Raw genomic sequence first — 71,217 nt, forward strand, 5'->3', positions numbered from 1 at the left:
CAGAGACAGGGAGGGAGACACAGAATCCGAAGCAGGCTCCAGGCTCCGAGCGGGCAGCACAGAGCCCGACACTGGGCTCGAACTCACGGACCACAAGATCGTGACCTGAGCCGAAGTCGGACGCTTAACCGACTGAACCACTCAGGCGCCCCCAGAAATATCATTTTAAAATAGCTTCATTAGGGGCGCCTGGGTGGCTCAGTCGGTTAAGCGTCCGACTTCGGCTCGGGTCATGATCTCACAGTTTGTGAGTTCGAGCCCCGCGTCGGACTCTGTGCTGACGGCTCGGAGCCTGGAGCCTGCTTCTGACTCTGTGTCCCCTCTCTCTTTCTGCCCCTTCCCCACTCACACTGTCTCTCTCTCTCTCTCTCTCTCTCTCAAAAATAAACATTAAAAAATAAAATAAAATAAAATAAAATAAAATAAAATAAAATAGCTTCATTAATCCTTCCTTCAACTAACTGAAGTAATGACTTGAAAAATACATCCAAGTCCATCAAGCAAAGTGCAAATCAATAGTTTGTTTATACAGATATTACTGAGGAAGGAATTCTTTGTCTTGATTTCTCTTCACTGTTTGACCATTCTTATCATGGGATAAATTATTTTAAGTAGTGGCAGCAGAGACCTGTCAGGAAAACCCCTCCTACATGGTGGTTGATGCTGTTTTCCACGTAATGACGAAGTTTTCGTATTTTGTATACTTTGTTAAGGTATCTTGCCAAGCAAGATCGTGATCGTGAGCGCCACCCTGGCTGTTCGGACAACCTCCAAAGCATTGACCTTACCTACAAATCCTCACAAACGTTACAAATTCCTGCCTGGGCACAGCACAGCGTGCTTTGAGAGTTTCAGTGTGGTTACAAAGCGTGTGCATGGTCGCTGCGAAAGGGCGTGTCGGGAGAGGTGGGAAATCGGCCTCGGGGAATAAAAGACAACACCGTGTTAGGTAACACACACACACACTTGGACAATTATCATCTCCATCTGGAAAGCCCACCATGTAGTAATACATTCGCGACAAAATTGCCCGATACAAGGGAAAAGGGGAGGGAACTACTGAGTAATGACTGGGGTGAGTATCTGTTCACTGAGTATCTGTTTGGTGCCAGTTACTGTAGGACTCATCTGAATACAGTCTCTCCTCTGAACGTTTGGATGAAATGGATACTGACCGTAAACGATACACTATTCGCGGTATATACTCAACCCGGGAGGCGGGCTCCTAATGCGACAGGACTGGTGTCCTTATGAGAAGAGGGGAAGAGACACGGGGGGAGGAGGCCACGTGAGGACGGAGGCAGAGATCGGAGGGGTGCAGCCAGAGGCCGGGGGCCACCTGGGGCCACCGGCGGCTGGAAGAGGCAAGAAAGGAGCCGCCCCTGATGGCCTCAGAGGGAGTGAGGCCCTGCCGACACCTTCATTGTAGGCTTCCGGTCTTCAGAACCATGAGGGAAGACATTTCTGCTGTTTCACAACGGTTTGTGGCAATTTGTTACAGAAGCCCTGGGAAACAAAAGCCACATGTGAAGAAGGGGAAGCTTGGAGACGCAGAGAGGCGGTGAAGCTGAAGGGAGTGTTAAATATTCATTACATTCTCTCTCTCTCTCTCTCTCTCTCACACACACACACACACACACACACACACGCGCGCGCACACACACAGAGGTACATCCCTATGGGATGGCTTTGGAAATGGCAGAAATGTTCTCCCTGCTCTGGTTAACGGGCATTGCACGCACACCCGAGTCAGAGTCGGGAAGAGCCCGCGGACCCCCTGTTCCTGACACAGAGAGAAGCCCTCCCCAGGGCAACAGGCAGGCCCACAGACGTCACGTAGGAAGGCCCACTGACAGAGGAACCTACCGCGATGACACACGGTCACCATTAAGCGCGGCCGGAACGTCAGTGTGGCTGGTGAACTCTCTGAAGGTGACCTTCGAGTCACTGCTAACCAGGATGTGGAAAATCCTCGGGGCGGCGGCCGGGTGGCTCCATCAGTCAGGGGTCCGACTCTTGGTTTCGGCTCAGGTCACGATCTCATGGTTCGTGGGTTCGAGCCCCGCATCAGGCTCGGTGCCGCTGGTGGGGAGCCTGCCTGGGATTCTCTCTCTCCCTCCCTCTCGGCCCCTCTCTCACTCACGCTGTGTCTCTCTCAAAATAAGTGAATAAACTTGCAAATATAAATTAATTTATTAAATGTTTAAAAAATCGTGGAAAATCCTCTCACAGAAGCAAAGGGGAAGGCCCGTTCTAACCCAGGCTGGTAGAGGGTGTGGAAAAGCACACAGGCAAGGCATGTCAGCACAACAGAGAGCCCAGAGAATGAACAGAGAAAAGGGACTGAACAGGACCAGAGGGAAAAATGCCTCCTTATCAAAATGGATCAATTTCCCCGATGCTTTAATGCGGCCGAACAACAGGTAAGGCCATAAGTGTGTCACATACAATAATGTATTTTTTGTAAAATCTTTCATAAATCCATGCCTTAATGTTATACATGATCCTCATTCCAAAGTAGGGGTTCACGTCCCAGAGTCTGTGATAATGGCAGCCTATGGCCGCCTGTGAGAGCCACAGTAGGCCTGGCCGGGTGTGGCCTCATTACCGGCGGTACAGGAGAGCCACTCATCTGAGAAAGCCAGACAGCTCTAACAAGAGTCGCAACCAACCTTTCTTTGAATGTTTAGAATCAAAATTATTCAAGAAAACAGAACTTTTAAAATTAGAAGGAATACACCGAACTGTGTTCCACAGAAGAGTACAGCTCCACCTGCTTAATATATGTGGGTTAAACCGAATTGAATCAGGGTAATACTACTACTTTAGGTCATTAAGTGCCAGTGCATTCCAGTGTTTCCATTGCGAGGAATAGAAAACCCAATTTGAACTGGCTTAAACATGCAAGGGGATTTATTGCTATAAAACAGGAAAGACCAGAGCTCGGTCAGGCCTCAGGCCTTCTTTCTCCATGTCTCCGTGGGCCCCAGGCTGGCTTTTCAAGAGTGCTTGACCACAACCGAGATCAGTGCCTCCTCATTCACGTGGAGGGGGAGGAGAAAGGCATCCTCTGGACAAAGTCTTTTTTTTTTTTTTAAGTTTATTTATTTACTTTGAGAGAGAAAGAGTGTGAGCTGGTGAGAGGCAGAGAGAAAGAGAGAATCTCAGGCAGGCTGTGCAGAGTCAGCTCGGAGCCCGACGTGGGGCTCGAACCCACGAAACCACGAGATCGTGACCTAGGCCGAAATCAAGAGTCGGACACTTCGCCAACTGAGCCTCCCAGGTGCCCCTGGACAGTCAAAGTCTTAAATGTTGCTCAGAGTGACATCTCTGAGCCAATCACAGTAGCGGGGGGGGGGGGGGACGTCACGTGCCAGCTGTCTGGAACCTGCTCACTAGTAGACTAATTCCCAAGGCAAGGATACCTCACCAGAGGCACCCAAATCAAGATCCATACCTGGAACTGAGTTAATTCTACCCCCAAATTAATGTCTGTAACATGCAGGGAGGATAGGCAACCAATATTTTCACAGCACGAAGTCACTGTCCAGTTTGAACCAGAGAAGCTCTGGAACTTTTATTTTCTTGCAAGAAGTCTTAACATGTTTATAAAACCGCAAGGATCATGCTCTATTTTTGTCAACATGGTAACGACTAATTTTAACAGTTAAATAAGAAATTAAGCTGTTAGTAAGTTGACAGCCTTATACATGTGATGTTTAGTGACTTTCGTATCAAGAAAATTGCAAAAATAAAACTACAATGAGACACCTTTTTCCACCTGTTGGGCTCCCAAGTTTGAGCATCCAACTTTGAGTCAGGTAATGGCCTCACAGTTCGTGAGTTGGAGCCCCACGTTGGGTGAGCTCAAGCCCCACTCGGGATTTTCTCTGTCTCCCTCTTTCTCTGCTCCTTGTGGAATTCTCTCTCTCTCTCTCTCTCTCTCTCTCTCAAGAATAACAAAATCAAAAAATTAAAAAGCAAATTCCCAAGTGTAATGTCATAACGTTAGCCAACGCGTGACCCTCTCCTACATTGCTAATGGCAGAGACAATTGCCGCAAGTTTTTGGAGAAAAGTTGGATAATACGTATCAAATTACAAATGCAGTCGTGCTTTTGGTTTTGTTTTCAGAAATTCTACTTCTGGAATACATGCTGTAAATTTACCTGCATGCATGTGGATGAGTGAAAAAAACTGGAAAGCACCCAAGCGTCCATCTGGAGGGGCCGGTGTGTGGAATCCCGCCCTGGGATACCATATTCTTGTAAAATCACAGGCTGAGGAAGCCCTGTCCATCCCGATCAGAACTATTTCCAAGGCAAAACACCACATGGAAAAGAGATCAGTGCTGAACAGTATACAGAGAGTGTCATCTTTTGGTGCGGACCAGGGAACCTTCTCCCTGTATTTTTTATACCTTCTTTCCATGATTTCATTTGTGAACCGTGGGCATATGTATACTCACTGTTCAAAAACTGAGGTCTTTTGCAACGTTAAGTCTGACAAAACTAACGTGTGTGCTTTTCTCAAACACTTTTCAGGAAAGACTTTGCAGAAAGCTCTTTCCTCTCTGTCTCTCTTTTAAAGAACACCAAACGTTTATTCAGAAATGGATCAGTGACACGTGTTCCCCTCCAACTTGAAGGCTTCTTCCTCTCCTTTGGAACAGCAAAAAGACACAAATGGGGAATGTAAAGGAAAGATGTCTTCTTCCGAGGAATTATATCCTAACGTTTTTTTTTTTTTTTCTTTACTGTGAAGTGTTACATCAAGACTACTAAGGTAAATAAACAGATAATGAGACGATTATTAGTGCTGTTTGGTAATCTCAATGGCATTCAAGTTTCCGTTCCAGTCCTGTTTGAATCTGCAAGTGTTTCAGATCTGACCCCCTTATAGCACCCCAGCCTTTTTGATGTGGGGTTTTGTTTGTCCTTGGTTGTGTTTTGTCTTCCTCAGCACAAACTCCTTCTTGCCCCAATCTTTGAACCCGCCCCCAAATGCTCTTTCTCTCTCGTCATAGAGCCCTGTGCATCCCTCTCGTTCAAGTGTAAAATCATTTTATACTTGTGTAATTGGCTTATTTTCATTGTTCATGCTAACTAGACTGGGGCTCCGTGAAAGGAGGGACATAGTTACATATGCTAACCACGGTGTCCTCATCGTTCAGTGTGCTCAATAGATATTTTTCATCTTGGACGAGACGTATAGTTGTTGACACAGGGTGAAAATTGCAGTGGAGACAGTGCAGATTCTAGTCATTGCACCTCATCAGAAACCATCACCGGGCAAATACTCACACTAAACGGAAAACCCCAGTACTTAGTATACGGGAGCTGTTTTGAAGGTAATGAGGGCTCTGTGATAACCATCCACTTGTTCCCAAAGTGGTTTTTCCCTGTAGTATGGATGTATTTTGTACTGAATTCTGTCCAATCCCTTTGTTATCTGTAAAGGTCAATTTGTAAACTTACACCCACAGTGCCAGCTTCTCTTAGGAAGGTTCTAGCTTACTCCTTTCATCTCTATCAGCCTCCCTGACCCAGAATCACACCGACTAAGTATACAATCTACACACCTATAATTTTCTAGGCAAGTACAACTTTTAAGATCCGTCCCCTAAGACGGGGTGGCTGGGTCACTCGGTTGAATGACCAACTTCGGCTCAGGTCATGACCTCACGGTTCGTGAGTTCGAGCCCCGCGTCGGGCTCTGTGCTGACAGCTCAGACCCTGGAGCCTGCTTCGGATTCTGTGTCTCCCTCTCTCTCTGCCCCTCCCCCACTCATGCTCTGTCTCTCGAAAATGAATAAATGTTTAAAAAAATTAAAAAAAAAAGATCCTTCCCCTAAGCTACCACTTCCAGGTAAACTAATACCTTTAATCCTTTCCCATATAGAAATTCTGGAGTCCACATTCATGCTCGCTGATGGCTTATGTCTACCCAAACTAATTCAGAAACATATTAAAAGTTGAAATGACAAAGATTCCTGATCATTCTGAAAACATGCCATTGAATCTCATCAAGCTCCTCCTTTACAGAAGGAGGATACTCACGTAGGCAGAGTACGGATTCTTGCAAGTTGACGGTGACGGTCCTTGTCCCCATTTTCTCCAGCCCCCATTTCTCACCTAACAAGTCTCTTTATGGTGGTTGCTTTGGCCGTTCTACCCGAGCCTCCGGTGACAAAACTCGCTTCTTTCCTGGTATATCTGGCAATCCTTTAACCTTAAAAAATACCACCGTCTCGGATTGCTTTGGCTCAGTGAGGTGTGATCAAAAGGCAAGAGACTGGATGCTGAAAACAAACTATGATTATCATACAACGGGAATTGCGGAAATGACAGCTTGTGTCTTTTGACGTGTGGCTCACAAATACCAAGGCCCCTCAACGCCTTACTGTCTTGACCCTAGATCCCACGGAAGAACATGGCGGCTCGGTGTCTGTCTTCTTCAGTCAAATCAAAACCCTCCTCCCGGGAAGCCTCTGGTTTGCCTTTCAGGGGTCACGTGACATCTGGGGACTCTTTCACACCGCTTGAGTTTTCTCCAAAATCCAGTCCACGTACTCAACCACATTGGTGTAAACCCCGGGCCGTTCCCTCTGACCGCAGCCTTCTCCCCAGCTGGTGATGCCCGCCAAGTGCCAGACGTCGTTGTGTTTACAGGACAGGGGGCCCCCCGAGTCTCCCTGTGATGGGGGGGGGGGGGGCAGAAAAAAAAAGGTGCACGGATCGGTTCAGATGCTTCTCGTCTTAAATGCATGGGTCTCAGAGTGATTTCATTTCAAATTCTGTTCTTGGCTCTTTGATACACTTCACTGTAAGCAAAACAACTTGACCGTGGTTCCCTGCTCCGGGGCAGAAGACTCCTTCTTAAATGCATTAGACATTCTTGTGTGAATACATTCAATGGCCGAAAACACTCTTACCTTACAAGCATCCTTCCCTCCTTGTCGGTAGCCTGCACAGAGCATCTTATTGGTTATTTTGTGCCCCCTGTATCTTGTCTGGCACTCTTCGGTTGTCACCAAGGGCACGTTAGCCTGCTGGAGCGTATTTTGTATTTTGTCTGAAAAAAATTTTCGGTTTGTGACTGGAATGATCATATATGTGATACAAACACGTATGTTTAAACTCAAAAGCGTACCGATACAAAACTCTAGAAAGAAAAAAAAAAATACTAGGTTTACCTCCTAGACCTTTTACAACTACAGAGTTATAGAGAATATATTGTTTATTGACATTCCGTTTAAAACTAAGCCTGGCTCTGACTGGAATTACCTCCCAGAGAAAATAATTGGATAACAGGCTATGACACTGAATAAAAAGTCCTAGGTTTCACACTAAACTTCATTACAAAAAATGAGTCATTAAAGAGATTGTCATATTTAAAATTTCCAATCAAACAGACATGGGATCCTCCTCGCTTGGGTAATTTTGTTCCTTCATTCTTCATCAGCATGCTTTCTGTAGCTGAAGAATGTGATTATTTTACTCACATTTTAGCTGTGGGACTTGATAGAGCGGAAAAGGTTAAGACGAAACCATGTTCTTTATCTTTAGGGTGGAGTACACACAGAAACATGGTTTCTTACCTCCTAATTTTCTGTACCCCCATCCAGTCACCCAGCACTCAGCGTATATTATGCTTCGATCTCCTTTGGAAGGTAGACATATGGGTCTCTGAGCATCTAAATTTTAAAAGTCATAGTTTAGTCATCAGAAACAAAATACATCTTCTCTCCCAGGAGAGACTCTCTTCTTTCACTTTCTATTATGCAGTGTGTTCTCTATTATATTCGGGCCGTGCCTCACCGTCATTCACTTTCACTCCTTGTGTTCCGCATTCCACATCACGTATCCTGGGAGGAGGGAACAAGGGAGAGAAAAGGCACAGCCCTCCCTCCTAACTTCATCTCTTTAACCAGGTCTGTTGACCCTGTAGAAATTGCCTACTCATTCTGACCCTTGCCCCTAAAAGGGAGATATAGGTCATCTTTAATATTCCAATATATTATAGAGTTAGGTCATTCTGCGAACCTGAAGAAACCTGGAGAAAACTTAGCGCTTCACCCACACCCCATAGTAAGATTTAACGATCAGGGAACAGCGCCGGTCTTAGCAGACTAAAAGAGTAGCTTAGTAGCCCCTCTCTCATGATCATACCACCTGGAGATTGTGGAGCTCAGGCCATGAACCTGGCAGTGTTAAACAATACATCTAGGCCATCATTGTAGAGAACTTTCCATTTAAAATTCGACACACCTGTGTAATTCATTGCCGTTTCCAGTTTCAACAAGGCAATATCATACCCACTTTCTGCCATTTCATATTGATCATGAATTATTATTTCTTGAACCCCAAAGAAAGCTGTGTCCTTTTTAACTTCTGATTGATTTAAAATGCCACTATAGACACGCAAGACTTTAGGTGACTCTAACCTAAGGAATAAACAATAGAGGAAAAGAAATTTTCATTACCAAATGATTCCCAAACATTTGAGCTATACTGTTATTTACCTAGCTATTACTAATATTTTCTGCCGGCGGCAGGCTTTTTGTCGGAAAGAAGGGATTTCATGCTAAAATTTTTCACTCACATATTCCTCCTGTAGAAGGTCCTGGGTGAGCATTTACTATATTAAACACATAAAAATGAATGAATGCTCTTTTCACCCTCCAACACACACACACACACACACACACACACAAACACACTCGCGCTCTCTTTCTCTCTCCTCCTCCCTTCCGCCCCCTGACTTCCCCCGCCCCCCACCGTAAAGAGTTCCGGGTGTTAGTTTCAACCCTACCATTGATTACCTATCAACCTGAGAAATTCACTTGGATTTTCTTGTACTGCATTTTCCCATATGGAAAAGGTAAAAGGTAAAGGAGGCTATTGACTTCAAACATATCTTTGAGTTATAACGTAAGTATAAACAAAAACAAACACACAAAACCATGTCTGGAAACTCAGAGAATACCAAAGTGCAAAGAGGAAGTTTGGCCAACTAAAATTCCCTGGAATACATATACTCTCCTGATGGAGCTTTTAGGTTTGGCCAATATTAAAGCTGACCTAAGTAGGGAATCCAATCTGAGGATACGTAATGAACTCTTCCTTCTGTATTTGGAAACATGTCAGTGGGGTTGGGGGGTGGAGAGAGAGAGAGGAGAGAGGAGAGAGGTGAGAGGAGAGAGGAGGAGGAGGAGGGCAAGAAGGAGAAGGAGGGGAGGGGAAGGGAGCAGAGGGAGAGGGGAAAGGAGAGGAGAGAGTGGAAAGATGAAGGAGAGAGAGAACGGCGAATTTAGAGAAGGGGAAATTTTCCTTGTGTTTGGCTCTGGACCTGATGCCAAGACAAGCACAGATGATACGTTCTGATGGGAAACAACAAGAACACCCCTGGGCATGTGGATGCATTTAAATGGGAAAGCAGAATAATATGCCGTCATATTCCTACACCTAATCTGATGCTGGTAGACCGTAACTGTTCTTTCTTTTTGCCTTTTTTTTTTTTAACTACAGAGATTTAATGTAGCAAACGGGGTAATTTACATTTTTAAAATATTTACTAAAATGCTAATGACAGATTCAGTATACGGGCGACCCCCGGGGAACTAATAAAATCGGTAATGGTACTGACCCAATCAAACAGTGAGCAGCTGTTAGTATCCACTGGTTTCCAATGATGGAGCCTCCACACAGGTGTCTCTGGGCAGGTGATGTGATGTGCAGAGTTATCTGCCATGGCCACTCACCATGAACAGATGCCTCTCCTCCAACAATTCTGGGCTTGATTTTGGTCGTACACACTACAACAGAAGGGTTGCAATGAGTGGCTTCCTAAGTCTTCCTTTTCCATCAGCAGTTACGTCCCTTCAGGCAGAAAGAGAAGAAAACCTGCCCTCGATTCAGTATCTTATCACGACCTTGACTTGAAGAAATTTTATAATCAACTCAGCAAGCAGAGCTTGCACAGGAAAATTGCATGACTAAGTCACCTTCTAATGACATGCTCCCAAAGAATGTCTCACCCGGTCCTGCGTGGCAGTCTTCTCCTCCCTCGTCTGCTAACCCTGATGGTTCTCTTAAAGCAGTTGTCAAGTGTGGCCCTTGGACCCATCGCGTCAGTCGGGAATTTCTTAGAAATGCAACTTCTTGAGCTCCCCTCAGACCCAGGAGATCAGAAACTTGGACAATGGAACCTAGTAATCTGAATGTCACCCCGCCCTGCTGAAGTTGGAGAAATACTGTCATAAAGAAAAGTGAGCACCCTCCTCTCAGTTTACAGCTTTTGTCCAATTCCTAGCTTCTTCCGCTCAGGCTGACCTTTGGTCCTAGAGTCTCCTGCTCCAACTGGGCACCATCCAAGCATGGGCTGCTCTTCTGTCTGTGAACTGCTTCTCCTTTTGGCTTTGTTGACAGTTTGGGGTTCTCCCGGTTCAACCCTTGATACTTTCCAAGCACTTTGATTCACACTTACCCCCTCTGTTTCCTCCTGTCTTAGCTGCCCTGGGCGGGATGGTCGTTTTTGCTCCTACTTCCTGGCACGCCAAATGAGAACCCACCCTCCCAACGGGAGCCCTGGCCAGATCTGCCCTAGTAACCTACATGGAATTGGAATGAGGTGTTCCGGGACAACGGTATTCGAGAGCAATGCTTCTCATACTTTAATGTGCATATGGATCACCTGGTTATCTTTTAAAATGCTGATTCTGATCCAGTTTGGGGGCAGGAGGCTGCTGAAATTCTTTCCGGCAGGCTCACTGCTGACGTCAACATGCTACACCCAGACCACACTTAGGCTAGCATGGCTCAGAGGACCAGGGAGGCTTCATGTCCTTAGCTAGAGGAGGAGGAGTGTGAAGTTAGCAAAAGGGTCAGCAGTCAAAAGCCAAGTCCTTGGGGCGCCTGGGTGGCTCAGTCGGTTAAGCGTCCGACTTCGGCTCAGGTCATGACCTCACAGTTCGTGAGTTCGAGCCCCACGTCGGGCTCTGTGCTGACAGCTCAGGGCCTGGAGCCTGCTTCCGCTTCTGTGTCTCCCTCTCTCTCTGCCCCTCCCCTGCCCATGCTCTGTCTCTCTCTGTCTCAAAAATAAACATTAAAAAATTTTTTTTTTAAAAAGCCAAGCCTTTGATGGTTTGTTCCCTGGTTTTGTGCGGGTGTAGAACAATCTCTCTAGGACTTTCTTTTCTGAACAGGAAAATAGACGTACAATCCTGGGGCAAACGTCAAATAGGAAGAGAGGAGTCTTGAAGAAAACTCTAGTTGGTAGCAAGCAGAGGCAGGAACAAGCTGGGTGTGTTTGTGAAAGCTTAAACAGGCTGGCACACTGAGAAAAGTGTTCTCACCTGAGGGTGGATGGGGTGAGATTCGTTTCAGAGCAACGTTTTGAAGATTTTGACTAGATTCTGGAATTACAGGGAAGCCCTTGTGATTTACGAGGAAAGGCAAAGTTTAGGAAAATGAATGGGTATACAGTAACTAAAATATGTTATAAACAATTCAATAGTGCCTTTCTTAGGGACAAATGATAGGTCTTGATGTTCATTCTGTCTCTCGGTTCAAACCAAATGCTGCAAATATCTGTGTTTAATATTAGATTTTGTGTTAGGAAACATTTCTTTTGATAGCGATTCCTCTGCATCTTCAGAAAGTTATGTTGAAGACCAATGATGGTGTAAGATATGAGAGTCACCTCAGTTATATATCCCCTCCCATTAGGGTATTATTTTATCGGACGTAGTGCAGGAAAACCTAATTATCTAGTCTCAGAAGGTGCACTAAAAAGTCTTAAGATTTTATTTTCCTTTATCTTGTATTCTCTGCCTCAGCTATCAATCTCCACCTGATATATTCTGTAGCCTTCATACACCAGAATCCATACATTCATCAGAGAAGAACGTAATGAAAGGAAAGTGGGGAATGGGTTCAAGCATTGAGTGCTGGTTCCCAGTTTAGAAACTACGTCAACATCACTGACAACAACATCTGCCAAGCGTCCCTTCTCGTGCTTCGCAGAACGAAGACAACAGAATTATCATAAATGCTCCTTCTTAGATAAATATATTGTAAGGAAAACAGAATATAGGAGATACAACTTAATTGGCTGGCTTTTTAAAGGAGTTTGGGCCACCAGATCCCTCTGTACTCCAGGAAGGCATGGTTTCCTCGTTAGGATGTTAGATTGGACACAATATTGTACATGTTACAAAACAAGTTCTCAGAAGTTAAGGATTTACTCTCCTCTCAGTAGAGAAATAATTCTGACACAGAAGATTTTTATACTCTGAAAACTTACAAATTATAATCATCACTTCTATTTTACTCATTAAATCTCAGTTGAATCTTAAATTCATAGTACATTGTAATATCGGACATTAAGCAAGAAAAAAGTCTAAAACATGTAGTTTTATGTGAATTAGTAAGCACTAAAGTCATCATAGGTTATTATGGTAATTTAGAGAAAAGTGCGATAATGTTCTCTCCTGTTGGAGATTCTGTCTGGAGATCGTTCTGTTTGCCTACAAACCATCCCTCAGTACTATGCTCAGAAATTAGCCCCTAGAATTGGCCACTGCTGATCTTATTTTCAGGGTAATTTGTATCACATTTTACACATATTGTAGGTCTTGTTTAATCTAGAGAATCTTTTTATTTTCTTTCCACCCTGTGACACTCATTGTTCTAAATAAATAGAGTTTTACTGTAAATTTTTGCCAATATGCATAAGTACGCAGAATACTTGCAGGGGATCTGAAAGAATGAAGACCCCTGAAGGGGAGCTACTTTGTTTCTTGAATACATACACATTTTTTCAAATATATGGTAGTTATTTATATTTCAACTAAATACCAAGTAATGGCCAATGGACAGAAAACAAATAATCTGATTAACCAAATTCCTGACCGATATTCAATCTTCAAGGATAATAAGAAAGATAGCCTTCATAGTAGGAATTAAACATAAAAGTGTTGACTGAGCCTGAGTCTCATCATAAACTGTATACATGTGTCCAATTAAAACCCATACTCACTTAATATTAGGTAATGCAGAGTTTAGTTGAGGCCCAATATTTACCACTAAAACATGGTCAGCCTGGATGACAGGAGTAAAACTAACAGAAAATTGTATCTAAGTTGGTTATTGTACTAATTTTCTCCCCTTTGCGGTTACTATTGACGCTGACAGTCATGATATATTTGGTATAAAAATAACTTCTTCAGATGTATTTTCTCGCGAGCCGTTAAACTCACCATTATCCATTTTACATAACCTTAATGTATATCCAGAGATGCCTCCTCTCCCATGAAGTATTTTCGTTGGAGATCCATTTGAAGAGAGTTTTAAGTAACATTTACCCCTGCAGGTGGGAAACAGAAGAGTATAAACATAACACCCCCCTCGAGGAGATGGGACGGGAGTATCTGTGTAACTCTTTGTACGTCTTACTTCCCTCCGTTGCAAGATTCTGGAGATGGCGAATAGGTAAAAAACTGGCAGCGGATGGAGTCGGTACACATTTTCTGGCAGGCTTCGTGCCCTTTCACGTCAACAATGTCCAGTTCTTCTCCCAAGAAATCAGTGTCGTGGTAAAATGAGGAATGACAGAACACTAGGCAGGAAATCGCACATCAGGTACGAGACACCAAACTTACCACTAGTCGACCTAGGTTTGTTGATCTTGATCAGGAGAGAGTGGCTCCATTGTTTACCTGGGACACTGTGCCTGCAGGTTTGCAGACTGAAACCAGAAAGAGCTTTGTCCTTCTTAATGCGTGTACTTGGTAATCCACTTTCAGATGTTTTCAGGAGACAAAGATTTCTAACAGAAAAAAGAAGGGGGGGGGAGGAGGGAATACAAATGGATCACGTAACACATATCAAAGAAAAGAACCATTTTTATAACACGTACAAAAGTCAATTCGTGTTGGTGTGTTTAAGAGTGAACAATTTCTGGGGCGCCTGGGTGGCGCAGTCGGTTAAGCGTCCGACTTCAGCCAGGTCACGATCTCGCGGTCCGGGAGTTCGAGCCCCGCGTCGGGCTCTGGGCTGATGGCTCGGAGCCTGGAGCCTGTTTCCGATTCTGTGTCTCCCTCTCTCTCTGCCCCTCCCCCGTTCATGCTCTGTCTCTCTCTGTCCCAAAAATAAATAAACGTTGAAAAAAAAAATTAAAAAAAAAAAAAAAAGAGTGAACAATTTCTCCTTTTGTAAGTACTCTTCATACATCACTGAGTCAGACCCCATGATCCATAGGTTGTAGACAGGTCTTCAACAGGATACCACTTGCCTCCATAAGAGTTTTCTGAGCTGTTTCTATCGCCAGTGGTCCTACCATCTTCCTTCTTTCTCTCCTTTCTTTCAACACTCCTCGCCCATTTCAAAGATTCCGTAACTTTCATGCTCTGGAGAAATCTGCTATCCAGAGTCGCTTCAGGCTCAGACACGGATAAATGGCATTCATCACAGGCTCCATACAAGCAGCCTCTTCTTGGCACAAAACAACTTTTCCTGATTAGCCCCAAATCACAGTCTAGAGCAGTGCTGTCCAATAGAGTTTTCTGCAATGATGGACACGGTCCATGCCCGTGCCACCCAATTCAATAGCCCCTAATCACATGTGGCTACTGAGCACTTGAAATGTGGCTGATACAGCTGAAGAGATGACTGTTTAGTTCTATTTAATTTTAATTAATTTCAATTTAAAAAGCCAAGTCTTGGGGCGCCTGGGTGGCGCAGTCGGTTAAGCGTCCGACTTCAGCCAGGTCACGATCTCGCGGTCCGTGAGTTCGAGCCCCGCGTCGGGCTCTGGGCTGATGGCTCGGAGCCTGGAGCCTGTTTCCGATTCTGTGTCTCCCTCTCTCTCTGCCCCTCCCCCGTTCGTGCTCTGTCTCTCTCTGTCCCAAAAATAAATAAACGTTGAAAAAAAAAATTAAAAAAAAAAAAAAGCCAAGTCTTGGCTTCTAGCACTCATGTTCCTCTCTCACCCTGTATTGAGGATCCAGTGTTTTACCCCTCTTACAGGTATTGACCGGGAATGTTATAAAAGGAGTAAAAAAAGAAAATGAGCAGTGATTAGGCATCTTTCTAATTTGTGCCATTTATAATGCAGCCTTTGAACCCCCGTTCTTCTCTGACTGCATTCAGTCCCTTCTGTTACCAGCGGTATGCTAGTGATACCCAGACACAGATCCAGAACACAAACCTCTCCTCTTAGTTCAAGATCTCCCTTTCCAACTTCCAGATCAACATTTCTCTCTGGATGTCCACTGGGCATCTCTTCCCTCTTGAAATCTGTGCCTCATGAAATCTGCATCCCAGTCATGGGTATTTTTATCCTTTCGATTCCTTGGGCCAGAAGCCTTAGAGCTCTCACTGACTCTTTCCTTCAGAGCAGACAACCAGTCAACAGATTTTATTGCCTCCCCATTGGACAATATATCCCAACCTGATGACTTCTCTATCGCTTCCACTCTTGTCCAGGTAGGGCAGGGTTTTCGTCTCTTTCGTTCACTAGTGGTATCGCTGGTGTTTAGAACAGTGCCTCGTATGCAGTAGGCACCAAATAAATTATATCGTTGAGTAAATGAAAGTAACAGATATATTTTCATGGGACCAAACTAGTACTTCCAAAAGTCACTCAATGGAAAACCAGGCTTGCTTGACGGACAAGGACCTCAAGCTGGATTCTGGGGGACCCATTCTTCACGCAAACAGCCAAGTCAGGCAAATACCGGGGGCTCTGAGAATTCCCATTCAGATAATATAGAGTATCGAGATTCTGAAGCACTCTTAAGTGGGGTTTTTGGTTTCTTGTTTTTGTTTGTTTGTTTGTTTTAGTGAATCTTATTAATGAGGAACGACAACCCCAGCAGATATCCCTTTAATGATCAAAGACCTTTCCCATGTTTCAGCATGGTTTCCTGGACTGATACCCATCGGTAGGAAAACAGCATCTCAATTCTCAAACACCCCTCCACAATTATCCCCAATTCCATTAATATAGGCCTTCCTTTCCACCTCTCTTCACTTCGGATTTGACATTACCCTGATACTCCCAGCCCTTTCTACTCTAGGTTCACTGATCTCCAACTGGGCCCTGGACTAAGTTGCCCCTTGAGGGTCATCCTTATGTTCTTTACTCCGTTCAGAACGAGGCAACCCTCCCTTTGCTGCAGGCAGAGACCTCCCTCAGCTCAAGAAAACAAGAGTCCTCGGTAACCTCAGGTTTGCGGTCATCAGGTGGCGAATGCAAAGAGAGAGGGGCTAGGCATTCTTCCCGGCAACTTTGGCCTGTCCTCTGCAGACATTTAGATTAAACGTGTAGCTGCTCAGAATTTTTTAAAGGATGGACCTTGATCGGCCGTCTTAAGGCATGAATCTTCATCTTAATTCCTTACCTTTCAGATTCTTTTGGCCATTCTTGAGAAAGGAAGGTAAAAAACAAACAACTGGGGTGGTGAGTACAAATGCGGCGACAGACAAAGACATCTGGAGCCATGACACTGTCGATGTTACTGTCTGCAAATGCCGTACTAGGGAAAATGTCCCTGATACAAGCTGTACGACAGAAGAAACCATGTTTAAGAAATCAACTCCCCAATATAATCAGCAAAATCCCAGCTAGAGTATTTGTAAATTCCATGTAAACAGTTTGTTGCGGGGTGAAGAGGGATGAGTAGGCCCAGCACGGAGGAGGTTTTTAGGGCAGTAGAAATTCTCTGCACGATACCGTGAAGATAGATAGATATCATTATACATTTATCCAAACCCATGGAATATACAACACCATGAGTGAACTGGAATGTAAGCTGCAGGCTTTGGGGCGATTATGACGTGTCAATGTATGTCAATCGATTGTAACAAATGTACCACTCTGGTGGGGGCGGGGGGTGTTGATAATAAGGGAACCTGTGCATGTGCCCCGGGGCAGGGGTCTATGGGACACCCATACTTTCCCCTCCATTTTGCAGTGAACCTAAAATCTTAACAATTCTTTTTACAGTTTGTTCATCCCAAGCTCTTTAAATTTTTTTCATTCGGAAAACTGGAGTGATTATTTTAAACTTTAAATTCAAATAGAGCTCTAATTACATGGGACATAACGACATTTTTTCACACGAAGAAGGTAAAAGATCATTTGGTCCATTTCACCAGGGAGCGCACATGGGTGTCCTAAGTCAGGCCCCTCATTCATACCAACCGCACCTACTATTTAATGGTTAAACCACCTCGCCGAGAAAGTAACAGTTACCCAGCTTAGAAAGCGCACAGGATTTTAGTGAAAATCCAGACACCACTTTAGTGAGCTTCATTATTCTGGTTGGTGTCCCCATGTGGGTGTACTTCAGCAGACAAATGTTTCTGAATGAAAACAAAAATGGGAAAATGTTTTACTCGTCTAAATACATGTAGGAAACAACATGAGACCATACGAAATTCCAGTCTAGAGACTTCCTGGGCTGACAGCTGAGGATCTGCTCTGAAAAGCATCAAGTTGATGCTGGACAGCAGGACTTGAGTCCTTCCTCTGCCAGGACCTGGAGGGCCCCTGAATTTTGTCAATTCTAGTTTTCATCACTTAAATGACAGCTTTGGAGAGATGACGGCCTGAAGAATCGGAGGTAGGAAGTAATGAATTCTCAAGCCCTTCTCTACTCCCCATTTCCTGGCTTGCTGTCCCTGTCGTGTTAAGTCTCAGACGTGAAATATGTTAAGAAGATGTAGCTTGAGCTGAGCCAAACACAAAACGTGAAAACTTACTTCTAAATCTGAGCATTCGGTTTTATCGTCGTCGTTTTTGAAAGGAGTGACGGATGCTTTATTATTATTTATATTATTCACCTCCTTGTGAATGTGGAGAGTGGAATGGAAAAACCCAAAGGGGAATCCAAATAATGGTCATTTAAACTTCGTTCTCCTTTTTTTGTTGGGTTCTAGATCAGTGTGGTTTCCTATACAACCCTAGAACATCTCAGAAATTTCTAAATATAAAAATTAGTGATATTTTTTTCCCTAAAAAAAATTTTTCTTAACGAGAACACCGATTCATCATTAGAGATCAGGTCATTTCTACATTCTCATACATTTATCTCCAGAATATTTCAAAATCCAGTTTGGGGTGGATTTTAAAACACTTCACATGGGCTTCAGTTATTCTGTCTTAGATAAGGAACTCTCACTTAGAGAGGTCTGAGTAGGTTTTCCCCTCGGTCCTATAATCCTTAGGCTGGGAATGACGCAGTCAGATCAACTGTAACTGTCTCAAAACTTCCAGTTAGGAAACGTATCACTTTTTAAATTAGCCAGGCGATGGGTGAAGCAGATCCAACAATGTCAGTAAAAAGACAGAGTCCTTAACATAAAGGAAATGCATTTCTGCTACTTGCTGTGAAGAAAACTATTAGCACTGTACTTATTCTAGAAATGCCGTTTGGGGGCTGAAAACAAAAACTCTGGCATCAAGTCGAGGAGAAATTTTGTTTTCCATCAGACAAGGCGACGGTCTACTCACTGTCCGCGGGCTCAGCCTACGGCTCACTCACCGATGCTCCGTGCTTGGAAACTGCTTCGTTGCGTATGTGAAAAAGTGACAGTGCACATCATTTGTGCATCTCTCTTGGCATTCCTGGGCATCCCTGGTCATCAAGCTATTATAGTTCATGCCCTTCATGTCCAGGTCCACGTACAAATTCCTGTGGCAAGCTGGAGACAAAAGCAGACAACGTGGCGGTCTTCCAGACTCCAGAGCTAACCTGAATGGTGCTACGTTAGCAACTGCCCTTCCTGACTTACTCTTTCAACTCTTCCAGTCACTTTTTCTCAGAAGTCCTTTGTTTTCATCTTCATCTGCTTAACTGCTACGCTCACGTGGAAGCAGAAAAAGAATGAAAATGCCCTTCTTATGGCGCAATAATATCAGACTTGTAAATTGCTGTGTTAACTTTCTGCCCTGGCCTCCCTTGTCCCCTTAAGTCCACTGACTGATCCACTAACCTATTGGAGGATCTTTGGACGGTTAGGTGTCGTCTCAACCTTCCTAGTTGCTCCTTTGATTCGAAGTAATATGTTTAGTATGGACTTCCAGGGGCGCCTGGGTGGCTCAGCTGGTTAAGCGTCTGACTTTGGCTCAGGTCGTGATCTCACAGCCCGTGAGTTCGGGCCCCGCGTCGGGCTCTGTGCTGACGGCTCAGAGCCTGGAGCCTGCTTCGGAGTCTGTGTCTCCCTCTCTCCCTGACCTTTCCCTGCTCAGGCTCCAGGCTCTGTCTCTCTCTCTGTCTCACAAATAAATAAACGTTACAAAAATATGGACTTCTATATAAAACTTTAAGCTGGGAAGAGGAAGATGAATGATGAGAACTGATACAGTAAGGCGTGTCCTTCTAGTTGGGTAAATTTTAATGAAGGGGGGACAGAGTGTGCGTGCTAGTTTTGACTCTTCCCTGAAAGAACTTCATTAGGAGACTCTAAGTCCACACCGCAGGGTTTTGTTTCAAAGCCATAAAAGCATATGTGATATAACTATATATATATATATCATAGTAACTAAGTGTTTACGAATTCTAATAGGACGTCTTACCACTTATTTGATGTGGGCATTGCTTGAAAGAATATCCAGAAATTGCTCCTGTCATATTCACCCTTGGCAGTGTTTCTGTTACACTGTCTTTCAGGATACAAGTAAACCTGCGTGAGAACTTACGTTTTAAAATAATGGATCTTAAAAGTCAGCACACAGAAAATCAGAGAGAAAGAAACAAACTGCTCTATCTGATGCCAAAACAAATATTTTCTTAGCAAAGCTGTTTGTTTGTTTTTTTCCATTCTAACATCCCTTCACTTAAGAGCTCACGTACAGTTTTCCCTACTAACTGGAAACAGGAGTGAACTATGGCCCGTTGGTCAAGCAGCCCTCTGCCTGTTTTTTGCAGCCCATCAGCTGAGAATGGCGTCTTATTGCTAAATGGTTACATTTTAAATAGTTATAGAAGTACTTCTATAATATCTTTGACTTTGCTTCTGGATAAAATATTCAACCCCGGCTTTGTCACGAAAAAGTTTGCCAACCCTTGTTGTAGACTCTAGAGTAGTAATCTTTTAAGTTCGGGATACTATGTAAATATCTATGAATGCAGTAATAATACACAAACATGTTGATTACTTACCTCTGTAGTAAAGCTTCATCATTGAATGTTCAAGTTCAACATGGAAACAAAAGTGGTGGATGGAATGTCCTAAAAGTTTTTTTAATGTTTTTATCTATTTGTTTTGAGAGAGAGAGAGAAAGCGGAAGCAAAGGAGGGACAGAGAGAGAGAGAGAGAGGGAGAGAAACCCAAGCAGGCTCCATACTGTCAGCATAGAGCCCAGTGTGGGGCTCAGTCTCATGAAAGCATGAGATCATGACGTGAGGCAAAATCAAGAGTCGGACACTTAACCGACCGAGCCAGCCAGGTGTCCCCAAGTGTCCTAAAATTTTTAAAAATATGACTATAGACACAAAACCACTAAATGTAGTTGTGAATCCGGAGCAGACACTGGTTAATAGCTATAAATTATATTTGGGGGACACCTGAGATGTTATAAAGGGGTTCTTGTTACAATCGTTTCCTTTATGTAGGAAAATGTATGTTGAAATATTTAGGAGTAAAATGTTATAATGTTTTCAAATTATTTCAAATGGTTAAATAGAAAGATAGACAGATGATAGATAGATATAGATAAGGCCCAAATGGCGAACAAAAAACTTGGTGGTGACAGGGGATCACTGTGCTGTTCTTTCAAACTACATTTATAAATATTTATTTCCTAATAAAATAATTGAAGGAAAAGCACCGGTTTGAATAACATCAAATATCAATAATGAATCAAAAAGCAAGGAACAAAATGATTAAGAGGTGTAATAACAGCGGAGAGAAATAAGTATACCGCTAAAATCTAGACCACAGAGGAGCTAGAAAGTCCACACTGAGAGGCATGTCTGCTCCTCCCTGATCTGCCTGGGCACGATTTTTTTTTCCTGCAATACTCAATATTTCTTTTTTTTTTTTTTTTTAAATTTTTTTTTCAACGTTTATTTATTTTTGGGACAGAGAGAGACAGAGCATGAACGGGGGAGGGACAGAGAGAGAGGGAGACACAGAATCGGAAACAGGCTCCAGGCTCTGAGCCATCAGCCCAGAGCCCGACGCGGGGCTCGAACCCACGGAGCGCGAGATCGTGACCTGGCTGAAGTCGGACGCTTAACCGACTGCGCCACCCAGGCGCCCCGATACTCAATATTTCAATTGGAGGACCACATGTTTTCCCATCATGAACCTTCCATTTTATAAAATGGTAGATGAATACTTATTGGTAAGTAATCATCCCGGAAAGCTACTTCCTCTGTGCAGAAACGCGAACATTTACCATCTGGTAGGATCTTCCGACGACGATTCAGCCATGAAGGTGAAAAGCAGACATCTCGGATGGTGGGTGCAGATAAGCTGACAGTGCTTGGCGCTTGGCGTGAAAATGGTGGTCACGTCTCCTCCTTGAAAGCCGGTATCTGTGAACAGCTTAGTCACACATTCTGTGATGTAATACGTGGCATGAATTATTGGGGGCTTTAGTTGCACGTATCGAATTAGATAATAATCTCACAAAGGCAAGCGAAGTAGGTCTACTTCCCAGGAAATGCGCCTGAACTTGGAAATCAGAGCAATCAACCCTTTGATGTTGGTTGATTGGATGAGCAGCCTCAGACAGAAAAAGAAATCGCAAAATGGCACATTTGCCTCGATGGAACTGTGCTTCTGAGGGATTATCTTGGAGATGAGGGTGCTTTGCGGGTAACTGGACAGTTTCTCAGAGCTTTCCTGGCCCAAGATGTTCCTTAGGGTCACATCCAAGTCTGGAACGGGCCGCCATGCTTTTCCCTTTCCCTGTTGCTTGTTTGTGAAAACTCCTCGTTTATATGAAACAAAGCAACCAGAGTGATGGTTTTTCAATAGTGTTTGATGGCCCTGGCTGTGATCCACTGTATCACCTCACTATTTAAAATGGGCCAGTTTAGGAACAGGAACTGTAGAGTCTCAGAAAAATATCCGAATTCCCATTCCAGCTGAAACCACACACAGGTATTTTTTTAAAAGCTAAGTTGGATAAAACCCATTTTTTTTTTTCTGTTTCTACACTTGATCTTAGCCAAAAGGCCAAGAAGCGATTATTTTTTTCCGTTTCTAGAAAGAGATATTTAATATTCCAGATTATGGCTCTTTGGGTCATTATTACTCAGTCACTGAATAAAAGGTTGTAGTTTTTAATCTTAGTACACTGCCATTAAGAAGGCTTCTTAATATCTTTCATATACGTAACATATGCGTGCTATATATATACATATACATATATGTATATATATGTATATACATATACATACGCTTACAGTAAAAATGAAATACTTTGGGAAGGATAAAATATAACTCAAATATTTATCGTAGTAACAAACATACCAATGAGTATGTGGGAAAGTACGTAGGTACAGAGCAGTGAAAACTATCACTAAAACTATCACTAGATTTAGCCAGGGTCTTGGAGGGGGAAAATTCCAACTTTATTTTCACTAACCTCTACCCAAAACGTGATACAGCCTTCCATCATTAATGTAACGAACCACAATGTTCATAGTATCTGCTTTGTCATACTAAGATTACAGATTTAAAAAGAAAACATGACAGCTGCCGATATCCTCAAATAACATCACCGGCTTGGTGGTGGTTATTACTTTGCAGTTTTAGACCCACCACTAAACCTTGTTACATCATGTGTCAATAAGAAGGACATCTATTTTTGTATCAGGTTTTGTTTTGTTTCGTTTCGTTTTTACATTTTCACTAACGATATTGCAATACAATTGATTTTCTTGGCAATCCTTTGTATTTTTACTTTACGCCTTCGAAAACATGACTCTGAGAACGCAGTCCAAAGAGATCTCTGGGGAAAAAGAGAGTCAAGGATCCCTTCCACAGCCTGTGCTCAAAACCCACCACATACGCCTTCTAACTTACCCAACTATAACTTCTGCATATAGGATAATTTTCTCCAAGATTTGCAGCTACCCGAGAGTGACCCGGAGGTGAGCAGAAACCTGCCCCCTCTCCCCAAGCTCCGGGCGGCTCCCTTGGAGTTGCAAGGCGGCCCCTCATTAGTTAAGGGTCAGTTTGCACCTAGAAGTGTTCTCATGGTCCACGGAAATCCCACCATGCGATGCAAAGAAAGTAATAATTACCACCAAACTTGTCATGACTGATGCAGATTTGGATATAAACAGAGGTACAGATTTGGATGTGACTTATACATATGGACCCAGATTACTACTATGATGACCAATTCCTATTCTTTAATTGCCCTCCCTGTTTTGAAAACCCCTGGAGCCCTTAAGTGAAACATAAAATGATTTAATGTCCTTCCGTGGAGTAGATGGTGTGGGCCTGTAGATCAGCCCTTCTGTTTTCCAGTCTCCAAAGCAGGAAATTAAGCTGTTTCCAATTCTTATCTGAGCTTAAGCTCTACTTACCACTGGAAACTGAGGCAAATAAAATGAAATGTACCACTCGATATAATAAAATCATCCTACAAAAAGAAAAATGTGTATGTATTTAGAGCATGCAAAGTGAATTTATAAGTAGTTCACTGACATCAGGGTTCACAAGAAACAGGGAGGGAGAGGAGTGGTGAATTCTACGGTATTTGCAGGTTGTTACGTTAATGCTGAATTTTACCTTCCCCAAATCCTAGGACACTCCCCAGGATGATAGCACGTAGAGTTCAAGACTTTCCTAGTTCTGAAGAACCCAGACCGGACGGGGGGGTCCCCCCATCTCTGCTTCCCCCATGCCACCAGCTCACCGTTAACCAGATATTTTTCATTGCTGTCATCCGAGCCCTCCCCAACTCCAGTGTTTCCATTTTTGTGTTCTTTTCCAATTTGTTTCCTTTCTTTCCATCTTTGAAGTCTCTCTCTGTACCTCTTGGAAGCTCTAAATGACTTTCTACTTATGACGTTACCATTTAGAAAAGTCTGCCGCAAGTATATTCATAGACCGTCTTCATTACCTATAAACGTACTTATGCTCACAAAGCATTGAACCAACTGCTCTGTGAAAAACTCACTATCAGTGAGACGCATCAAGACTTGCTACTGTTTTAACCTCGATCTTGAAAATCTTTCTAATTTGTAAAATTCTCTATTGTAAAAGATTTGTAAGACCCCCCCACCCCCAACCCCCATGGTAGGAAAAGGCACTTCAAGGAAAATTTGCTGGAGAGAAATCAAAGAATTTTTGAAATCGTACCTGAAAATATTTTGTTGGCCTGTTTGCCACCTTCTCAACAAGAGGGTTTCTCTTCTTCCAAAATGGTCTTCATCCTCCTCTAAATGAGCTTGGGCAGGACACGTTCACTCAACTTTAATATTTACTTTTCCCGATTCCCGATGTTGTGTAACGGTGTCTTTTCCTACAGCAGTGTCTGCGAGAGCTCTCAAAATCTCGGCGTATCAAAAGTGGTCCAGTTGCTCGCTCTTTCAAGACAATACATCTGTTTGTCTTATTTCACCGTGTATTTTTCAAAACTTCCCCCCAGAGAGACTGAGAGAGAACTTGAATTTGTGTGGCTTAGCAACTGGCCCCTCACACTGGGATGCCTGGTAACCACGGCTGCCCTTAACCACACTGACAAACATCGGCTGTTAATCATTAATTCTCGCCTAACTCGAGGCTCACAGTCTACAAAGAAAACGGGGAAGGTCTGGTGGCTTCTTGATGCGCGGTGTGGCCCCGGGGAACGTCACCTGTTGGGGGTGGGGACAGAGGGAGGCGCGGACTGCAGGTGCCCAGCGCTCCTAGACTCAGTTTCCCTTTGTATCAAGTCGCCTCCTCCGGGGTTATGTCGATATGGTCAGTTCCAAGACGCCAACCCCTTTTTTATTCATCTTACAAACACTGAAAGTCTGATTTAATTTTTTTTAAAGAAACGGAGAAACATGGGGCTTTCCTGTCTTTCTTTAGAGTCCTCAATTGGAGACAAAAGGGGAGCTAGGAAGTCACGTGTCTCGCTTTTGCAAGCAATCAAAACCCGTCAATTCTCTTTGCCTTTTTTTTTTTAATGTTTTAATCTTTATTTATTTTTGAGAGAGAGAGAGAGAGCATGAGCAGGGGAGGAACAGAGAGAGAGGGAGACACGGAATCTGACGCAGGCTTCAGGCTCTGAGCTGTCAGCCCAGAGCCTGATGTGGGGCTCGAACTCACAATCCGTGAGCTCATGACCTGAGGCGAAGGGGGATGCTTAACCTACCGAGCCACCCAGGCCTCCCCCCACAAATCATCTGTTTTAAAAGTCCGATTTACATAAATTTTAGTTCCCTTGCAAAACTAAAACCAAAAAAAGTACATCAATTTTAGAGAGATAATTTTATGGTTCAGAGAAGACTTCTAATTCTTCATAAGAAAGCAAAGTACGATTTTAGGTTTACAAAGCAGTCATAAATTAAAAAAAAACATTCTTGGGGTGCCTGGGTGGCTCAGTCGGTTGGGCGTCCAACCTTGGCTCAGGTCGTGATTTCACAGCTAGTGAGCGTGAGCCCCATGTCAGTCTCTGTGCTGACAGCTCAGAGCCTGAGCCTGCTTTGGATTCTGTGTCTCCCTCTCTCTGCCTCTCCATCCCTCGCACTCTCTTTCTCCTTCAAAACTAAATAAACATTAACAAGAAATGAAAAAGGAACATTCTGAAGATGAAAGGAGAAATAAACCTGGAGACAGGTTTGCCTCCATTCGAGATCCTTCTGAAGTTATTGGTATCAGAGGGGATACTAGACTTCGTTCAGTGACAATGCGGTGATAGGAGTGGGATCTTCGGAGCTTAGAAAACGCCACCAGCTTCCTTTGAGCCTTTTAATGTTTGGAGACAGAGACCCTCTCATTTCATGTCTGTTACACGTAGGTTGCCATTATCTGAACCGTTTCTGAAAGTGTGGAAGACCTAATTCCCAGTGGCCAAGTGCCTGTGAGGAGAGGTGACCCAGGATTAGGAACACTGGACACCGTTTTCCAAATTCTTATGGAAATGGAATTATGGAAAAAGAGAACTTACTGAAGGAGACAGTGAGAGAATAATTAGTGAAGTAATGTAGCTTTGAAGTTTAGCTCCGTATAAACTAATTGGACACTTTTTGAAAAGAAGAGAGAAGACAGCGTTGTGTCCCATGGGGCAGAAAATTAAGGGGGATTTGGACTCAGAAGAGGTGTTCACGCAGAGTGCTAAGGACTACTGTGACATTCTATCAGGAAGGCGGTTCTTCAGCCATTTTTATTTCATCTGTTGCCAAGATTGGGTGACCTGTCTTGGCAGAAAGAGTCCTTAGTTGCTTTCTTGAGTTTCCCACTTAAACTGAATTACATTCCAGTTACACAAAAAGTGCATATTTATGACACACTGCTTTCTATGAAGCTCAAACACAGAAGGGCAATTTTATGCCAAGGCAGGTTTTCACGGAAAACCGATATGTGGAGTTATATAAGGTCCTTACATCGCTGTATTGTTTACTCCATGAAACCCCACCTCTATCCTAAAGCTTCAATGAAAAGACCATAATGATAACCTTCCAACCCTATTCAGAGAAACAGAAAGACTCTAATGAGAGCAATACTTCATTGGGAAACCAAATAACAGCATCCCAAGTTGGGTTTAGCTAGTTAGTGAAATCTCTAAAGCTTTTGAAATGATATAAAAATTCCAAACTATCTTTGTCCATCCAGGTAAAAGTGGAATAAGGGTCTTACTTGCATAGAAATTCTTTGAGATTAAATAGACCTTCCTTTCAAACTAACAGCAAGTATTCTAAAGACTTCTTTCAACTAATGCCGTTGCAGTCTAGAATTTTAATGTCAACTACTTTTATCTTAAAGGCAAAGCCCCCCTCCCCATAACCCAAATAAAATGCTTTTGAAGGCTAATGGAAATGGGGAATTACTAGACAAAATCTTAGGAAGAATCCAGAACTTAGTCTGCAGAGACCCAAGTGCAAGTCAGAACTTAGCAGCATGGATGACCTACAATCTCCTGTCTGGGACAAAGAAAACCACACAGGCGCACTGCAGTGGAGACCCCTCTTTTCAATCACGGCCACAGTCAGCTTTCTCTCGGAGCTCCTCTCTCTCCCATCAAGATTTGCTTTGAAAGAGGGCATAGCTTCCCACGTCCAACAGCCCCATTCTTGCTGTCCCTGAAATATCCCCTTTTCATTATAACCTATCAATGCTGACCTTCGATGGGAGTTTCTCGACCCTGCCATTATCGATATCTGGACCAGATAATTCTCTGTCGCGAGGGGCTGTCCTGTGCCCTGGCTTCTATCCACTGGATGTCTGTAGCACCCCCTTGCCCAGGTGTGACAACCAAAAATGTCTCTAAACGTTGCCACATGTCCCCTGAGCGGGGATTGTCTCCAGGTGAGACGCTGCTTTAGAGGATAATGAAAATAATGAATGGTGGTTATAATTGCTCCCGTGACCCTTTATGAGGCACCCTGATAGGGGCTGGAGACCCAATCTGGGATCTATGAATGCCACGCGCAGTCTGGCTCTGTCCTCGCCAGTGGCCTTGGGTTCATCTGTTCACCTCCTCAAGCCTCAGCTGCCTCCTTAGAATAAAGATGCATTTATTCATTAGACATTTACCGAAAGCCCATTTATATGCTATATGAATGAAAGACAGCCTCCTTCAAATTCGTTCATGATTTGGTGAGGAAACAGTAGTCAACAATAACTAAAAGTTGCAAACTTAAGTTAGGGGTTTTGCACACCTTGGGGAGAACGAGACAGATGCCGGAGGCGTGGGCTGACCTCGGATGAGACGTGTGCCTGTGCTGTGTGTTCCACGCGTGCAAATGCTGGAGTAACAGGGACCATTCCAGTACCTCTGGCTCCGATCAGCAACTTTCAACACAATCATCACACCCCAGGGGAAGTCCGCATTTCAAAACCCTCTTCCCGGTTTTGCCGAAAGGAGGTCATCCCCTGACCAGTGGTTGCCCGGCAAGCATTCCGAAGTCCTATTCAAACACCCGTTAGAATTAATCCTAAAAGCCAGAAATGAAAGATTCTGGTAGCAAGCCACTTATTTTTCCTTTTAAAGATAAAATAACACCCACACAGAGCGAGGACCACGGTGTTTATTGCACGCCAAAGTAAACGTCGAAGCTGTCTTTATTTTTAATTGTTTCGTGGAACGCAGCCAGCCTTGACAACGTCTAGAACATTTACTTCCGGAGTCAACACTTCCCTATCGGAGGCGGTTGTGAGGAAGGCGCACCTCCTGGTTTTCCTCCAGCCCTTCGCCTTTAGCCCTTTCTACTGCTTAACGTGTCTTTCGGTGGGGAGGGAAAAAATATTTGTAGAAACTTCACTTTTCCGTCTTTCTACTTGTTTTGCACAATAGTTTGTAAATGGGCAGCTCTCTGTAAAGTGTGAAGTCAGTGTAACTGACTTGAATCCCAGCTACCTGGTGCCGGCTGTGGTCATCGCCGGCACGGCCGGAATTTGGGTCTCATACGGACTCAGGTCACATTTTTCCCAGGGTGACTCCCTGCTACCGTGAATTTACGAGACTGGATTTACGAAACGCTGCATACCCCACGCGGCTTGAATTACCACCGCAGAGCCCCATAGCCACGGACACCCCCCACCCAGCCCCGAACAGATTCCTTGCCCTGCTGGAAGGCTGTGTGATACGCGCGTTATAGGAGCTGCAGGCCTGCGAGCCTCTCCTGCACACCCAGTGTGCCAGTGCCAGGTAGCAAGGTAGGAGGCCCAGATGAAAAGGTGCGCTATTCGTGATCTCATGGTTCGCGAGTTCGAGCCCGGCGTCAGGCTCCACGCTGATGTGCCAAGTCTGCTTGCGTTTCTCTCGCTCTCTGCCCCTCCCCTGCTCACTCTCTCCAGGTCTCTCTCAAAATAAGTAAATAAACATTAAAAAAAAAAAAAAAAGAAAAAGAAAAAGAAGAGATGCACTGTTATTCTCCCAGGTTCAGAAAACTCTTTCTCAGAAAAGTGAGTCTTATACAGGTTCCTTCCCTTCCGCTTGGCAGAACAAAATGCAAGCTTGCTGGAACTTCACCCCAAGCGAGGCGACCAGTGGTAGGTTTCAGTGACCATGCAGGTGGGGAAGAGAGTAGAAATTTCTGTCTCTAAGATATACTGTGATCCAGAGGAGGCAGGAAGACAAGAGTGATGCCAGCACAAGCACTGTGCTAGAATCTGGAGTCCCTTCCCTTCTGTTTCACAGTCAGAAGAAAACACTGCATTTATTTATTTATTTTCATGTTTATTTATTTTTGAGAGAGACAGAGACAGAATGCGAGTGGGTTAGGGGCGGAGAGAGAGGGAGACCCAGAATCCGAAGCGGGCTCCAGGCTCTGAGCCGTCAGCCCAGAGCCCGACGCGGGGCTCGAACCCACGAGCTGTGAGATCATGACCTGAGCCGAAGCCGGACGCTCAGCCGACGGAGCCACCCAGGCGCCCCAGAAGAAAGCACTTCAAAATCACATTCTTTTGCCATTTTATGGCACCACAAATAATCACGGAAATGTTCATTTGTTATCTCCCGGTACTCGCGTTATGACTGAATGCCGAACGCCTACTGGTGCAAGACCTTGTCCTCAGCAGCCGCGTATACATTGTCCCTTTTTACCCTCAGGACAAGGACACGAGGTAGATACCACTCTCCATGATTTGGCACACGAGGACCCCACGGCTCAGGACTTGAAGTGAACCTAGGATGTAAAAGCGTAGGCTACAAACTGGGCTCTCTCCCACCTCCAGAAAGCTTCGTCACGCCCGTGACTTCATCAGAGACTGGTGAGCCCATCACCGACCTGTGTTTTCTCTAAAATCCAGTCCACATACTCAGCGACTTTGGTGTAGACACCCGGTTGTTCTCTGCGGCCACAGCCTTCACCCCAACTGGTGATGCCGACCAAATGCCATATTCCATTGTGTTTACAAACTAAGGGACCGCCTGAATCGCCCTGTGGCACAGCGGGTGGAAAAATAAAATCACAGAAAAGTATGACAGACGTGCCTTTAAAATTCTCTAGTCACACTGCACGCACCCCACACATACGGTTTCTTATACTTTTGTCGTACGTTCCTCATTGGCTGCTGATGGGATGAAAATGATTTAATTCAGTAGCGTATGGGTGCATTTTCCGTTTTTTCCAACAGGGAAATGTTGACATCATCATCTCAATGTCAAATCCATCTAATGCTCTATATGTTAGTACAGTTGTTATATGTACAACTGTGCTCCTTAAACATAGTGTGTGTGTATATATATATATATATACACACTATATTATATTTATTGTATATTATTATATATATTATATATTTATATGATAAAAATATAAATATATATAAATAAAAAATATAAATATATATAAATAAATATAATAAAAATGATATACATTCATTAAAGGTTATTTATGAAATTGCCAGGTTGTGTGGCTCAGAATTTTTTAAGAAAAATATAATGAAACATACTATGAGAAATGTATTTTGGAGCTAATTTTCTCAAGCTCCACACAGGTTACTGTGTGTTCTTTGCGCAAATGTATTACCTTACAGGCATCTTTGCCTCCTTCTTTATAGCCAGCACAGATCATCTGTTTGGTTACTTCATAATCTCTATATTTTTTCTGGCATTCTTCACTTGACACCAAAGGAATATTTGCCTTTTGTAGGATATTTTGGATTTTGCCTAGAAGGTCACCAATATGTAACTTCAGAAGGAAGAAATAAGATAAATAGGAAACATACTAACGTCTTAAAGCAGACCAGAATAATGAGCTTTTCGTTCAGGTCATTTCTTTGGATTAAAAACAGTAGGGTGAGTGGGGCGCCTGGGTGGCGCAGTCGGTTAAGCGTCCGACTTCAGCCAGGTCACGATCTCGCGGTCTGTGAGTTCGAGCCCCGCGTCGGGCTCTGGGCTGATGGCTCAGAGCCTGGAGCCTGTTTCCGGTTCTGTGTCTCCCTCTCTCTCTGCCCCTCCCCCGTTCATGCTCTGTCTCTCTCTGTCCCAAAAATAAATAAACGTTGAAAAAAAAAAAAAAACAGTAGGGTGAGAAAGTAGCGTTAATCACACAAACAGCGAGTAACAGAGAAGGAAAATTGAAAAACAGAGAGAGAGAGAGAGAGAGTGCACGCCATGTTTTGGCCTCTGACATGTAATATTAGGACAACCCTTCCATATCCTCTGTCATCTCATCTCAGTCGATGTCTCTCAGAAATTCCCTCTCATCTCCTCCAACCCAAAAGCTGGAAGTTCTTACCTCTCGGTTTTTGTTTTATATATTCAACATGATCATTCTAAAATATATCGTTTTGGGGGGAGGGGACCACCAGACCTCTGACAGCAGAGGAGTATTTTGCTCTTTGAGTAAGTCCAAATATTTTCCACGAAGAACAATTTATTGAAAAATAATTAAATTTCCACCACTCTCCAGGTTCTCCTTGAGCATACAGTGGGAGCCTTCCTTGTTTAGTTAAGGTTACTTTTACAATTTCTTCCTGTCTTCAGGCACTTATCAAAAATTGGAAAAATTTGAATTCATCGAGTAAAGGAGTAAGTCAGGAAAGAAGGAAAGAGCACGACAAGCTTAAATACATAAAGAATGCTGCAAATATTACTCCCTATAGTGTCTATCAGGAACATAGTTTTGGAAAGGGAGGATAGTCTGTTTCCTGGAAAATTCAAGGCCAGTTGAAATACACCAACAACCCATGAACAGGGGCTCTTAAACGGGGTTGCACCGAAAGAAGTCACTTGTTCTATTAACTTGCATTGGAAAATACATCTTTACTTTCACCGATATCCAACTGCAGTCTAACTCCTTTCAATTAGGAAGGCAAGCCCCAAGCAAGGGAGCGTTAGCAGAATCTACGACCTTGCCATCAATAGAGAGCCCAGATATTTGCATGTCACGGTTGCGATATTTGCACATTACAGTTGTGGCAGATAACGGTAAATATCACTTGTGCTCATTACAATTTCTAAATGACGGCAGTTACCTGAACAACTTGCTATTTCATATATTAACAAAGAAACTCATGCATTACTATAGCACATCCTTTGAGACGTATTTTGAGAGCTCATTTGCAATTTCACTGCTGTCCTTCGGGTTTCTGTGTGTTTTAAGTTTTTAAAAGTGGTTCACGGGCTACATCAGATTGCAAGAAGGATGTATTTAAAAAACAAAAACAAAAACAAAAAAAACCCAACAAGATTGACAGCCTGTCAGAGAGATGGTTTGCCTGCCTGTGCTCCAGGTCCTTAACATCAAGGCACAGAGAGATGGGAACACTATTAATACTGAGGACAGGATGGGCTTGAGCGGTCTTGTTAGCCCTGTATGGGACCAGTCCTTTTATGAAGTCCCACAAGTGATCTGTATTATAAAGTAAGATGCTTAAAAGGTTGCCTGATACATTTCCCCAGACCCAAACAAAAATACAGCTCAAAAATCACCGAGTGGGGCGCCTGGGTGGCTCAGTCGGTTAAGCATCCGACCTCAGCTCAGGTCATGAACTAATGGTTCATGGATTCGAGCCCCACACAGGGCTCTCTGCTGACAGCTCGGAGCCTGGAGCCTGCTTTGGATTATGTGTCTCCCTCTCTCTCTGCCCCTCCCCTGCACATGATCTGTCTCTCTCTCTCTCTCCTTCAAAAATAAATAAAAACATTAAAAAAAATTTTTTTTAAATCACTGAGTAAATACTTGAGGCGAGAGAAGACTTCTCGTAAGAACAACATTTAAAATGTCACGCCATACCTTTTTCTTTTGTGAAGCCCCATCCAGTTACCCAACAATTAGTATACATTGTGTTTGTATCATCTTTGGAAGGCAGGCATATTGGTTTTTGGAATTCTGAAAGGTAAGTTTTAAATTAGAGTTTGGTTAAATAAAGGTACGGATATTGACTTTAAAAATACACACCTTCCTTTTCCTGGATTCTCTTTCTATAGGGCAGCACCAAGGAAAATGACCCTTTTGCTTTCTGCTCAGTTGCTAAGGGCAACGATTCAAGAAACTTTCTCATCTCCCGAGTCATTTTCCCATGACGTGTTTGGTGTCACATCTTCTGGATTCAATCTTAAACCTCAGAACACAAGTTTCTGCCAAAAAGCATTAGAAGTTCTCGCGTTTTATCCTGTGGGTGATACTTTGCAGAGTGGTAATGGAGAATCTCCAGGCACGATTTTAAGCGCCTTAAGGCATTAACTGACAATTTTTATGACAAACCAATGGGTCATTATCACGCTCATTTTACAGATGAGGAGATTTGAGGTGCAAAGAGGTGAGAGCAACTTGCCCGAGGTCACGGGATCGTTACTGGGCGCAGTGGGCATTCACCAACCGTGGACACTATTCCTCCAAAGGCCACACCTCCAACCATCACACTACCGGCTTCCCAGAACCTCCTTCTGCGCACATTCGACCTGGGAATTAGGATCTGGCCCCGTCTGCCTTCCTGTATTCCTAATATGCCCCAGGCAGTGGTAATTCCGCTACTTGTGTCAAAGCGAGCCAGGCTTCCCAAATGGCCATTTCCGATGTTGCATTATTTCAATAACGGATCAGTGGTTGTACTCCTCCCTGAAGAAGCCAATTGATGTTTCTTGACCCTTAAGTAGAAGCTATTTATCCAGATCACAGATGTTCCCTTCCTTGGCAATTCTCACCTTTCCTCCAGCCCCACCCACCAGGAAATAAAGACAATCTGTCCGCATTCTGCCCTCTCATTCAAACGGGTGTGAAAATGTAAACCGCTGAACTCAGATGTCTAGCTTCTCCTCCATCGAATACGCCGCGTACCTGTGTAATTCAAAGGAGGCTCAAGTCTTATCAAGGCAAGATCATCACCACTGTCTGACATTTTGTAATTTGGGTGAATAATCATCTCCTTTATTCGTGAGAAAGGCGTTTCTGTTGTTATCTCGGACAGATTAAAAATGCCACTATAAACACGCCAAACGTCCTGCAGGGGAAGCCTGGGAGAAAAAAGGAAATACCTATTTGACCCCAGAAAGACTGGCCTTTGATATTGGTCCTTTTTCCTGCCGCTTCACCTTTCAAAAAAAAAAAAAAAACTGGGAAGAAAATACTACCTACGGGTTATCTTTACTCACCTAATTTCGCTTCCTGGCAATTTGTCATCCCCACCAGCAGCGGTACGGAAACTCTGAAGATTTTAGTTAAAAACACTGAGAATGGACATTTCTGTAGTTATTCCATGCTTACTGTAAGTCAAGATAGAAGAATGTTGCTGTCCCAGTTCTGAGAGAAACTGGTTGGGAGAGACTCACAGGTGATTGTGGGAAAATCCTGCTCAGTTCACCAAACCTGAAAGCAGTTGCTTCCATGAAATCCAGAATCCTCAAGAGGTCGGACCCGTGTTACACAAGCCGCCCTACCCTGGCCGCCCCCGCCCCCGCCGTTGGGCAAATTAGGGAGGCTTCAGTGTTATTTAAAATGTATCTATCTAGGGGCGCCCGGGTGGCTCAGTCGGTTAAGTGTCTGACTTCGGCTCAGGTCACGATCTCACGGTTCGTGAGTTCGAGCCCCGCGTCGGTCTCTGGGCTGACTGCTCAGAGCCTGGAGCCTCTTTCAGATTCTGTGTCTCCCTCTCTCTGCCCCTCCCCTGCTTGTGCCCTCTCTCTTTCCCTCTCTCTGTCTCTCAAAGTAAATGCACTTGAAAAATAATTATCTGTCTAGGTCTCTGGCTGCAGTAAGGCGAGTGGGAGCCCCAGGCATGGGGCTCAGAGTGGACCTCCAAGGTGGCTTAAGAAAACAGCAGACAAGCCGGCGGGCTTCCCCAAGGCCAAGCTGGAGAACAGAGGGACGCAGGAGAACACCTGCTCACCCGAGACCACGGAGCAGCAGAGGCGGAGTGAAATTTCCTGGAGGATTCCCCACCCCTGTCATCTTGGAGACACCTCGGTCCTGACTTGGAGGACAGCCTCCTGCCAGGAGAACATAAGCGACAAGCTGCATTGTGAACCCACACCCGGAGCTGAGGCAACCAGCCTGTGGGGCTCTCAGGGGACCCCCGCTCCTACAGCCAATCTTCCAGCTTGCCCTGGGCTGTCAGAGAAAATTATTTGTAAGATTAATGAAAATAAAGCACACCTTGGGGGCAGGGCCAAAGAAAAACCCCACAAAAATATAATAAAACAAAAATAAATATAAAATATAGTGAATTAAAATAGATTTTGGGAAGTATGAACATTTAAATTAACTCTTTAAAATATAAGCATCTACAGGGGCGCCTGGGTGGCTCAGTTGGTTGAGCACTGACGTCGGCTCAGGTCATGATCTCGCGGTCCGTGAGTTCAAGCCCCGCGATGGGCTCTGTGCTGACAGTCCAGAGCCTACAGCCTGCTTCAGATTCTGTGTCTCCCTCTCTCTCTGCCCTCTCCCACTTGCGCTCTATCTCTGTCTCTCTCTCAAACATAAAATAAACCTAAGAAAATAATAATAAATAAAATATGAGTATATACAAAGGAAGTCTAAAACTGTGATCAAAAGCTAAGTCTTATCTTGTGTAAAGATTGGGACATTCTTATCACCATTAAGTGAGAGATACAAGATATATTTGCATAAAACTCCAGAGGAAACCATGCAGATAGGGGCAAAGTGGTTTTCTTTCAATTAAATCAGTGTTTCCGTGGATATTATCTCTTATAAACTTAACAACACTGAGTCTTCAAGAAGGAAGGTTCTTTTTTTTATTATTGTTTTTAATGTTTATTTATTTTTGAGAGAGAGAGACAGAATGTGAGGGGCTAGCGCCCAGAGAAAGAGGGAGACACAGAATTCAAAGCAGGCTCCAGGCTCCAAGCTGTCAGCACAGAGCCCCACACGGGGCTTGAACTCACGAACCATGAAATCATGACCTGAGAAGAAGTTGAACACTTAACCAACTGAGCTACCCAAGAATGAAAGTTCTTAATGTAAAGTGCTACAGTCACTGTGGAAGACAGTATGGGGGTTCCTCAAAAATGAAAAAATAAAACTACCTTAAGATCCACCAATACTGCTTCTGGTTATATATTCAAAGAAAATGAAAATACTACTTTGAGAGATATCTGTACTCCCTTCATAACAGCATTATTTACAGTAGCCAAAACATGGAAACAACCTAAGTGTCCCTCAATGGATGAATGCATAAAGAAAATGTGGCATAATATATGTACTATGTCTCCATATACACATACATATACATAAATGTATTATACATATGCATATAAGTGCATATACATATTTAGGCATGTGTTTGTGTGCGTATGTATACATATACTTATATATAGATATATGATGGAATATTATTCAGCCATAAAAAGAAGGAAATCCTGCAATTTGTAACAACATGGATGAGACTTGAGGGTATTATGTTAAATGAAATAAGTCCGAGAAAGACAAATGTTACATGTTTTCACTTGTATGTGGAATCTAAAAAACTGAACTCATAGATGCAGAGAACAGATTGGTGGTTTTCAGGACAGTGTCATGGCAGGAATGAGTGAAAGTGGCCAAAGGATACAGTCTTCCAGTTATAACACGAATGAAGTCTAGGGACCTAATGTACACCATGATGACCAGAGTTAACAATACTTGAAATATTTGAAAGCTGCTGAGAGCGTGAATCGTAAAAGTTCTCACCACACACACACACACACACACACACACACAAGTATTTCTGTGCGGTGATGGATGGATGGATGTGTTACCTAACCTTAATATGCTAATCATTTTGCAATACATGCATATGTGAAATCATTACATTGCACACCTTACATTTATACAAGGTTATGTATCAAATATATCTCAGCAAAGCTGGAAAAAAAAAAGAAGAAAATTCCTGACCCCCAAATGCATGCATTTAGCAAAAAGGGGACCTACCATTTCCTTTCTCAGGGTCTTTCCTTTCAGATCAGTAGCTTTCCCCTTAGCAACGCCCATGCTCTGCTAACTGGGGGCCCATGCTGCTAATTGGCAACCATGAAGGAGGTTTGCTCTGCCCATCCCTGCCACTGACCCTTATTTCAGCAACTGTATCCTCAATCCTGATACATGCAACCCGGGCCCTACCCTTTAGACAGGGGAAGAGGGAGAATTTTATGAAAACAAAACACTTTTTGAGAGAGATCAACTATCTTTTATTTTAGACCTGTTAGTATTTCTTGCTTATTCCTATGCTTTGTCCATTTTTACATTTCTTATTTAATTATAGCTTATTTTTTAAAAACTTTTTATGTTCCAAGTATAGTACTTAGCATTTTAAGTCTGTCACTTCATCTAACAACCTTGTGAATTGGATACTATTCTTATTCATATTTCACAGATAGGAAAATAAAGCTAAGAGAGATTTACAAACCGCCCAGGGTCATTCGTACTTCTGGTAATTGTGAGAGCTGCCCTGTTCTAACTGCAAAGTCTAAGTGTTTTAAAACTTTAAAACCCTGCCACATGTACAATTTGCCCAATAAAGTAGAAAGGTTGCATCAGATTTTATCCTCTGAAATATAGAGGTTACAAACTATCGCATTTTTGTTTTCACTATTAATGTTATTTAGTGTATTTGTGAATCAGAGAGCTGAAAGTAAATCTCTACAGGCCTGAAAACAAAGTCTTTGAAGAATACATTTAGGGAGCGGTAGGTGGAGGTAGCAGCAGACAGGGCATTTTTCGTTTTGCTTTAAAGCAGGAGTGACACCCCCCAGGAATGTCAGGCATTCCTGCAAAGAGGCCACACTGCGTGCTGATGGCTCAGGTCTTTCAGTGCTCAGACAGGCCCTACCTCGTTGTTCACCATTGTGAATACAAGCCCTCGCTTGAAATGTCTTTTATTCAAGAAGAATAAACTTCGATCAATAAACGGACATGATGATCTAGACCCTGAACTTAGTTTTCAAAACGAAAAGGCAAGATAAGACCCTGGATAGGACGCACCCAAAACTTACCCATCAAAGCAATGGGCGGCAGTTAGGACCCACTGGTGTCCGATGATTGACCCTCCACACAGGTGGCTCCGGGCTGTCAGCTTCACTTGCAGGCTAACTTGCCAAGGCCACTCTCCCCAGGAGGAGTTGGCCCCTCCAACAATGCGTGTGTCTGTTTTTGCTGAGCAGACTGAAAAGAGAGTGTTAAAGTTAATGGTTGGAATTAGAGGTGAATCAGAGTTCTCTGGAGCCAAGGGAAACAAAGTACACAGTTCTATTGTTTAAGACTAAGCAAGCTATCAGAATAACACAGACAAGCCTTTACAGTTCCGTGAAAAAGTGAGGCTTACTCACCAGAACCGTCCCCACTTTTACACAGCCTCAAAGAATAACCAGAGCTCGCTCGTGTCCCGTACGTAATCCTAGTTGGGGACCCATCCAAAGATAATCGTAAGGAACACTTACACCTAGATAAAAGGATCGGTATAAAGATTAAACCTTCACAGAGGAGGATCATTCATGAAATCGGCTTGCCGACTGTCTGTGAAAAATGAATGTTCACTAACTTCTTTCTTCTACAGTCTTCTGGGAGTAAAGAATAAGTAAAAAACTGACAGCGGATCGTCTTAGTACAAGTCTCTTGGCAAACATTCGCTCCTTCAACAAAGGTTACATTCAACTCTTCCCCTTCAAAAGCAACTCCCGAGTAAATTTTGGAATGACAGGGCTCTGTGTGAATTAGACATAAAAAGGCATTAAATGAAAACAGCAGTTAAGCCACATCTACACAAGTCGTTGGTACACTGAGGATTGTTTCGTTGCTATTACTTGTTAAAAGATCACTATCATCATTGAATCACATTACCAGGCAAACTTTGCTTGCAGGTTAAAAGGCTGTATCCAGATATGGTGTTTTCCTGAGGAGTAGGGGAACTTGGTGTCCCGCTTTTGGAAGTCTTAAGAAAGCAAACGTTTCTATTAACAAAAAAAAAAAAAAAAAAGCAAAAGACAGAGAAACAAAATTGCGTTAAAGGCAAACACCAAACAAAGCACTTCGCGTTTTGAAAAGCACCTCTGCAAAATTTATTCTTCTGAGAAACTCTTCTGTTTTTAAAAAAAAAAAAAACGACTTTATGTTTTATTTTTGAGAGAGAGAGTGAGCGAGAGAGTGAGATCAAGTGGGGGAGGGACAGAGAGAGAGGGAGACACAGAATCCAAAGCAGGGTCCAGGTTCTGAGCTGTCAGCACAGAGCCGGACTCAGGTCTCGAACCCATGAGCCGTGAGACCATGATCTGAGGCGAAGTCAGATGCTTAACCGAATGAGCCACCCAGGCGCCCCATAGGACTTTTTTAAGTCCAAGATTTTTGTGCTTTTGTTAATATCTTCAGTGTAGAACCTTGAAGCCTGAGTCTCATAGAATTTGAATTGAATAATGGAAAAAAGTAGGCAACATGATTATATTTCAGTGTATTTAGTAATTTTTTTAATGTTTTTATTTATTTTTGAGACAGAGAGAGACAGAGCATGAACGGGGGAGGGCCAGAGAGAGAGGGAGACACAGAACTCAAAGCAAGCTCCAGGCTCTGAGCTGTCAGCACAGAGCCCGATGCGGGGCTCGAACTCACGGAGTGTGAGATCGTGACCTGAGCTGAAGTCAGATGCTTAACTGACTGAGCCACCCAGGTGCCCTTTTTCTATGAGTTTTAAAAAGAGGGAACACAAAGGCCTTAATTGTCAACAGCCCGACATGGGACTTGAACCCCTGAACGGCGAGATCATAACCTGAGCCGAAGCTGGACACTTAACCAACTGAGTGACCCAGGCGCCCCCAAGTGTCTGACTTTTGGTTTTGAGCTGGTTTCGGCTCACGTCATGCTCTATTGTTCGTGAATTTGAGCCCCACGTCGGCTCTGGGGAGCCTGCTCGGGACTCTCTATCTCCCAGTCCCCTCTCTGCCCCTCCCCCACTTGCACACGCTCTCTCTCCGTCTCTCTCAAAAATAAACAAACATCAAAAAAAAAAAGAAAGAAAGAAAAAAAGAACATAGGTGGAAAAGTCAATGAAGTTCCTAACTAACCTGCACCTAGCGGAAAAGGGCTTGCTGCGGCTTCGAGCGCTCTGCGCGAAATTCCCAGAAGTTTTCAAACACTCAAACTAGAAAATGACGGCGATGACCGGACGGTAGCAAACGTCGCACATTTCTTACCTTTGCGGTTCCAGATGCCATGCCTCTGTGTGGAACGTAAAGAAGACGCAGTTAGGATGATAGGTGCAAATGGTTTGGCATACAAAAGCATCCGGGGTAACGACTCTGGCAACGTCCACATCCGAGAAGGCGAGATGCTGGAAAATGTTCCTGCGGCAACCTGGGAACTCACAGAGGGAAGACAGTCCTCAAACCGCACGATGCTCAGGTGACTGTACTTTGTCATCGTAACGAAAGGACATGACGACTGTTTGTTATTCATAACGCTAGACATCCTCGAGGGGGGAGACTGTTGAAATACCCTCAGACTCGTTGTTTGTCATTTGGAAGAAGGAAAAATTGGGCTAAATCCGATAAAAGATAGACTCCCATGTCAGAGAAATGAAACAGCTCAACCTGTGTGTCCAGCTCCAGGCCGACCAGTGCAAACAAAATATTTGGGTTACTCAGCCTGTCCTCACATTCTCTTTGTGGTACCTCGACCCTGAATTCCAGGCCTTAGGAGCAGAAGGTTTTGCGTGGTATTTTCCCGAGTATTATGAAAAAGATCTTAATGAAAAGCGTTTAACAACAATATCAGGTGACCAAAAAATAAAAATGGGAGAAAACCCACCTTCATTATCCTTATGTAATCTTTTTTTTTTTTTTTAATGTTTATTTATTTTTGAGAGAGAGAGACAGAGCGCAAGCAGGGGAGGGCAGAGAGAGAGGGAGACTCAGAATCTGAAGCAGGCTCCCAGCTCTGAACTGTCAGCACAGAGCCCGATGTGGGGCTCGAACCCACAAGCTGCGAGATCATGACCTGAGCTGAAGTCCGGCGATTAACCGACTCAGCCACCCAGGTGCCCCAATATAATCTTAATTCTAAATTACGTTTTTATTTGTGTTCATATTATTTACTAAGTTTACTCAATTTGATAACATAAATTTTATTAAAATGATGGGAGCCTGAAGAATAATTATAGCATTTGCAGGAAGGACAAAAGGAGTCCCAATTTAAATGAACATAGTTTTATCAGGAGAAAGTACCTCCCGTGACAGAATACCTACATGTGGGGAGTCTAGGAAATGAGGCTTCAACTAATTAAATCTTTAAAAAAAAAAACCAAAACACAGATTCTGGAAGCTGAAAGAAAACTTGTGCCAACCTACAACTATATCCCCTGAAGGACGTACGTGACGAGTTGTTCAACTTTTCTTAGATATTTATAGTGATAAGAGCTCACTTCCTCATGACAAGGTCCAATTCTTTTTCTTTAAAAATTTTTTTAATATTTATTTATTTTTGAGAGAGAGAGAGAGAGACAGACAGAGCGTGAGTGGGGGATAGGCAGAGAGAGAGAGAGACAGAATTGAAATCAGGTTCCAGGCTCTGAGCTGTCGGCACAGAACCCGACAAAGGGCTCGAATTCATGAACCGTGAGATCGTGACCTGAGTCGAAGCTGGGGCGCTTAACTGACTGAGCCACCCAGGCACCCCTGACAAGGCCTAGTTCTTTTCTGGACCGTTCTAGGTGTTAGGATTGTTTTTTCTTTCTTTATTTCCTTCATGGTAGCTTCTACCTACATCTACCTAATGGAGCCACACACAATAGTCTAATCCTGTCTCCAAAGACAGCCCTTTATAAACAAAGAATTCAGATAGTCATCCTGACTCTTTTTCAGGTTAAATACCTTTAACCTGTCCCTTGAGCCACTTTTTGTTTTCCATTGCTTCTAGATTTCTTACGGTCCTGGTACCCCCTTTTGAAGTGCCCCGGGCATCCATCGCTGCAGAGGACGTAGGCAACACAGAACTGAATACAATTTGAGTCCCTATCTGACCCATCCCGATGATAACAAGCCAGGGGCTATCTTGTTTGAAAGACCGTTTTCTTTTTCAGAGCTACTTTTCCTGTGTGTTTCATTTGTTTTATCAAAAGCATACAGGATCGTAGTGGGAATGGCAGACGAAGGGCCTCTGAAAATCCTCTCTTCCATAAAAGTGATGGGCGCACCGGCCTATTTGTCAAAATCAATGTTTTCGCAACTCTAGAAATTGATCAAATTATAACCGTCCAGGGAGCGTTTGTTCAAGAAGAACAGCTGACTCTCTATAAGAACAGTAAGTTTGGGGGCCCCCGGGGGGGGCGCTCAGTCGGTTCAGCATCTGACCCTTGATTTCGGCTCACGTCACGATCTCACAGTTCCGAGAGATCGAGCCTCAAGTCAGGCTCTGTGCTGACAGTCCAGAGACTGCTTGGGATTCTCTTTCCCTCTCTCTCTCTGCCCCTCCCCTAAAATAAATTAAATAAACATTAAGAAAAAAGGATAGTTGCATAAGGCTTTGGGCTGACAGCTCAGAGCCTGGAGCCTGCTTCGGATTCTGTGTCTCCCTCTCTCTGTGTTCCTCCCCTCCCCCGCCAGCATTCTGTCTCTCTCCCTCTCAAAAATAAATAAAAAATAAAATTTTAAATGGGGCGCCTGGGTGGCTCAAGTCAGTTAAGCGTCCAGCTTTGGCTCAGGTCATGATCTTGCAGTTCATGAGTTCAAGACCCGCAGTGGGGGTCTTATGCTGACAGCTCAGAGCTTGGAGCCTGCTTCAGATTCTGTGTTTCCCTCTCTCTTGGTTCCTCTTCCTCTCTCTCTCTCTCTCTCTCTCTCAAAAATAAATGAAGGTTAAAAAGAATTTTAAAAAAAGAAGGATGAGTTTCGTGGGGTTTTAATTTGCCCTGTTCCAGTTCTCCCCTCCCCAGCTCCATGAAAGCCTTGAAAACAGCCTCACAATCATGCGGAAAAGAGACCAGCAGTCCCGCAGCCCTGGAGCGGGCAGAATGGGGCTGGGGCTGCTCCAATGTCCCATCTGCATCCCCAGTCAAATGCCATTATTTGACTTGTCTGGAAATTCTTGGGAAAATCCCACTCGCAAGGACTGAGTTTATTTTCCATGGCTCAGAGCTTCTTCGGTGTTAACTAACAGCCTTTTCCTTGCAAGTGTTTGTCCAGAACAAACAAACAGGGGCGATTATGTAACATTGCAGCTTCCTAGGGCATTAATCACAGCTGGAACAAACAACAGGCTCATAAAAGATCTTAAAAGGGAAACCAGGGGAAAGAAGGGAAACCAGGGGAAAGAAGGTGGTGGTGAAAATCTTAGACGTATTCCTGGGAATCTGGAAGGCCATGTGCAAGTACAGGGCTGTGTGGCATGACCAGGGCTGTGCTTGTGCCCCCCAAAGATTTGAGAAAGTCCTAGGCTCTCAGGCTGGCTGATGTTTCGCCCTGCGTCAGCAGAAAGAAAAGGCCCTGGTAAAGTTGTGAAACGCCTGTCTGAACGTTGAAAGCATGCTCCGAAATTCGCAAAAAGCCCCTCCTCAAAGACTGAGAAACTTATTGACTGCAGGCATCTAAGGAAATCCTCGTGCGATCATTAGATAACTCTTAAAACTAAGTGGAAACATCAGTCAGTGGTCATATACTCCAAAGAATAAATACTTTACAGAGTTAGTTCAGAAAAGTCACCAAACAAATAGTAACAACAGAAAGCAGTAACAACAGCAGACTCTGGGGAAGGAGGGAACCTGATTTCCAGGGTGACCATATGCTGTTAGTCAAAAGGTCTCGGGGCACCTGGGTGGCTCAGTCGGTCAAGCTTCCGACTTCAGCTCAGGTCATGATCTCGAGCCCCAGGTCGGGCTCTGTGCTGACAACTCAGGGCCTGGAGCCTGCTTCGGATTCTGTGTCTCCCTCTCTCTCTCTCCCCTTCCCCACTTGCACTCTGGGTCTCTCTCTCTTAAAAATAAATAAACATTTAAAAAAAGTTGTAAAAAAAAGGTCTCAATTTTTTTCAAAAAATTACAAGCCACGCAAAGAAACAAGAAAGAATGGCCCATATGCAAAAAAAAAAAAAAAGGCAGTTAATATAAACCCTTGCTGAGGAAGTACAAACTTCCTCTTGTACTGTACAGAGACTTCAAGCCAGCTATCTTAAATATGTTCGAAAAACTAAAGGAAGCCGTGTTTAAAAAAATGAAGAAAGTATGAAAACATTGTCTTGCCAAAGAAAGGATATCAATAAAGAGATAGAAATTATACTTTTTTTTTTTAAAAAAAGGACCGAATATCAATGTTAAAAATGAAATATTCAGTAAATTTGAACTGGAAATCTGGTACACACCATGGGGGGGGGTGTGCCCGAGGGAAAAGGAAACAGAGAAGGAAACAGGAAAAGGAAAAGGGGAAACAGGAAAAGGAAACGGGAGAAGAGATGCGCTGTTGACAAGTTCTCAACCTCCTGCAGAGGGGACCTAGCCCAGCACCTGATGCCGATCCTGGCACAGAGTTGGCACTGGATGCCGTTTGGCATTGGCCATTGGTGATTTGGTTTCAGCAACATCTTATCGTTAACACTCTGATACGCTAAATCTGGTGGAAGGTCATGACGATTTTCTGGATAATTCCATCGAAATTATCTGAATGTCTGAAACTATAGCACTTTGCTGATTCATTATGGTAGAGTGGGTTCACTAGACAGTGGACACTGCCGGGAAACGACCTTCTTGTTTTCCCCGCAATGTAACTGTACTAGTTTTCTATTGCTGCTGTCACCACTTATCACAAGCCCAGTGGCTTCAAACAACCCAAATATATTAGCTCACAGTTCTGGAAATCAGAAGGCCAAAATGGGTCTCACTGGGATAAAATCAAGATGTCGGCAGGATTTTTGTTCCTTCGGGAAGCTCTATAGGAGGACCTGTTTCCTTGCCTTTTCCAGCTTCTAAAGGTTACCATCATTCCTTGGCTTGTGGATCCTTTCTCTATCTTGAAAGCCAGTGGTACAACATCTTCAAATCTCTCTCTCTCTCCCTCTCTCCAATGCTTCTGTCTTCCTTTCTCTCTTATAGGGACTCCTGTGACTACATTGGGCCAAGCACATAATGTAGAACCATCTCCCATCTCAAAATCACATCTACAAACGTCTTTTGACACGTAAGGTGACATATTCACGTGTTGCAGGAAATAAGTGCGGACGTCTTTGGGAGACTCTAAGTCTGCTTACTACAATCACACAGGGAACTGGTAGCCACACACTCGTGAGTTCGAGCCCCGCGTCGGGCTCTGTGCTGATGGCTCAGAGCCTGGAACCTGCTTCGGATTCTGTGTCTCCCTCTCTCTCTGCCCCCCTCCCACTCACACCCTGTCTCTCTGTCTCTTAAAAATAAATAAACGTTAAAACATTTTTTTAGAAAAGAAAAAGAAATAGTAGGCATACAATTACCAATTTCTGAGAGTGCACAGGGCTTCAGAGAGAATCCAGATGCCACGTTAGCCAGGAGCTTTATGCTGGTGGGTGTTCCTCCTGCACTGTGCTTTAAAAGGCAGGTGTTCCTGAATGTGGAGAAAAGAGGTTACTTCTCTCCCCAAACTGCAAGATGCACGCAGAAGCCCATTTTGCGTTGAAAGGATCTATGGTCGGTGGGAAATGAAGCAATCAGAACAATGACTTTGAAAATGAGTGGGTTCGGGGTTTGTATTGTTAATCAGAGAGACATCTTTCCGCTCTACCCAAGGAAGCTTCGGGTGAGAATGGGGCGGGAGACATTATTCAACCAAACCCTCATTCCCCAAGAGATGGAAGCTATTCTCCTTAGAAAAACTGGCAACAAAACTGAGCAAATAAATAAGTGGAGTGGTTGGGTCTAAAAGCCCTGTTTGGTTTTCCACTGGGCGGAAAAAAAAGTTATGAAGCGTACAATTAAATCTCAAAAGCACCATCGGAAAGGACAGACGCTATGAATTTTACTCACCGGTACTCTGCATTGTAAAACGTGCGAGTGGCGTATGTGAAAAATTGGCAGTGAATGCTGTTGGTGCACTTTTTTTGGCATTCTTCAACACTTTCAACCTTAGAGACGTTAAAATTGACTCCTCTCATATCAATTCCTTTATGAATGTCTCGATGGCAAGCTGTACACACAAGATGCACAGAGCAAATTCAGTCTGTTTCCTTCTAGACGTAGATCATCGGTTAGGGTAGTTTTGAAGGATGATACTCTGTCACAACTGCCCCATTAGTCAGGGGATTTGGAGTTTTTGTTACATCACTAGATGATCAAACTCTGCTTGAAATAAACACATTCCAGTATGTTTTAGAGCACTACCATGGAGAAGGGGTAACTGTGCTTCCCAAATTGTAAAGTACGTGCAAAACAATACGGGTAATAGTTCACCCTGAAATTAACAATAAGCAGAGGAAGGCAAACGAGGCAAATAATGGGGGCCCTGGTGATTGTTCTAGGAATTTGCATTGTTATACTAACTGATGTGCCTTTGACTTCCTGCGCTGAATGAAGAAGCTTCTCACTTTGCTTACTTCTTGGCTTTCAACCACGCCTGCCTGATGGCGAATTTCATCCGTAAGCCCTGCCACTGACATCCATGTGTCAAATCGTTATCATAAAAGGTGAACAGTTCTTGTATATTCATGAGGAATCCAATTTTATTCTTGCTTTAAAATTTTGTTAAATTCCACTTAAGCATCCTTTCAGTTGGAATGTATCTTATATACAAAAAATATAGATAATTATTTTAACAGACAGTGAACCAAATTTATGATTTAGGCTTTTTTTAATTTGTTTTTTTATAAAACTTTTTTAATGATTACTTATTTTTGAGAGAGAGAGAGAGAGAGACAGAGTACAAGCAGGAGAGGGGCAGAGGGAGGGAGATACACAATCCGAAGCAGGCCCTAGGCTCTGAGCTGTCAGCACAGAGCCCGACACAGGGCTCAAACCCACGAACCTGTGAGATCATGACCCGAGCCGAAGTCGGCCACTCAATTGACTGAGCCACCCAGGCGCCCCTAGGCCTTTTTTTTTTTTTTTTTTAAAGCGCTCAAATACATTAGTTAGAACCTTGGATAAAGAAACCAGCAGTATAAACCATAATGTATTGGATGTAATGTTCCACTCTTCAGGGGGATGATGAAAAAAGGCATAAAACTACATTTAATGGTGGGAAAGACAGAAAATGTACAAACTAGTAGGAAAACAATATATTGAGGTGGGTGGAGCAGTGGATAATCCACAGTGATTCACGCACACAAGAGGCTGTAGATTCTAGAAATGAAGTCTCTTTCCAGTTCTGGTGCGCATGAGAAAAGAAACTCACTGAGTTGGAATGGGTTAATTGCAAACTAAAACTTTTCTTTGTGATCAATTGAAAGCTATAAATCTACCAATAACTGTTTTAAATGAAAATTGGTCCTGAGCTTAGGGACTTTATGTCCTTGGGAGCAATTATTCACTTTAATTTGAGATACTCGGGGAGAGTTAGAAGGGAACATTAAATCAAGTTCTATAAGACTAAGTTTGGGAAAAAATTAACAATGACTACTAGTTATTGAGAAAAGCAAAATATTGTTCTTTAAATTTTATTATGATAACATAATGAAAAATAATGCTTAATTGAATAATTTACATTAAGTTGTATGAGGACATAAATTTGATCTTATAAAATGGGACAGGTACTCGTCCTCAGGTAAGCTACACATTGGCTAAGTCAGATCCCCATGTTTATAACGAAGGACTGGATACTATACAAACTGCAGATGCATATGCATGAGTACTGAGGGAGTGGTTGGTGGTAACTGGGGAAGGAAGGATAAAAAAAAAACCCCAAAACTTTAGGGGGCCCCTGGGTGGCTCAGTCAGTGAAGCCTCCAACTTCGGCTCAGGTCATGATCTCACCGTTCATGTGTTCCAGCCCTGCCTCGGGCTCTGTACTAATAGCTCAGACCCTGGAGCCTGCTTGGGAGTCTGTGTCTCCCTCTCTCTCTGCCCCTCCCCTGCTCATGCTCTGTCTCTCTGTCTCTCTGTCTCTCTCAAAAGTAAATAAACATTTAAAAAAAATTTTTTTAACTTTAAAACACCTGAAATATGAAAGTACAAAATTAACTGTAAGCAGTAAAGATAAAACAGCAGTGATACATAGTCACAACATGGTTATCTGAAGGTTCTGCCAGCCCATCAATTGAGAGATTCTTTTCTGTACCTTTCACTTTCAGATCAGCGATGTCAGGGAAATGGTTCATTTGCCTTAAATTAGGATAGGGTCGGAAATGTTTCACAAGACATTAGTAGCAATAAGTGTTAGAATTTAAATTTCCTGGCCTCTTAGTCCTCACTTTTTTTGTTTTTGAAGAAGTCTTATTCTTTTTTTTTTTAAGTTTCTTTATTTATTTTGAGAAAGAGAGAGAGAGCACACATACATGAGCAAGTGGGAGGAGGAGAAAGAGAGGTAGAGAGGATGAGAGAGAGAGAGAGAGAGAGAGAGAGAATCCCAAGCAGGGTCCACACCATCAGTATAGAGCCTGATGTGGGGCTTGAACCCACAAACCACAAGATCATGACCGGAGCAGAAATCATGCCCTGAGCAGAAATCAAGAATCAGACGCTTAACCGACTGAGCTACCCAGGTACCCTGGAGGTATTATTCTTATTAGCAAGGTTTACAGAGCCCAGGCCTTCAGGTTGGGGGCATAATGGGGTTTTGTAACCTCTGCATTATTGACATTTGGGACCAGAAAATCTTTGCCATAGGGGGTTTCCCTATTTGGAATCTTTAGCAGCATCTCTGACCTCCATCCACTAGATGCCAGTAGCATCCCCCCACGTTGTGACAAATGTCCCATGGAGGAAGAACAAAGTCACCCCTGGTTGAGAACTATTGAGAACCACTGGGGCACAAATTATCTCAGGTAAAACGGGAATAGAGACACTCTCCATGTTCTCTTAAAGAGCCTTATCTGCAATTGGAGGTGGGGGAAGGAGGCAATTATTTGAATGTGGTTCACTTTCTGCAAATCTTATACTGTAGGGCTAACCTCGTAAAGAATAGAGGCTCCTTAAGCACGTAACTGGTAAAGGCAAGAGGGAGGACACATCCAGAACAGTGCCCCATCTCTGTTATCCTTCTGAGTACTCCCTTCCAAAAGTCCAAGGCAGTACAGAGATTGAACAGAAGCTATTTTAAGGTGACCCCCTTACTCATTCAAATAAGAAATCAAGAAATCAACAGCTTACCACTTATTTGATGGCCGCATTGCTTTAAGGAGTGTCCAGAAATTGTATTTGCCCATGACATTTTTGGCAGGGTTCCTGTAACACTGTCTTTCAAGAAGCAACCAAATCTGTTTTTAAAAGTACTGTCAGTTAGAGAGTAGAATAATAAACACACACTGGTGAGATGTCTAACATTTTCTATACACTAATAAATGTGGCCAGGAATAAGGAAAATAATAGAGCTTCCCTGACGCTTGCTAGAAAGAACATTCTTAGAAGCAATTGCATAAAATCTAACAGGCTTTGTAATACCTAACCTCAGCATTATTTCTCTTTAAAAAAAAAAAAATTTTAAGTATGGAAAGTCAATCATATTAAAGAGGTAATGATTTTGTCCCCATGTTTCTAAACTTTGGGAGGATTATGTTCTCACCTGGTGACTGTTTTCACGTAAGAAATTAAATCGGTCATGAGAGTTGGATCTCTATAAGGTGTTCATCTTGCTCATTAACTCCTTCTAGTTCACAGTAATGGAACACTTCTGCCTCTGATGTCAGTCTTCTTGGTAATCTTTCACAAGGATTCTGGAACCTAACTCAACTTTTTATTTGAAAAGTTGATGCCTGTCACATACAGTCTGGGTTTTCTGTACACGCTTAACATGTTGAATCAGGGGATGTTTATCTAGTTTCTCGTTTCTTTTTAAATTTTTTTTTCAACGTTTATTTATTTTTGGGACAGAGAGAGACAGAGCATGAACGGGGGAGGGGCAGAGAGAGAGAGGGAGACACAGAATCGGAAGCAGGCTCCAGGCTCTGAGCCATCAGCCCAGAGCCCGACGCGGGGCTCGAACTCACGGACCGCGAGATGGTGACCTGAGCTGAAGTCGGACGCTTAACCGACTGCGCCACCCAGGCGCCCCTAGTTTCTCGTTTCTAAATTCAAATGGTGTTAAGATAAAAGGCTTCTGGAAATGGAACAACACAGAAATGTTCATTCTGTATTTTGAACAAAATGAAAGCAAATGATTATGAAACCATGGCTGTATGACCTCATAAGATTTTTAGTGACTATTTTTTCCAGTGCTCTTACTTTTCCAAAATGCGAGTAATATGTATTTTCACGTATGCGCATGCCCCCCTCCACACACACATAATGTATGTACCACAGGTGCCCAAAGTCATTCACTACAGGCCCCTTCAGTCCAGAACTTTCCGGAGGTCACAAGCTCTGGAACTGCCTCAACTTTATCGTCAACAAAATGTTTGCCTTCCGTTGTATTTTCTTAAGACCGTGTTATCCACCAACACGATCACGAGTCAGGCAATAAGTATGTTTCCTTGTTCAGGTGAAATATTCACCTGTTTTTAGACCCTTCCTTGAGACAATCGCTTAACCCAATGGTTTTCAAGCATTTTCCTCGAGGCCTTGGGTAGACAATGCCTCGTTTCTACTACTTTCGGCGAAGGCAGCAGTTGTTCTAGCATGTGTATTTCCAGGCCCAAGCCACTCTGGTTCAGCAGGCCAAACGGTTTGGGGTCTAAGGCTGTGGTCTAAGACTCTGCTAATGTAAGAACCAACCGCTCTAGGTGACTCCAGTGAAGCTGGCCCTCGGACCCCATTTGGGAAACATAACCCTGAAATAGCTACACCTTTTTTGCACGTCACTGGCTCTAGTTTGAAACATGGATGGCTTCTCCCATAATGAAATATCAGCTTTTACCTTTTGTCTGTGTCATTAGTGGAACTTTCAGGAAGAAAGCTGAAGAGCAAGCACCTCGGATGAAATGTGCACATCATCTGACAGTGCTCGGCATTCGGGGTATACATGGCAGTTAGGTCCCCACCTTTGAAGAAGGTATTTTTATAGAGTTGAGTCAGGCAGCCTGTGGTATAATCATCGAAAAGAGACATTAACTTGGAATGAAGGCAAATAACTATCTTGATAGAAATCCGTCTGTGCTGTGAACCTTCTTACTTCCTCCACTAACTATCCAAAGAGCTTCACAACAGGACTTTCATTACAGAGGTGGAATGACACATATTGAGGTGACTATTTGAACAAGGTGTCGTGTTATTGAAGAGTCACTCGATGGGTACTTCCATATAAAAAAGCTTGGTTGATTTTTATCAAATCAAACAATAATTTTCCCATAAATTGTCCCCAAGAAAATACAATTCTAGCTAGGTTTCTCCCTGTTGCCTAACATGCTGTGGAAATACCATGCCTTGAAAATAACAGGCTTCCAGTTACGGAATGAATACTTCACGGGCGTAAAAGGCACAGCATAGCTAATACAGTCAATGGTACTGTAATAGTGTTGTACGTATGGTGACAGACGGTAGATAGACTTGTGGTTGAGCCCAGCCTAACTAGAGAGAGGCTGAAGCACTATGTGGGACGCCTGAAACTAAGGTAACATTATGTGTCAACTATAGTCAAATATGAAACTTAAGGGGAAAAAAAAACCCCCACAACAACGTATGATCTCTTTTTCAAAACCCTTTCATAACAACCGTTCCTGCTAGATTCTCACAACAGCTCTGTAAGGGGAGTTAGGAACAGACCTCATTATATGCCTCTGACTTTAACTGAGTCTCAGAGCAGTACACATTTGCCCAAGATCCACGTAGCTAACGAACGTCCAGGAAGAGAAACCGAATTCTTCTCACTACCAGCCCTGTTCCTTTTCCCAGCGTGCAATGTTCAGTGTTGTTCCCCATCTCAGTTTAATGTCAGCAAACTACGAGTTATTGGGTATTTAGTCGGCTCGTACAGAGGAGACATTTATTCGCTTGGTTTCTATGAGCAAATGCAAAGGCAGGCCTATGCTACCCTGAACATCCATTCTGAACTATTTGCTGTCTGCAATTGGTCGCCGTTCTAAAGGACCCCGCATCTCACGTGTTATGAGAATATCAAGGGATACCTTTACTGCTCTACTGTTTCATATATTAAAAGTAAACCTTTAATGTATGAATCTGGGTTTACCTTGAAAGACCCGCTTTCTTTTTTTTAATGTTTATTTTTGAGAAAGAGAGAGAGAACAGAGGCAGAGCAAGAGTGGGGGGAGGGGGAGAGAGAGAGAGGGAGACACAGAATCCGAAGCAGGCTCCAGGCTCTGAGCTGCCACACAGAGCCCGACGCGGGGCTCGAACCCATGGACGGGGAGATCGTGACCTGAGCTGAAGTTGGAAGCTTAACTGACTGAGCCACTCAGGCGCACCCGCCCCCCCCCTTTTTTTAATGTTTATTTATTTTTGATGAAAGGCTCACTTTAAAGTCAGCTTAATAAGCTTTTCCAGCTAGATAGCACACTTGCTTGCCAGTCAATCGTCCGTTAACCACAAGATACGCCAATGATAACTTTGTTCATCCTCCAGGACATCTATTTTCGTACTGCCCTCCAGGGAATGGGCAGCTTAGACACATGTGTTTCATTACGCACTGAAGATTAAAATGCCCTCTTACACTATCCCACCCCTCTGGGGATTCTGGCCCTGAGCTCTATTACGATGACCTAACCCCGCAAGATCGCGTCTCGCTTCTCTTCCTCTCGGTGGTGTGGCTAAGATGACTATCCCTTGGGCAAGTTTTATATTTAGAAAAAGCAGACATCTCTTCAGGTGGAAGCTTATGGGAATGCAAGTTGCCAAGTGTACAGGCCCAGATTTCAGAGACACCCAAAACACTGAGCGGCCAGTCCGGTGACGGTGTTACCTGCAAAGTGACCTGTGTTTCAGACAACTGGTGCATGTGGCTGATGCGCAGTTATCAAGCGGCCATCCTCCCCCTTCGCAGCGCACGAACGTGCATGCGAACAACGGCCTGTGCCAGCCTGGGAGTTCCCATTCGGCCCCGTGACTCGGCTGATGGGAAGGTGCAACTGGAAACCGACCAACATTGGAGCAGACTGGGGGGAACGTTCTAATAGGTGTTCTTGCTTATCCTCAAAACTTGGTAATGATGATGATGATAACGGTGATAGGCTTGTTTGTATCGTGTTTTAGAGTTTTAAAGCAGTTACGCAAGTTATCCCATAACATAAACTATGTCACGCTGTCCGCTGTGTCCATGGACTTCGGGCGGGTTATTTGGTCTTGTTAAAAAAAAAAAACAAACATCATCAGTAAGAAGAAAAATACCCTATTTTTTAAAAATTGGGCAAAGGAAATGAGAAGGTAATTTACAAAAGAAACATAAATAGTATATGAAAAATGGTAAGGATCATAAAGATTAGGCAAGTTAAAACAACAGATGCCATTTTACTCACCAGCTCAGCAAAAAAAATTTAATTGTCTAAGTTCCCCGTGTTGATGTGCTGATTTTGGCTCCAAATGATAAAAAAACCTAGTTCAATGTGACTCAGTATAAATTAAATGTATTGGTTCAGAAGCCGAGTCCATGGTGGATTTGGCTTCAGGAGTAACCGAACAGCGAACTTGGCTGATCCCATCAAGGTACAATTCCCCTTCATACATGTGCTCTGTCCCATGGTTTTGCTGTCGCTCTCAAGCTCCACATAGTGACAAGGTGGTGCCAGAAGTCCAGGCCTTTGTATTCCCCAGTGGTTCAAGTCCAATTAGAAATAATGATAAGAAGAAAACTCTTATTTCTAGAAGTGTAAGCAAAGGTCTTGCTCTAGGGCTTTGGCTCTCGTCAGGTCACTGTAGCTAGCAGGATGTGTAGACCTACTTACTGGTCCAGGCCTGCCTGGGTCCCAAGTTCATAGACCCAAACTTGGAGGCAGAAGTTTCCCAGAAACAAATTAGGATACTGTTTCCAGAAAGGTGACTATATGTCCAGTCACAAAACAATGGTTCACTACTGGAGTTGACCTAATTGGGGTATGTGATTACTCTTATCTGCTGGTGGAGATGGCTAACTGGAGAGTCACCCTTGTGAAAGATAATTCCATTACGTATATCACAAAACCTTCTAAAATATTCACACACCCTCGTACCTAACATTGCTTATTTCCAAAATGTTGTTCTACAGAAATAACTGAATGTGTATAAGCATGTGCATACAAAAATACCACGAGTAAGGAAGATTACTAAGCTGCAAAAAATGTCATGTATATAAAAAGATAACTATAAATGGAAAGGTGAGTTATAAAAAAGTATAATTAATAACATCTTCATTAAAGGTGTAAATAGACGTGTGTAGAAAAATATCTCAAGGACTAAAAAAGATTTTTAACAGTGGCCATTTCTGTAACGTAGGACTTCAGACAATGTGCGCTTTCTCGTTTGCTGCTTACCTGCACCTCTAATTTTACTAGAATAATTTTTTTGCCAAAAAGATAAAATTGAAGTGGCCATAGTCCATGGCATCTCTGGGTTCTTACTCCTCAGTATTCAGTGGATTTGTATATGGTAATGATCATGGTAAAAGCAATTAGACATGGGGGCAGATTTCCACTTAGAAGGGGGGGGGCCAGCTTCTTCCTGAAGAAATTATATTCCTTTACAAATGTAACCCTTACCCAAGAGGTGTTTATATCTTAGCCATACATCTGGGTGGTAAGTAAATAACCAGTGAGGTGTGGTCTTTTTAAGTGAACATAGACTCAAAATCTACCCATAATGGTGGCTCAGAGAAAACGACATTCTATAACAATGAATGATAAACAGTGTCCAGAATCATCTGTATTCCCTGAACATTTAATGGAATGGATAGAAAGGGAAACAAGTTCAAAACCCAATACTGAAACCAGAACTACTCAAATGGATGACTTACTAATTTAAATTTAAACCAAATACTTCCATTTCTGAAGTAGTTCCCCAGTGGCCTGAAAGAGTACAAATACGCACTGGGGACTTAGGACACGACTTGGGTCGGCCCCAGACCCTACAAAATGCCTACCCTGAATATTTAGATCAAGCTGATTTGTAGAATATGGTAATAATAAAAATTGAGGGCTGAGTGTTTAAGACCTGCTTTGTAGAGAGCCATTGACAAATAGAAGTTTCTGTTAACACAGGCCCAAAGACATTCTCACTTCTGGGCTCCCCAGCGCCCATGTGTCTAAGGCATTGCATCTGAAAAGTAGCAGTTGCCTCTGAATATTAAAAGGATTTGTGTCCTGACTTTTGGGGTCTGTCTCCTTCCTGAAGCTGTATGTTCAGTGGCTTTCTCTGGGGCTGGCATTCTTGTTAACTACTCCTTTCCCACACACAACCTTAGGTCTTAGAGATAATCCACTCACCACAGGAAACTGTAGCAAACAAGCATGTGAAGTAAGCAGCTTGCCTGAATGAAATCATCCTAAAAGAGAAAGCAACACGGGCATAATCCTGCTGGTTACAGCTCATAGTTGACACGAAGCCTAATTTACGGTGATGGAGATTTTCTTATCAACGTCTGCCTTGGAAATCTAAGCACATAATGACCAGTACAGGGAACAGGAGCTTTCTGTATATTTAATGCTGGGGACTTCACACAAGATTCCCACTGAGACCTCTAGACTACGCTGTGTTTGTCCCTCACTTGCCACCTATGTGGCTGATAATTACCGAAAGGGAGTTGGTAGACGGAAACCTCTTGATTGGAGCAAGAGGAAAATTATTGTAAATAATGGCAACGATGTCGGCCCAGAGTCCCTACGTGAAGAAAAGCACTCACTCAACATGATCAAACTCATTTAAATGTTAAAGCTGTCAATATTCTCTTTGCTTTTAAAATGGCCTGAGACTAAAAGGTTTCATGTATAAGAACATCGAGTTTCTTCTACACTCACTAAATAGGCCGGAAATTACAACATATACTGAGAGCTTCTTCTCAAAGTAGAAATAAGCTTATACGCTTAATTAAAAAAATACACACACACACACACACACACACACACACACACACACATTATTTGGAAGCAATCAGAATAATAGAAATTCTCTACCTGAAAGCGAAATTGCTTCCGTGGTTCTGGAGGTGAGGATGTCTCTCGCCACTTAAAAATGGATGGTTCAAGGCCTCCTAATGGAGCACTGCAGGCAGTATTTGCTTGGCTCCAATATTGACTTTGGTTTTTGGCCAACAGTTCCAACTTTTTGTCCTGTCAACATATTCTACGAACGTCCATTTCCTGTGTTCAGCTATCTAATAAGTTAACTATTTCATGTTAGGGCCACCCTATGCATGCACAGACTTCCATTTTCAGAAATGTTCACAACAACCCCAGTTATATGGAGTCATGCAGCCTAATTCTCATCTAACTGAACTTTTTCCATCACAGTTACCTGGATGACAGCTGACTAAGGGATGCATAGCTCCTTCTGGAAGGACCTTTTGGCAAATGATATCGACGCTTTTCCAAACTCTAGTCAAAGAAGCGTGTTAAGTAGTAACACTGAAGTTTTGAGTATGGAAGGGAATTGGTAGACGATTAGGTCCTTCTCCTACCCGATTCAGGAAACGAGATATAGCGGGAGCTGACAAACCACGGTTCACAGACCAAATCTGGCCCAGTGCCTGTGTTTTGCTTTTTGTGTTTTTTTTTTTTAATGTTTATTTATTTTAGAGAGAGAGACAGAGCGTGAGCGGGGGAGGGGCAGAAGGAGAGGGAGACACAGAATCCCAAGCAGGCTCCAGGCTCCGAGCTGTCAGCACAGAGCCCCACGTGGGGCTCGAACTCACGAATCATGAGATGGACGTTTAACTGACTGAGCCCTCCAGGCATCCCCCAGGCGCCCCCCAGTGCCTGTTTTTATGAATAAAGTTTTATTGGAACACAGCCACACCCATTCATTCATGTATTGTCTATGCTTGCTTTTACCCTACAACTACAGAGTTAAGTAATTGTGTCAAACAGCACGGCCTGCAAGCAGAAAAAGATTTACTATCTGGTCCTTTTCAGATAAAGTAATCTGAAACCTGCTATAAAGCACTCGTGGCAGGGGCACCTGGGTGGCGCAGTCGGTTAGGCGTCCGACTTCGGCCAGGTCACGATCTCGCGGTCCGGGAGTTCGAGCCCCGCGTCGGGCTCTGGGCTGATGGCTCCGAGCCTGGAGCCTGTTTCCGATTCTGTGTCTCCCTCTCTCTCTGCCCCTCCCCCGTTCATGCTCTGTCTCTCTGTGTCCCAAAAATAAATAAAAAACGTTGAAAAAAAAAATTAAAAAAAAAAAAAAGCACTCGTGGCAGAGTTTAGACTTCCCTGTCAGGATGCCTCATCTGGGGAAAAAAAAAACCAAAAACAAAACACACTGCTTTTCCCAGACGTCTGCTCCAGCTCAGGGAGTTCTATTTTTATTCTTATATTTAATAAAAATCCTCCTTGTATACGGAGATATACCTTCTTTGCAACCTCTATCCTTCAGTCCTAGATTTACCTACTCGATCTACATAAAATAATTTATTCTTTTTTGTGTGCTTTTTAAACTGCCTAAAGACCATAATCACTTGCCCCCTAAATCTCCTTTGTCTTCCAACCCTCCAAGTTATAGTACATCATTCTGGCTAGTAAATCAGATTTTTAGGGAGTTGAGCCTTATGTAAATATTTTATGCATATTACTGCAGTGCAGAGCCGTGTTTATTAAAAATGTAGCATAATGTTGCCAGTAAAATATTTTCTGGCTGTAACGAAGTGGCATATTTCAAATATGCATGCTGTGCTGCCTTGTAGATTCGGGGCATTAACTAGCACACCAGCCGTCAACAGAAAGGAATGTTCTACCCCGTGCAGTATGAAAGAATTTAAATAGGGGATCTCACCTGTTACCAGCCTCAGCAGAAAAACGACGAGTGGAACACATCCACCTTTGCCTCCAAAGCACAGCAGAAACCCTCAGAGGTTGTCTCCCTAAAAGGTGCGATTACAGGTTTTAACCTACTCGCGTCGACTTCGGTGTTCCATTTTAATACCCCTTACAGCAAAACGCAAGTTATGCTCTAGCAAGGCAATGAAACTCAAAAATTTCTTCTTGGAAGAACCAAATGAGAAATAATTCGAAGAGGGGCAGGGGTAGGCCGAATTCTAAAATGTCCCCCAAGATTTCCCAGTCTAATCCCGGGGACCGAATGTAGGAGGAGACGCCCTGTCTGTCCCCGATGAGGTTGCGTTACGTGACAGAAGCGATTTTGCAGGTGTAATTAGGCTCGCTGAACAGTTGATTTGGGGCTAATCAAGACGGAGATGATGCGGGGGCCTAATCCCATCACGGAGGCTCTTTAAAAGCAGAGTTTGCTTCTGTGGTTAGCCTAAGGAGAAGGCAGACACCAAGGGCGAGAGGGACTTTGTTGGCTTTGACACCGGTGGGGCCTGCGGCAAGGACCCCAGAGTGGCCTCTACTACTTCCAACAAATGTGTAATGACCTTGATAGAGGATTCTTCCCACAACACCCACACCGTGGTTTGGGGCTTGTGAGACACGAAAAAGGGAACCCAGCTAAGCCCACCTACTGACCCACAGAACACAGAAGGACACATTAGGGTTGTTTTAAACTGCTAAGATCGCAGTCAGTTGTCACATGGCAAAAGGACACTAATATAGGTTTATTTATCTGAAGTGAAAGTGGCTTGGAGAGAGGGGGGTTTGCAGCGGGACACTTTGGGGAGAGGGGAATGGAGGAGAGTCCCTAGTGGAGCACAGGGTGCTGGATGGGAGAGCACAGGGTGCTGGGCTGGAGACAGGGTGGTGATCTGCCCTGGGAGCTTTCAGAGAACCTGGGCTTTGTTGTTGTTTTTTTTTTTAATTTTTTTTAGTGTTTGTTTATTTTTAAGAGAGAGAGGGAGACAGAGGACAAGCAGGGGGAGAGCGAGAGAGGGAGACAATCTGAAGCAGGCTCCAGGCTCTGAGCTGTCAGCACAGAGCCCCGATGCAGGGCTGGAACTCGCAGAACCCGAGATAATAAACCCAGCCAAAGTCAGATGCTTAACTGAGCCACCCAGAAGTGCCCCCTCCACACTTTTTTTTTTTTTTTTTTTTTTAAGAGAAAAGCCTTGAATTTCTCATGAAGCTGTTGTGGGGCCAGGAGTAGGGCCGACCAGGAAAGAGGCAGATGAACAAAAGCTACATTGTGCAGCTCAGTAAGAATCTCAGTTCACTGAGAGCTGAGAAAGGTCTTGGGAGGTGCACCTTGGACGCCTGAGAGATTTCTGCGGTCTGCATCGCTGTGGCATTAAGTGTCCCTGAGAAGGGCCCGACTTTAGGCTCCGTCCTTCCCGGTGCACTTCAGTGAGATAATGTTTTACATATTTAACACCATTATTATAAACACATACGTAAGTTAAAGATATAGGAACAGAATAAATTACAAAATAAATAATTTAACAGAACTGCCGTGACTGCCCTTGTGGCGAGGCTTCAGCTGGAAGGGGAAAGTAATCTGCTCTTTGTAAGGGATCCGGAAGAGGAAAGGGGGCAGTAGCAAACAGGAGAGGCCATCCTTCAGCATCTCATTTAAAAAGAGATCTTCTAGGGGCACCTGGGTGGCGCAGTCGGTTAAGCGTCCGACTTCAGCCAGGTCACGATCTCGCGGTCTGTGAGTTCGAGCCCCGCGTCGGGCTCTGGGCTGATGGCTCAGAGCCTGGAGCCTGTTTCCGGTTCTGTGTCTCCCTCTCTCTCTGCCCCTCCTCCATTCATGCTCTGTCTCTCTCTGTCCAAAAATAAATAAACGTTGGAAAAAAAAAATTAAAAAAAAAAAAAAGAGATCTTCTATCCGTCCTGGGTCTTCACTATGCTTCTTTTTCTTCCTAGCACCTACCACTAGCTGACATCGTGCTACCCATTTGCTCATTTTTATGTTGTGTTTCTGCGGCACACCAGCTCCCACCTTGCTGTTAGGCTTGGGTCTCTAGCTCCGGAGCCCTGAGGAGTTCTTGGCAGACAATTATTGAAGGAGAGAGTGAAGTGGTGAATAAATAAGAAATTAAATGTTTTTAAAAGAAGGAAGGAAAGAAGGAAGGGAGGGAGGGAAGGTGGGAGAGAGAGGAAAGAAGGGAGGGAAAGAAAGGGGGGGAGGGAGGAAGGGTAAGGAAGGGGAGAGGAGGCGAAAGATGGGGAGGGGAGGCGACGGGAGGGGAAGGAAGGGAGGAAGGGAGAAAGAGAAAGAGAGGAAGGAAGGAGGGAAAAGAAAGAGAGGGGGCAGGAAGGGCAGAGAAGGAAAGAAAAAAGAAAGAAAAAGAAAAAAGAAAGAAAAGAGAGAAAGAAAAAACCAATTGAGGACAGGGTGGTCCTTTTACCCACAGTTGTGGACCATCTAAGTCACGTACAAGAGTCACTGTCACTCTTGTAAGCAAAGCTGAGCTGCCGGTCACTGATAGCACTGACAATCATCGGACTAAGAGGCAGACTGGCTCTAACTCTGTGAACGTCCCCTGTGGGGAGCAGGTGTCCTCTTGAGGCTCCATCCAATTGCTCAGGAGGAGACACTGCCACCCTCGGCTTTCATCAACAACTTTGTTTCTGGTGGTAACGGATCAACAGTAGATACAACATCGTCGAGCATTACCAACCGAGGAACGATTAATGATGAAGGCACAGGAGGGCGTGAACCCAGAAGCACCGTCACAGGCTTGCGGAGCTGTGGCCACACGAAAACAATTAGTTGTGCCTGAGCGGATTAAAAGTTTTAATATTTTTTTTTAATGTTTATTTAGTTTTGAGACAGAGAGAGACAGAGCATGAGCGGAGGAGGATAGAGAGAGAGAGAGAGGGAGACACAGAATCCGAAGCAGGCTCCAGGCTCCGAGCTGTCAGCACAGAGCCCGACGCGGGGCTCGGACTCATGAGCTGTGAGATCATGACCTGAGCCGAAGTCAGACGCCCAACCGACTGAGCCACCCAGGCGCCCCGAAAAGTTTTAATTCACTCTATGTCCATAAGAATAAAACTTCAGACCTGAGCGAAAAAAGAGACCAAGAGTACAAACAATAGGATCAAGGAGTTAGGCCTGCATCCTAGGAGAAGATTCCTGTGCCAGCACACCCTTTACTATTCAACTAAAACATATAGATTTAAATGATATACAGTATTTAAAAATAAAGCATTCTAGAAATAAGATAAATAATGTCTAAATACAGTAATGATTTTTCCTTTTGAGGAAAAGGCTGTCCTATGTTTTTTATATAGGAGTTTGAGCATCTCCTCTATTTCCAAGAGACCTACGTTGACTAATACCAGGAAAGATAGGAAGGAGTTCACGTCCACTGTCCACTACAACAACAAGAAAATGCTGGGTAAGAGGAGACTGTAAGTGACGGGAAGGAAAAAGAAAGTGCCAAGGAGTTATCTCCTAGGAGCACAAGAGCAGGAGTAGGGACAGCTACAGGCTGGGAGTTAGTTGAGAGACTGAATTCAGTGCAAAAGGCCCAAAGAAATAACCCATTTGGCGAATTTCTGGACAAGAAGCAGAGGAGAGAATCCTTTTGTAGTAATCACGGGTGAGAGATTTATCCCTGGAATTTGGAATACAGCTAGCCAGAAGGAAAATGGGGGTGAATCTGGTTTAATGAAAGCAAGAAAAAAAAAAAAGACAAATTAGCCTGGGCAATACATCAGGATGGGGCTAAGAAACTAGACCCTTGTGTTAGGCTAATCCCAATTTGTTCTAAGATAAAGCAGGGGACTTTTAATGTTCCTACCATCTAGAAACGATGGGAACTCTGCATTTCCTCAAACGCTATTGCATTTTTCACTTCGTACACATACAAATATCAAATCACTGTTATACACCTGCAACTAATATAATGTCAATTAAATCTTAATTTTTAAAAATTCTATCACATTTCAATGACTAGCAGACATACGTTATCGGCTGAGGTTATCCAGCCTGGAGGAGAAGGAGTGAACAGCACCAAGGAAAGAGGATGAGGACAGAAGATCACGTCCGAAGAATAGAGCACCTTTCTCCTTCCTGCAGCTGAGCTCACAAACACTAACTGGCTTTGGGTTAGAAATAAAAGACGAGCAACCTAAACAAAATGGCAATAGCCTGGTGCCTGGGCTCCAGCGTGCAGGTGAACAATTGAACAGTGCACAGGGCGGGCGTGTAGCTGAACTTGCCCATCCCCGGGAATGTGGGACTCAGAGCCTCCAGGATTCTCTCCGTTTCTTTTCTGTGCATCTTCTCTCCCCTGCACCTTCTTCCCAGAGCTTCAACTGCCAACTGATCCCCAGTCTCACAACCTGAAACCTCCACCGATTCCCAAGGGGAGAATCTGAGCGGACCCTGCTTGGGTCAGTCCACTTAAGACGGTGAGATTGCCTGAGAACGTGGCGTCATCAACGAGAACTGTCTATTTACAGCGTGTAGACATGTTGGGGAAGCAAAAAGGCGAGAAACAGAAGAAAATTGGGGGAGGGACTGATCATGGGACAGTTTCAGAGATAAAGGGGGTACTGTTCCTAAAAAAAGGAGGGAGGTTTCTAGGCAGACTCAAAAATTTGTCATGTTCCTACCAGTACCCCTTTAGATGCTGAAAAGCAAAACGTTTTGATCTTTTAGATACAGTGTGTGTGTGTGTGTGTGTGTGTGCACGTGCTGCACAGGCAGCACCTCTTTCGTTGTAAGACAGGTCATTTGGTCCAGAAACTGACATTCTTTTGTTGTCGGTGACAATGAACACAGCATCAATCAGTTCACTAGCCCGTCACCTGGAGAGGTTTCCAGCCTGCAATGCTGGGTTCCAATGATGCTTGCGGTTTTGCTGATTCCCAGGCCCCTCTAGGAGATTTCACTTGCTGCTATCAGCCGAGCAAACTGTGCTGGGATCTCTACTTCGTGTCCAGTTAATTCTTCAGACTCAGGAAAACTCAGCATCAGTCTATGACGAGGGCACAAGGAACATTTTGTTGGAACGTCTGCGTAGCAGTGATGATACCAGTTCAAAAGTGCTATTTCCTTTATTACTCATTACCAATCAGTCACCCGCTAATGTGTCCTTTAAAGCTATCTATATTCCAAGAGAACATCAATTCTCAGAATAAAATATAGCACCCATGATTAAAATGTAATTTATTTTTCTTGAGATACCTCTTTCAAGCAGCAGTTAGACGAGTAATAGGGTCATAGATACTTGATCATTCTCTTATTAAAAAAAAATCAGCATCTGCATTTTGCTACCATAGACCATTCTCCCTCTAACACAGTTACGAGAGTTTCCAATTAAAACACAAATAACAAATTATTCTGGAGCTACACGAAGATCTCAGGCCAAAAGGTAACATTAAGCAATGTTTTGCTTTAATTTCACATCCAGGGCAGGGCCACTGAAAGAGAGAAAGAGAGAAAGAGAGAGAGAGAGAGAGAGAGAGAAAGGAAGAGAAAAAGAGAAAGAAGCAAGTTTTCAATCTAAATGCATAAAATTGAGAAATAATACTAATTTCCATGAATAAAACTTTGATTATCCATAGTCATCTGGAAATAAGATTTTCTACATATATCCACTTTCTAGCTAGCAAAGTTAAGCATATGCTATGAACCTTTTTCAACCGTATCATATACTTCCTTGACTTTTTCTCATCAACTAAGCCACTGGGTTGTCCGCACTGGGGTGCCCTGGGATAGTAAAGTAGGTAGAGCTGCTGACCCTGCCCATAATGACTCAGCCTGAAGCGCTTGCAAATGGCTTTGGTTTGCAAAGAAATTCCATCCTCTTACTCTGTTGCTTCTATCTGCTATTGCCTTGGGAAAACTGAAGCAACAATGATACTATGTTCATTAAAAGTCACTTTTTAAAGGCACTGATTGAGGGGATACAGATATTGCCTACGGAATTAGAACTCAGAGAATGTCAGTTATCAGCTGGGTAGGTATGTTCCGGAGGACTGAATTTACTGGAAGTCTAACCCTAAACCAAGTGAGATATTCCTGAGTTACTAAATACAGATGGGTGGCTTCTCTTTCCCTTTAATGATGGAAGAGCTCTAGAAGAAATATCCCAAAATCGGAGGCAGAAAAAGCTGTGTTCTAAGGACACACCTAGCTACAGACCTGAGTTCCATCAAATAAGACCATAACACAGCGCAGTTTATCACGGTGGGAATGGAGAGATGCACAGACCTCCGTTTCCAGCCCTGTCACCCACCAGCGGCGTGACTCTGGGCAGAAACTTACCTTCTCACTGATTTCAGACGCTTCGAATAAAAGGGAGTGTAACTAGTTAAGTTCTCAGGTCCTCCCAGCCCCAAAAGCCATTACTCAAACCTCTGAGGCACTGTGGGGGATTGGAAATTACCGAGAGGAGTCTTTCCCAACTGTGTATGATATATAAGGCTAGTTGTGATGCTGTGGATAATGAAGTCACGGCTATCGGCACCTGGTCAAAAGGGAAACAGGAACAGAACTCACGAGTCAACTTAAGTTGCTTTAATTTCACATCCAGGGCAGGGCCACTGAAAGAGAGAAAGAGAGAAAGAGAGAGAGAGAGAGAGAGAGAGAGAGAGAGAGAGAGAGAGAGAGAAAGGAAGAGAAAAAGAGAAAGAAGCAAGTTTCAAGAAAGAAGCCTCAAGTCCAGGGGCGCCTGGGTGGCGCAGTTGGTTAAGCGGCCGACTTCGGCTCAGGTCACGATCTCGCGGTCCGTGAGTTCGAGCCCCGCGTCAGGCTCTGGGCTGATGGCTCAGAGCCTGGAGCCTGTTTCCGATGCTGTGTCTCCCTCTCTCTCTGCCCCTCCCCCCGGTTCATGCTCTGTCTCTCTCTGTCCCAAAAGTAAATAAACGTTAAAAAAAAAAAATTAAAAAAAAAATTATCAAGTCCAGGCAATATAATCTGAAAAGTGCCATAATAATTCTTCTTCTCATATTTGATGTCACTCATATAATTTTAAAACTTGAGCTTCTTAGGTCTAAGTACTTAATTACCCACCCTTTTCAAATTAAATGCATATGTATACATGCATATACATGTTCCCCAGTCAGTAAGAATACCTTTAAAAAATTCTGGAATCTCAATTAAATTATATTTTCAGTGTGCCAATTGAATTGAATTGGCCTGTGGATCCCTCTGCTGAGAAACCTATCATATGTTTACTTGGGTGTCGTCACTGGTTAACTCTACTTTGGGGATGGAGACCGGGGCTAAGACCTATGGTCGTGATGCAAATATAAAAACTCTTTGGGGAGCTTGATCCCAACAGAAGTGGGGACAAGAAAAAAATAGGTCTAGGGACTCAGAGTATTGAACCCAGATCTAGAAATCGTAAATCCAGTTCCCTCCAAGAAAGACCGTTCACGTGACAAGGCCACAGCCCAGGACTATGGTTGGGACGCATCTCCGTTTCTCCTCGTCAGCTTGATCCAGATGCCACTCGTTGGACGAAGAATCAGCTCTCCCGCCAGACCAAGTTCGTCTCTTTTCTGGTTGGATTCTACCCAAAAGTGTCTCAGGATGCAGGAGAGAACGACCTTTTCTTCCATTGTGGCAAATTTTTGACCTTCAAGTTAATGAAAATGGCATTACTTTAAATATACATAGATCTCAAAGGTGAGAAATCACCGGTCCTATTAGAGGAAGCAAGCAATTTTATATTTTCACAATAAGGAGAAGCAGAGTTACTTGAGATGTTGGTTAAAAATGAAGATTCTTAAGCCCCCTTCCCCGCCCCTACCCAGTGCAGCCCAATAGCTGGGGTGGGGCAGGTATCTGTATTTTAGCAGTAATCCCAGATGAATTCTAGGGTCATTGAAGCATGAGACTCACTACTGTAGATGGCTTATTGGGCCTTTAATTTAATTTACTACAGAGTCACCAAATAGGCTTCAGATCCATCCATTTCAATCTGACCTCATTTTACTAACACCTACATTTACATCCTCATAAAATGCTAGAGAACCTAAAGCCAAAGTGTGTATAACGCATGGTGATGTGCATCCTTTTTTTTTTAAGTACTTCAGCTGGCCATATGGTAAACATTCTTTGCTTCTGTTTTGCCAAATGCGATTCTTAAAAGCAACAAACATAGATATTAGGTTAAATAAAACTGCTACAAATACATTTTCTACCATATAAAATACATCCAACATGGACCCCAAATCTACAGTATTTTAAAACTCTACCATGAAACTGATTGTGCTGTATGTTATGAACTGAATTCTGTCCCAGTAAATTTCTATGTTGAAGCCCTACCCCACCCTGTACCTCAGAATGTGACTGTGTTTGCAGACAGAGTATTTACAGAGCCTAATTAACTTAAAATGAGCTCATATGGATGGACCCTAATCCAATCTGACTAATGTTTTCATACAAAGAAGAGATCAGGATACGACACACACAGGAAAGACCGGGGAGATACAGGAAGATACGGGAGAAGACGACCATCTATAAGCCAAGGTTTAGAATGATCTCTGAAGAAACCAACCTTGTTGATATCTCAATTTCAGACTTGCAGCCCCCAGAATATGAGAAAATGAGTATCTGTTGTTGAAGCCACCCAGTTGGGAGTACTTTGTTATGGTGGCCCTAGCAAACTATTCTACTTTACGACAATCTTTTTCGAGACAATAATGTAGAGTGAAGTGGAAGAAAAAAGAAACCAATTTTTAAGAGACCGTAGCCTAGGAGACATGACATCTCAAAGAAATTATTGTGAGGGGGCGCCTGGGTGGCTCAGTGGGTTGAGTGTCTGACTTCAGCTCGGGTCACGATCTCGCAGTTTGTGGGTTCGAGCCCCATGTTGGACTCTGTGCTGACAGCTCAGAGCCTGAAGCCTGCTTCCGGTTCTGACTCCCTCTCTGCCCCTCCCCCACTTGCGTGTGTGTTCTCTCTCTCAAAAATAAATAAACGTTAACAAATTTAAAAAAGAAAAAGAAAGTATTGTGAGAAACCCACTACCACATGGGCTGGAAAGATCAAACCAATTCTGATGGATACAAACCTATACAGTTTCTGGGTCCAGCAGAGAAAGGCACATACGCGAATGGGTGGCGTCCTTGCGAATTCTCGGGAAAGAACCGTTCTGGCTGGAATTCCTCAGGATTTGGGAAGTATCTTGGATCTCTGTGCAGTGCATAGGGAACGATGATTGCTTGAGCGCCTTTCACAATTTTGTAACCCGCTGCCAAGAAGTAGGCAATATGCCATAAGAATGGAGCAAGACAGATGTTAAAAAAAATCCATCTTCCCTATTATTCTAATCATAGAGTTCTTACCAACTTCACAATCTTCAGTAAGATTGCGGGCAAATAAGGGGACAGAAGGAAAAAGGCGGAGGCTCTCCTTAATGACACATTCCAGGTATCTAAGTTTCTTCAGGTCTTCTACGGTAGCAGGACGATCAGACTTCCCTGATCAAAGTAAATACACGATATGGGCTTGGGGAACGGGACATCAACAAGGAATTAATCCAAGCACCGGATGTTAAATACCTACAGCCAAAGTAGGATTTCTAATATGATACATAATCAAAATAAAATTAGACAACGTGTTAAGTGAAAGAAACAAGACACAAAAGGCCACGTACCGAATGATTGAATTTACAGGAAGGGCTCAGAACAGCTATATCCACAGAGACAGAGAGGCTGACAGAGACAGGGGCTGGAGGAAGAGGGAATGGGATGTGGCTGATTGATGGTGCAGGGTTTCCTTTCGGGGTGCTGAACATGCTTTGGAATTAGAGTAAAAGTGGTGCAACACTGTGAATGTACGAACTCATCTCCTTTAAAATGGTTAGTTTTGAGTTCTCAGAGCTTCCAGATGTGCATCTTCTCTTGAGCCAGATTCTTGGACTTCCCCCACAGCACGGCCCCTAATCGCCTTTTGCTCCTGTGTCCAACAAAGAAACTAAGATGGTCTTGCCTTCCGGCCAGAAGAGACATCAACCTCCCTGGACTTGCCAAAGGAAGAATGAGAATAGCAAGGAGCAGCTGGAATGAAATCAGTACAGACGGACTTAAGGAACAAGCCAGTGGAGAGATTTTGAAAGTAGAACAGAAATATAACAAACGCCACTGAGCATGTTTTCAAAGCAAGCTGGAAATGATTGCCAAGATCCCCAGTTCTGGGGTAACAACAGTTGGGGTAACAGCCATCCACAGATCTGTATTCCTTGGAGAGGAAGACAAAGAGGCATTGCATCATCTGACCAGAGTTGAAGTGACAGATTTGGAAGATATTAAATCAGGTTATGGAACAGATGTCCACTTTGATAAAAACCCTTCCTTCAAAAACAAAGAATTTCATCTAGATGGGAGCGTGATCCATCTTCAAAATCTACTGAAATCAAATGGGAATCGGAAAGGACTGGATAAAACATTCAAGTCAAATGCAAAATAAAGCCATAGGAAGAGGGAGCATGAGGAACCAGGGAGTTTCTTTCTCTGGCTTACTGGCCATCTCGATGGAGGTACAGATGAGTTAGGAAGGGACGTCTAAGATGATGTTTGGTAAAACCCATCGCAACACTACTTGGTTCCTGCCATGGATGATGGAGAAGGGGGTGGTGGTGGTGGTGGTGGTGGTGGAGGACGAGGAGAACACACTAATGAAGAATAGAATGAGGATGATGGATTCCAATCTCCTGTCTTAATTTTCTCCAGCCCCCTTGTACTCAGCCATGCTGTTCTTGAAGTCTCTTTCTCCTCCTTTACACAATGATTCTCAACTTATTGGGATGGGGGGCGGGGGGCAATACCTTGAGCATAATACAGTAGGAAGAGAAACTCTACCATTTTTGGTTCTTAATTCATTCTTATCTTTTTCTGTCTCAACCAAAACTTCATATAAACAACACATGGGGAAAAAAGAAAAACCTTCAGCTGTCTTAGCTCTGCTGGAAGCTGGCGGGTGCCCGGGCCCCACGTGGGAGTGCCTAGAATTCTAGCTCTTTTCCTCCTTTTCCTCAGTACTGGGCTCAGAGATTACTTTGTGTCTCTACGCGATTACGGACACAGTTAGCATTTACCAAAATGTATCTGGTTACTTTCTCTCGGTTTTAATTTTTTAAAAAATGCATTTCTAGATCAGGGAAGGGTGGGTTTCAGATGTTTGGGTCGGTGAAGTGGGCATCTTGACAACATGGCTTCTCCTTCAGCCATGTTTAATTGTGATGTTTAATGGAAATCTTTATAGTTTAACATGACACTTTAGAAATAAAATTCTCTCCTAGTGCCTTGAGCCCTACCGCTCCATGGGAGACTCGGCGAGCCTGTAAGACCGGATTTGGGATTGACGTTCTCTATTGTAATTTTGTTCCTGTTTATTTTTAAATTTTCTTTTTGTTTCACTGGAGGGAAAAGAGGATGCTTGACTTTAAACATGAACAGGGCACAAGTGGCTTTGTTACAATAAAACTAAATACACACCGATAAATGGTTAATTTTATGTGTAACAAGAGGAATTTATACCTGCAACTCAATACCCAAAGATGAGTTGCTCATGAAATTTTAGAAGTAATACTGGGGATAGAAGAAAAAGTGAGGGACAATCAGTAGAAAACATGAGAAGTGGCCAAATAAGCCATCTACTAATAATGCTGCTTTAATCACGTGAGATCAACAGCAAAAAGTACAACAGCAACGAGCTGGACATCATAGAGGTTACGAAACGTGAACATGTTCCAAAAACACTTGTGAGCTTCTGAAAAACCAAGTTTACTCACCACAGGCAATATGAGAGAATTAAAATCAATACAGAAAAAAATAAATAAAATGACGATAGAAACAGAGCCAAAAAGTTAAGATTGCCTCCATTCTACAAAATAAAGTCTTCCTTCTTGAGATGTCTAGGCCTCACACAATCCGAACTCAAAACTACTTGTCCAACCTCATCTCTCAATACATTGTACCACATGTGTCAAATTCTAGCTGCCCCTCACGATTCACTACTGTCCTCCAAACTTTTCCATTTCTGTGCCATTGTCCATCTGGTTCTCCTCTTTCTAGAATGCCTTCCCTCTCCTGCTTTTTCCTTCCCCACTTCTCTTCTCTATGAAGAGACACCATTTTGTTGGCCGGTCGACCCAATCTTTCATTTTCTCCTTCCAGCTATGGGAGCCACGTGATGTGTGATTCAACAAAGGATAAAGTTGATGGCACAATGCATAGCCTCTGTGTGGTCGGCTGGTAATGGCTCCTATATATGTCAGGTGCTAATCCTTGGAACCTGTAAATATTACCTTATTTGGGGAAAAGGTACCTTTACAGATCTGATTCAGTTAATGATATAAAAACAGGGAGATTATTCTGGATTATTCATCTGGGCTCCGAATGCCATCACAAATGTCTTTATAGGAGAGGATGAGAGAGATTACACAGACACACAGACACACACACACACACACACACACACACACACATAGAGTGAAGAGAAGGGGGTGTGAAAATAGAAGCTGAGATTTGAGTGATGTGGCCATAAACCAAGGGATAGGCTGGTGGCCACCAGAAGTGGGAAGGAACAGATTCTCTCCTAGAGCTTCCAGGAGGAGTACAACCCCACCGACACATTGACTTCGGCTCAGCAATACTGATCTTGGATTTCTGGTGTTCAGAACTGTGAAAAAAATAAATTTCTGTTGTTTTAAGCCACCCAGCTTGTAGAGTGTATTACAGAAGGCACAGGAAACTAATACATCCTTCATCCCCTCCTCCCCTTCCTTTTCGTCTTGAAGATACACACGAGACCTCCAACAACAATCAAGGGCACAAAAGCCAAGATGGTGAAGAATAGAGAGAAAAAAAGAGCAAGACTGAGACTCTGTGACATCCCTATTGACCTCAGCCTAGGACTCCTCACCTGTTGATTGCTGGTTGTGTAATAGAAATAATGGCCTCGGAACTGGAGAGTGTGATGCTAAGTGAAATAAGTCCTACAGAGAAAGACAGATACCATATGTTTTCACTCTTAGGTGGATCCTGAGAAACTTAACAGAAGTCCATGGGGGAGGGGAAGAAAAAGAAAAAGGTTAGAGAGGGAGGGAGCCAAAGCATAAGAGACTCTTATAAACTGAGAACAAACTGAGGGTTGATGGGGGTGGAGGGGGGAGGGGGATGGGTATTGAG

At 43.5% G+C, this 71,217-nt stretch overlaps 3 protein-coding genes and 2 pseudogenes across 3 annotated transcripts in view; 1 reads left to right on the top strand and 4 right to left on the bottom strand.

Annotated features, from left to right (window-relative positions):
- Positions 1-6,531: 6,531 nt before the first annotated feature.
- Positions 6,532-23,611, bottom strand: F11 (coagulation factor XI). The gene is made up of 14 exons (XM_047091995.1): positions 23,557-23,611; positions 21,411-21,573; positions 19,584-19,690; positions 18,550-18,709; positions 17,259-17,368; positions 16,405-16,564; positions 13,720-13,829; positions 13,457-13,619; positions 13,261-13,367; positions 9,648-9,816; positions 8,270-8,445; positions 7,600-7,695; positions 6,934-7,073; positions 6,532-6,693 (listed from the first exon to the last, which is right to left on the bottom strand). Exons 1-14 carry the CDS (start codon positions 23,609-23,611, stop codon positions 6,532-6,534), a joined length of 1,878 nt encoding a protein of 625 aa, XP_046947951.1.
- On the bottom strand, positions 22,061-22,207 carry LOC124521493 (uncharacterized; annotated as a pseudogene).
- A 6,272-nt stretch (positions 23,612-29,883) lies between the features above and the next one.
- On the bottom strand, positions 29,884-55,555 carry KLKB1 (kallikrein B1). The gene is made up of 14 exons (XM_047091949.1): positions 55,498-55,555; positions 51,009-51,171; positions 49,307-49,413; positions 46,031-46,190; positions 45,502-45,611; positions 40,245-40,404; positions 38,902-39,011; positions 38,603-38,765; positions 38,391-38,503; positions 38,058-38,226; positions 33,910-34,085; positions 32,866-32,961; positions 30,655-30,794; positions 29,884-30,063 (listed from the first exon to the last, which is right to left on the bottom strand). The coding sequence occupies exons 1-14, from the start codon at positions 55,553-55,555 to the stop codon at positions 29,884-29,886; spliced, it is 1,905 nt and encodes a 634-aa protein (XP_046947905.1).
- Positions 55,556-64,902: 9,347 nt separating this feature from the next.
- The window catches only part of LOC124520538 (cytochrome P450 4V2), a 21,739-nt gene continuing 15,424 nt past the window's right edge, over positions 64,903-71,217 (bottom strand). Inside the window, exons 9-11 of the mRNA XM_047091468.1 lie at positions 67,372-67,506; positions 67,098-67,277; positions 64,903-65,657 (exon numbers count right to left, since the gene is read on the bottom strand). Of these exons, the coding sequence (XP_046947424.1) occupies positions 65,479-65,657; positions 67,098-67,277; positions 67,372-67,506 (494 nt within the window). The 3' untranslated portion in view covers positions 64,903-65,478. The remainder of the gene's footprint in view (positions 65,658-67,097; positions 67,278-67,371; positions 67,507-71,217) is intronic.
- Positions 68,066-68,713, top strand: LOC124520420 (protein SET-like; annotated as a pseudogene).

The sequence above is a fragment of the Lynx rufus genome, unplaced genomic scaffold (genome assembly GCF_022079265.1).
Source record: "Lynx rufus isolate CCGP_SWC_20201006 ecotype Redwood Valley unplaced genomic scaffold, mLynRuf1.p SCAF_3, whole genome shotgun sequence".
Taxonomy (NCBI): domain Eukaryota; kingdom Metazoa; phylum Chordata; class Mammalia; order Carnivora; family Felidae; genus Lynx; species Lynx rufus.

What these genes read in the sequence shown, in the direction of transcription:
- KLKB1 (XM_047091949.1), bottom strand. Translation starts at nt 55,555, where the DNA reads ATGATTTCATTCAGGCAAGCTGCTTACTTCACATGCTTGTTTGCTACA. An exon ending in GTTTGCTACAGTTTCCTGTG is followed by an intron (nt 51,172 to 55,497) that starts GTGAGTGGATTA and finishes ATTATACCACAG; the next exon opens with GCTGCCTGACTCAACTCTAT. An exon ending in TGGCATCTGGAACCGCAAAG is followed by an intron (nt 39,012 to 40,244) that starts GTAAGAAATGTG and finishes TTTTGTTAATAG; the next exon opens with AAACGTTTGCTTTCTTAAGA.
- F11 (XM_047091995.1), bottom strand. Translation starts at nt 23,611, where the DNA reads ATGATTTTATTATATCGAGTGGTACATTTCATTTTATTTGCCTCAGTT. An exon ending in TTTCCAAGCACGGAGCATCG is followed by an intron (nt 17,369 to 18,549) that starts GTGAGTGAGCCG and finishes GTTTTCATTCAG; the next exon opens with AAACATTTGTCTGCTGAAGT. An exon ending in GGGGTACAGAAAATTAGGAG is followed by an intron (nt 7,074 to 7,599) that starts GTAAGAAACCAT and finishes AATTTTTTTCAG; the next exon opens with ACAAAATACAAAATACGCTC.